The 70,375-nt window shown below is 43.9% G+C and overlaps 3 protein-coding genes across 7 annotated transcripts; 2 read left to right on the top strand and 1 right to left on the bottom strand.

The window, feature by feature from the left end:
• The first annotated feature begins 3,375 nt into the window (after positions 1–3,375).
• GALR3 (galanin receptor 3) lies at positions 3,376–12,110 on the top strand. 3 transcript variants are annotated; one of them, XM_082240220.1, is made up of 4 exons: positions 3,376–4,044; positions 8,610–8,776; positions 8,861–8,982; positions 10,202–12,110. In XM_082240220.1, the coding sequence occupies exons 2-4, from the start codon at positions 8,633–8,635 to the stop codon at positions 11,070–11,072; spliced, it is 1,137 nt and encodes a 378-aa protein (XP_082096346.1). In that variant the 5' UTR covers positions 3,376–4,044; positions 8,610–8,632; the 3' UTR covers positions 11,073–12,110. The 3 variants fall into 3 exon arrangements, with proteins under 3 accessions (XP_082096346.1, XP_082096345.1, XP_082096344.1); XM_082240219.1 differs by adding an exon at positions 7,044–7,087 and having other exon boundaries at positions 8,610–8,982; XM_082240218.1 differs by having other exon boundaries at positions 8,610–8,982.
• A 28,692-nt stretch (positions 12,111–40,802) lies between these two features.
• Positions 40,803–49,632, bottom strand: ANKRD54 (ankyrin repeat domain 54). Its single transcript, XM_082241368.1, has 8 exons — positions 49,226–49,632; positions 47,066–47,113; positions 46,230–46,328; positions 45,213–45,284; positions 44,505–44,552; positions 44,278–44,402; positions 43,693–43,800; positions 40,803–42,803 (listed from the first exon to the last, which is right to left on the bottom strand). Exons 1-8 carry the CDS (start codon positions 49,461–49,463, stop codon positions 42,729–42,731), a joined length of 813 nt encoding a protein of 270 aa, XP_082097494.1. The 5' UTR covers positions 49,464–49,632; the 3' UTR covers positions 40,803–42,728.
• A 1,514-nt stretch (positions 49,633–51,146) lies between these two features.
• Positions 51,147–66,867, top strand: EIF3L (eukaryotic translation initiation factor 3 subunit L). 3 transcript variants are annotated; one of them, XM_082241360.1, is made up of 13 exons: positions 51,148–51,300; positions 52,138–52,186; positions 53,501–53,711; positions 54,357–54,436; positions 55,421–55,482; positions 55,660–55,729; positions 56,236–56,309; positions 56,424–56,595; positions 58,150–58,304; positions 59,521–59,691; positions 62,748–63,245; positions 65,226–65,306; positions 66,645–66,867. In XM_082241360.1, the coding sequence occupies exons 1-13, from the start codon at positions 51,271–51,273 to the stop codon at positions 66,681–66,683; spliced, it is 1,692 nt and encodes a 563-aa protein (XP_082097486.1). In that variant the 5' UTR covers positions 51,148–51,270; the 3' UTR covers positions 66,684–66,867. The 3 variants fall into 3 exon arrangements, with proteins under 3 accessions (XP_082097487.1, XP_082097486.1, XP_082097488.1); XM_082241361.1 differs by lacking the exons at positions 65,226–65,306; positions 66,645–66,867 and adding an exon at positions 63,627–63,652 and having other exon boundaries at positions 51,147–51,300; positions 62,748–63,267; XM_082241362.1 differs by lacking the exons at positions 51,148–51,300; positions 52,138–52,186; positions 54,357–54,436 and having other exon boundaries at positions 53,502–53,711.
• Positions 66,868–70,375: the final 3,508 nt, after the last annotated feature.

Raw genomic sequence — 70,375 nt, 5'->3', positions numbered from 1 at the left:
GGTTTGGGGTGCAGGGACTGATGGAAGTGAGCACAGCAACATCTGGAGGGCTTGGGGAGTAAGAAGGCAGTGAGTTCTGTTCTGACCTGTCCTCATTACAATCAGCTCTATTTACATTCTGCTGCAGTTCGGTTTCCTCCAAATACTACATTTGCCTTGTTGTCTGCCTTTATGTTATGCAGCTAACCCACATTTCAAGCAAAGGAAAAAACCAAAAAGCAAATTACTTTCTGCGGGTTAAAAAAAAACAAGAACAATGTGAATATTGATCATATTTGCTTGACTGATTTCTGCTCCTGACCACAGATGAACATGCAAACTGTGGCAATTTCCACTTCCTTTTCCATCATAATTTCCTAGCATCCCTTGGAGGGCCATGGATTCCCCATATCTGCCGTTGTCCTGCACCCCTGGCCTACTTGGCAGCAAGTCAGTATGCCGAATCCAAAGTCCAAAGGTCAGGAAACACATTCCAGGGTCAATCCAAGTAGCCAAGTCTAAATTCCAGCAGTCAGGATACAGTCCAGAGTCAAACCAGAAGCACAGTCCCATAGAGTTCCAGAAACAACCAAGCCACAGTCCACCAATATGGGCAGTTGAGCAGTCACAGCCCCGCAGCTCTGCTGCCCTTTTCTACTTTGCCTGCTGATTGCAGCATCTGGGCTTGATGAGACATGTGACCCTCACCTGCTCCAAGCCTCCTCCAGCTGAGGAATCACACTCCTCTTCCCAGAGCTAGCAAGACCCACCTGGCCAACTAGGGAGCTGGGCTGTGGGCCATTGCCTGCCTCAGCCTCCTGCAGTGCCCAGCCTGCTGCTCCCTACACCTCAGAGCCCTCCGTGCTCATGAAAAGAGGGGATTCTCTGACTCTGGTGATGGGTCCTGCTGCTCCGGTTCCTGTGTCCTGACCCCCATCTCCTCACTATGCTCCGTCACCCTGTGAGTACAGTGGTACCTCGGGTTAAGAACCTAATTCGTTCTGGAGGTCCGTTCTTAACCTGAAACTGTTCTTAACCTGAGGTACCACTTTAGCTAATGGGGCCTCCCGCTGCCGCCGTGCCACCGCCGCACGATTTCTGTTCTCATCCTGAAGCAAAGTTCTTAACCCGAGGTACTATTTCTGGGTTAGTGGAGTCTGTAACCTGAAGCATCTGTAACCCAAGGTACCACTGTACTTCTTTCCCCTGCTTGCACCAGTGTGTCCCAGTCCTTGCTGGGATCTTCCTCCTCCCCAATGTCCTACCAGTTCATGACAGCAGTAAATGGATATCCAATACCATTTTGATGCAGTATGGTAGGGTTTTTATATCCTTAAGGTAAGGGAAAAACTGCCGCTGATCCTTCTTCGGGGACAATTTGTTTTAGTGGTCCATCCCCCCCATAGAGAGTTGATATGTTGCTGTTTGTATGACACTATATTGCTTAATGCTGCTCTATTTTTGTAGACCAGATGCTTGCTGGTTGGCAGGGGATTAGCAGTGTTATCTTTGTGGATAATTGGAAGGTTTGAGAATGAGGCTTGTATGTGAAGCATTGCTAAGGGTGTGTTTGGGAGAAGTTAGTGGGCAGGGCTATGGGCATAGCTGCTACTTCACTTGCTGTGTTTACTTGTTAATGAGTCTGCTACTTTCACAAGCTCCATTCATTCTGCACTTGTTAACAAATCCATCTTTTAGTGTGACAGCTCCTACACTATGGAACTCCCTGCCTATTGACATGAGGCAGGTGCCTTCACTAAACAGTATTATTTTCAGCATCTACTAAAAAAAATAAAAAAATATTAAGCAAGCTTACCCAGATATGCAAGTACTTTAATCTGAAATTTTAAGCTTATTGTGTATACTTTAAATCTGTTGACTTTATTTATGTTTTGATTCTTAACTTGTTTTTTTTTAAACTTTTATGGACAGTTTGAATGTATTTTTTAGCATTCTTGTAAACTGCTTAGAGGTTTAATTTACAATTAAGTGGTATACAGATTCTGTGAAATAAAACGTACAGAAATATGTCCCCATCTGCCACCCGCTGCCACGAGCAAGTTTTGCAAGTCGCTGAGCCGCGCGGCACATCTTTGAGCACGAGTGCATTGCAGAGTACATTGCAGTGCAACATGGAGAACTGTGTTTAAAAACTCTGCTGCAGACTTACAGCACAATTTTTATTGGCCTACTTTTCGTTTCAGCGCCTTAGATTTAAAGCGGGGATATTGATGTGTTCAATCTGTGGAAAGCGAAGCGCCGTAACTGATGAGGCCTAGTTCGAAGCTGTGCACCGCCTAGTCCCAGATGGCTGGAAGTTAGCAGTATCTCTTGTTAATAGAGATGGTGAGGAAAGCCTTTTGCACCTGGAGGAGTATGTTTCTCTCCAGTCAGTCTACAAATGTACATGCGTATATATGTGCAGCACACAAAGAGAGCTCACAATATGAGAGAGACAAGACCCTTCTGGACACAGGGTACGATTTTAGGTTGCCATGCCTACTTTTCACCATACATTTCCATGGAAGCATTAAGAATGTGCTTAATATCCCCATCTTGCAGTTAATGGGACTTCATAGTATTGATCGTTGGCTGACTCATGCCCATCAGCTTTTGCTATGGTATAAGTGCATAAATCACTTAATTACAAGGAGGGATCTGGGCATCTTTCCTCAAGCTATTACATGTCACATTCCCCCAGCATTCAAAATGTGTTTTTTTGGGTGGGAGTGGGGTGTCCCTGGGAAAATGTGATCTGTTTCACTGGGTAGCAAATGCACTGCTCTCTTTCTCCTTGATGTGTAGAATGGGATCTACTACCCATTCCTTTTTTAAAATGAAAGTGCCAGGAGTTTAATCTGGGATCTTTTGCATGCAAAATGTTTGCTCTACTGTTGTAGAAGTCAGCCTTTGCCAAGCTGGTGACCTCCAGATGTTCCAGACTACACATTTCAGAATCTGGTAACGGGCCCTGCAGGATTTATGCCAGCCTTTGCCAAGCTAGTGCCAAGCTAGATGTTTTAGATTATGACTTCCATCAGCACCTGGATCCAGTGAGCCTGGCAGAAACGAAACACAACGGTCAGGCTCATGTAGGCTGTGAGAAAAGCTCTGGGAAAGCCTTTGTGCGGTGATGCTAAGTCCAAGGGGAGCTGGTGGCTTTCAATGCCACGTGCAGAAACATAGCACACCCCAAGAAGTACTCAGAAACTTAGATGTCCCCAGTGCCTGCTAGCAGCCTGATCCTTGGCATGCCTGCATTTTTTGTACAGCTTGGGAGAGACGGAGGGGGCAGAATATGCTCTTTCCCTATTGGCTATCAAGATGGTTTTGTAAATACGTTTTTTGGCTGTAGCTGCAAAAAGTGATCTTGCCACTTAAAAGCCGGCGGTAAAATATGCAGCGCTTGTAGAGAGGGTGTGGAGGGCAACCCGTGATATATGGATATATATTCGCATCTTCATGCCTGTGGATCCCTGAAGAATAGAACCAGCTGTGTCAGGAAAGGAGGCTAGCAGAGAGATCAGATAGATAGATAGATAGATAGATAGATAGATAGATAGATAGATAGATAGGCAGATAGGCAGATAGATAGGCAGATAGATAGGCAGATAAAATAGGTTAGGTAGGTAGATAAGCAGATAGACATTTAGATTAGGAAGGTAAGTAGGTGGATCGATAGGCAGCTAGATAGTACTGGAGATCTGGCCATAGGAGGGTTAACACCCAACCAAACCTCAAGGAAAGAAAAAAAGGATCAATGGGCTTGGCACAGCAAAAGCAGGAGAGGGGGAGCAGAGATCTAGAGAGAGAGATCAAGGGAGGAGAGAGAGAGAGAAAGAAGAAAGCAGATGCGGCAAGGTGGATGCACTGAGAAGTAGCTAGAGGAAGAGGCACAGGGAAGACCTGCTGAGCACCTCAACTTGCAGAGTCCCCTCCGGGCAGTTTCTTTTCCCTTGGCACTGGAGAGAAGCAGGGCAAGGGCTTCTTTGTGTTGCCCAAGCATCGGTGCCGGATAGCGAAGACTCAAAGGAGGCCAGGAGGATCTCGCCTCTTTCCTAACAAGTGAGTACACAGCTTTTGGGAAGTAAAACAAAAAATAGAAATGGTATCGAAACAAGAGGAGGGTTCCCTGTCTCCCCCCCAATGTGGCTCAAAGGGAGTTTTTCAGGAGGGGGTGTGTGTGTGTGGAGTTCCTCCTAGAGTGATCAAATTCAGTAGGCAAGGCTCCTGCCTGCTTTTAATCGTTGTACCGAGGGGAGAATTTCAGCAGATGCTGCTTCACTCTCTTGTATTCTTCAGAGGCAGGGAAGTAAGAGATCGGAAAGGGCTGCGTCTTTATTCCAGCTCAGAGACAGTTCTGTTCAGTGTGAGGCAGATGGGCTGGAACGGGAGGCGGGGGGAAATGACACCTTCCACAATGGGACAGAGTCTGAGCATCTTCTCTTTGGGCAAGCGATGAACAGCCGCGGATATGTTATGGCTTTACTTTAACGATGTATTTGAATGTTGAGTGTTCTATAGCTATATTGTAGCTTCTATTTTATAAGCTCTGCCATATGATTTATAAATATAGATTTTTCTTCATTGTGATACTTGGCTTACAAGGGTTATTATGTACGCAACCCTTTGCAATAAGGAAATGACTATTCTTTTAAAGAAAGAATGATCTTGTGGAGAGAACGAGTGCAGCCTGGAAGCAAGTGGGGGTAGGGGGCTCAAGAGAATTCTGGGAAGGAGGGGCAAAGGCACAAACCTTGCTCACACAGCAATCTTTCTGGTATACATGCGGAAAGGCTTAAAGGCTAAAGAAGCAAATCACAGCTGAAACAAAACAGCATTCTTCCTTCTGTAGCAATGATCTATCCTTTCCCCCTACCCACTCTCAGTTTTGTAGAGCTTGCTAATGTTTTATATTTTAATTATGAGTGTAGCTGATGCATGACACAAGCGCTACAGTAGAAATTAAAAACCATGTTCAATGTTAATCTTCAGCATGCTATAAAACCATGTGAGTTCCACCCAACCCCACCTCTGAGTGATTCCCACCCCCTCCCAAATTCCGAAAATGGCATCTTAACATTGCAAAGTCTTTCTGATTCTGAATCCACTACTAAAACATATGTGATTTTATTGGCTGCTCGGATGGATCAAACTTCACATCTCCAAGCTGTGTGTGTTCTGTTCAAGAAAGCTGCCATACTCAACCCAGCTAGGGACAAGGGCACCCATTTGTGTGCAACCCCACATTCGCAACAAATGGGGTGGTTGGACTCATTTTGTCACAAAGAGCACCTGGAATATTGCACGCCACCATAAGCCACTTACAGGTGGGTTGATTGGTAGTGTTCAAATAATTTGCTTCTGCTTGCAGCAAATAAAATTATTCATTCAACATGAGCAGGGAAAAGCAATATAAAAGCAGCTGCTACAGGCAAGGCAGTTGTGTGCATCAGATCACACTGCAACCTTTGCCAAACTTGTTCCTTCCAGGTGTTTTGGACTAGAATTCCCATCAGCCCCTGCTGGCATGGGGCGCAGCTTTAGTCCCAAAACTAGTCCAGAGTAAATGATTGACTACCACAGCCTAATGATGCTAAGATTGGAAATAGAGTATAACTTTTTGTTTATTGTTTATTATTTATTAATTTTATATCCTGCCCAGGACAGCAAACAATAGGTGGGGGGGGGGAGAGTAAAAATATCTTTAAAACAATTCCAATACAGAGGCAGGGGGTTGGACTCGATGGCCCTTGTGGTCTCTTCCAACTCTATGATTCTATGATTCTATGATTCAGACTGGGAAAGATTTCAACTTAAAAAGCTTGCTGAAAAAGGAAGGTCTATAGGCATCAAAAAGACAACAAAATTGGTGCAAATCTAGTATTCTATTGCAAATATTAATATTGTGCAGCTTGAAGCAATACGATGAATAAAAACTCTTGGAATAAAAATTGTCCAGACCCAAAATATGGTTTTAAAGCTTTACTAACAGAACTCTGTTCAAACAGTCTCAAAAACAAATAATGATACATCCAAATAGTTACATAAAAGCACATGTTCAGCTTCTTACAAATATGAAATACTATTTATAATCAGAGCTGACGCACAGAGCTCTGTCTCTCCCACATCCATTAACCTGGAGGCTGTTTTCTTTCCAGGGGAGACATTAGAACACCTTTGTCTTCACCTTTGGCTTGAGAACATAGACTCCCTCAAAAGGGTGATTTGTAACTGAATAAACCTCCCATGTGATCTACAGTTAAACACCACGAGAGAGAGAGAGAGAGAGAGAGAGAGAGAGAGAGAGAGAGAGAGAGAGAAGCAGAGATACATCCTAAGTTAATGATCAACCTATTGCTCAGAAAGCTCTTCAGTGGAATTTCCCCAATGTTCCCTTTAGCAATACATATTCAGAGTCATTTTCCATTTCAATGTACAATTAAACAATTCTACTTAACATATTCAAAAGGAAGGAATTTCAAAGGGTAGGTGCTACCATGCTAAAGTCCCAATTCCTACTTTGTGTGGGATAGTTCTCCTGATAAGATGGTATCTGCAGGAGGCTTCCTGTTTCCCGTGCACCAGGAACAGAGTCTCCCAACACTGCGGGAGCGAGACAGACCAAGATAATCAGATAATGATGGGGGAATTTCATTATCTGCATTCCTCTTTGGTTGAAAGAGGAACCAGGCTCTCATCGCAGTTTGCCTGGCAGTCTGGCACTCGCTTCCCCATGGAATGTGAGGGCAGGCAAAGGCACTGGGTGCACGGAGCGCTCTGGCTGCCATGACCCCCGCCCCACCAATCCCATTCCTGGAAGCACAGGTTACCCTGCAGGAATTCAGCAGGTTCAGATTTCCTGGATGAAGATACAGTCTGCAGGTGGGGAAACTTGCATCTGTTCAACATGCCACTGTTAAAAGTGCAGAGGGAGGAAATACAACCTTAAAAGAGATACTTCAACTCCAGTCTATGATTAATCAACAACTTCAAAATGCAGTCCAGGCCTGCCCTCCCTTTTCACCACCATTCTCTTTAAATGTTCTGTTCCCTCCTTCCAGCTTTTTCCAGGCTGGTTGCAGCAGCTGAGTCCTGTCAAACAAAGGTGGGCATTTTAATTCACCAAAACAAGAGGCTTAAGAGCTTTGGGGATGTAATGAACTAAAGAGGGTCAAGTAGTGCTTGGCAGAGGCTTTCTCCATGATGGATTGGCGGTCAGGGTTAAGGCTTGTGCCTGCTGAAGGAGAAAGGGGTCTTGAACCCAGACCCCAGAGTGACCTAGAGTTAATCCAGTCTCATGCCAATGTAATCTGAGCCATTTACATCACAGAGGAGCTTTACAGATCCTGATGTCACTGTTAAATTAACGTGTTTCATGCTGGTACCCAACAGAGTCTGATAAGTGCAAGTTGCCAGCCATAACCCATTCCTGAACATTCCATTTAATGCAATTTCAAATGCACAGAATTTGACCAATCCAGGCTAACGGGCAAGTAAGGAACTGGGAACTAACTCTAGTATCTTACCCTCACTGGAGTTGCATTGGTGTGTGAGGGGACATTGGTTGTGTTTGATGCATCATGATCTAATGTAATCTTTCCTGCTTATTGGAGCTGTGGCTGGCATATGGGTTCAGTTCTCAAGACACGATACAGAAGTGCTTAGGCAGAATAATAGTAGACTCTTCACTTGAGCACGGTACATTAAGGCTTGAATCCATTGTGCCTAAAATATGCTCAGATTGACAATCCAGTGCATGCTTTCCGAAATGGCTATTTGTACAAGATTTGGTTGATAAAGAGATTCTTAGGAGTAAATCGCATACCCGATATATAAATTATCATATGAATGACAGAAGTCTTTTGATACCTCTTATTATGATCCACAAAAAAAGTACAAGACCCTTATAATTCTCACAGTTCAGGCTGTATTAAGTTAATAGCATCAACTGATAATGGCCTCCCATTCTTGAAATTCTGAAAACTTTGGGCAATTAGCTTCGGGAATTTTAGTCCTTAATGTGAGTGGTCTATTTGCCATGTACCTGCCAGGGTTTGGGAGAACCATTTTAAGACCGTTTTTAACCATCATCAAAAATTTCCTATAAAATGGTTCCTATAACTTGCAGCTATATCTGCCTCCTGGTATTCCTGAAGGGGCAATCAACAGGTCCAGATGATATATGAAACAACATCAACCTCTTGGTTGGCTACTCTTTTTTCACTTATTGATAAATCTGGACTATTTCCCCACTTATTAATAAAACGTGACTGAAAGCAATCTTGTGTGTGTGGTATAATTTTATGATGGTATGATGGTGTCTTTATGAGTGCGTGTTTCTGTGTGCGCGCACGCATACGAGAGAAAAATGAAAATATGTGTATGTTTGCTGTGTGTGTGTGTGTGCTGGTGAAGAAGGTAGAGCTGGAGGAGTGAATATCCTGAGCAGGGATAAATTGGGATACAAGAGACAATGGAAGACAAGGCCCTGGAGAGCTTTGAAGGGACAAGAAGCATGTGCAGGATCCGGGAGCGGACAGGAAACTAGTGCAGGGATCTGAGGCAGGGCTTGTCCCATGATTTCCTACTTTTACCTCTGTTCATTTCATCTCTTCCTATTTCTCCAGGCCCCTTTCTCTCAGATGGGGAGATGCCAGACAGCTGGAACACATCTTCAGACAGCTTAGAAGCACGAACTGCAGGCATTATTGTGCCGGTGGTCTTCTCCCTCATCTTCTTCGTGGGCACAGTAGGGAACGGCTTGGTGCTGGCTGTGCTGCTGCGCAATGGACAGGTGAAATACAACACCACCAACCTCTTCATCCTTAACCTGGCGGTGGCGGACCTGTGCTTCATTGTCTTCTGTGTCCCCTTCCAGGCCACCATCTACACGCTGGATGGGTGGCTCTTTGGCGCCTTTGCCTGCAAGGCAGTGCACTTTCTCATCTACCTCACCATGTATGCCAGCAGTTTCACCCTGGCAGCTGTCTCGGTGGACAGGTAAATATAAGCACTCCTCCTCTCTGGCATGTCTCCCAACCAATATATTGCTTGATCAATGGAAGGATCCTACTTCTTCCATAGGAAGGAGTAGAGGGCAAAGGACATTGCTCCTTTGAATACCTTTCAGGGATGGGAGAGAAATTTGATCCACTTTGCATTTAAAGGTGAACCTACCAAATTTGCGCTTGGGAACAGAAACACAGCTCTGTTTCCAAAGTCACGCTTTTCTGAATTTTGCAGTCAGTTTTCCAGTGTACAAAGATGCATATACTAAAGTAAAGTGTTTATTAAAATGCACACATCACCAAAAATAGCATACAAAAATGGATTGTATTAGGGAAGATTGGTTATAAGAAAAGATTGTATAGAAAAATATTTATAGCAGGAGAAATGTTCACTAAAATGCTGATGAATTTTCATGATAATTTAAAATAAATGAATGAATCTTAAATTGCTACAAAATGTGGAGAGCTGAATTTAAGACTGGAAAAATGAAAGATCCTTCCAAACCTGCTCCACATACATTTTCTCAATACCCTTCTCAAGTTTTCTCCATTCCTTTGTCCTTAGCAACCTAATCCCACTTAGCACCTCTTGCTGTTTCTGCATAGGGGGCACCTTAATAAACTCGTGCCTGAACATGCAGTCTCCCATGAACATGCAGTCTCCCAGTTCACTTGGATTTTTGGCATTCCTCAGGCGTATGTGTTTCTGCACTCAGTTTTCTGTATTGATGGAGGAAGGAAACACATTGTACACATATGAAAATCTTTGTGAATTATGGAAGTTCTTCCTAGATCTGCACAAGTTGTTGTGGGCCCCAATTTGGAGTTTTCGTTGGCAGTTTAAGCTTGAGGTGTTTTGGGAAGAGCCTAGAAAATAACTCTGTTGGCTTGTCACCAAGGTCACATCCTCACCAGGCATTTAAAGCACATAGCTTCCATCAAAGAATCGTGGGAACCGTAGTTTACCCCCTCATGGAGCTACAATTCCTAACACACTCAATAAACAACACTTCCCAAGATTCTTTGGGGGAAGTCATGTGCTTTCCCAACATATGGTATGGCTGTGACCCGAGATAATATGTGGAAATGAGAATAAGGAGGTGAGGCACTGAAGCAACCGTAGGAAAGGGAAAGTGATGTTTGTGGGGCTTCTCAAAATTTATTGTGTTCAAGAAACTAACCCCTTTACCCCACACCCACTCTGCTTCCAGGTATCTGGCTATCCGTTACCCCCTGAAATCCCGGGATCTCCGGACCTCTCGCAATGCAGCGCTTGCCATTGTAATGATCTGGACGCTGTCGCTGCTTTTTGCAGGGCCGTATCTCAGCTACTACCAAATAGTCCACTACCAGGAGGTGCCCATCTGTGTCCCTATTTGGGAGGACCAGCGCCGCAAGATCTTGGACATCCTCACCTTCGTATTTGGCTACGTCCTCCCAGTCTTTGTCGTCAGCCTGGCTTACGCTAGGACCATTAAGTTCTTGTGGACCGCTGTAGATCCCATTGAGAGGATCTCGGAGTCCCGTAAAGCCAAACGCAGGGTCACCAAGATGATCATAGCAGTGGCTGTCCTCTTCTGCCTGTGCTGGCTGCCCCACCACCTAGTGATCTTGTGCTTCTGGTTTGGCTATTTCCCCTTTAACCGGGCCACCTACGCCTGCCGCTTGGCTTCCCATTGCCTGTCCTACGCCAATTCTTGCCTCAACCCAATTGTCTACGCTCTCATCTCCAAGCACTTCCGCAAGAGATTCAGGCAGGTCTTCACCTGCCTCCTCATTCAGGACAAGAACAAGAAGAAGCGAGCAGGCAACAAGGTCCACGTAGCCAATGTCAACAATGGTTTAGCCAACCATACGGCAGGCTTCTGTGGAGGGAACACTGAGGTAACCCAACTCCATGAGGAAAATATCCGATGCTACCAGGGCCTGTTGCTGAAAGAAACTGAAGGGGGGCTGCCTGAGGCATGGTCTCATCAGTTAGAAGACACGGCCATCTCGGATCAGAGAGAGCTAATGAATGAAGAAGGTTCTGGGGCAACTGACAACAATCTACCGGCTGTGACAACACACGAGGGACTGTAACCTACTAATTATCCATGGCAGATGATTTAAATGGAGGGCAGTGCCTCTTAGCATCACAGTCCTATCCCCATCAGCATCAGATGTGGAATGGGTTGGCTTTAGATAGCTTTTCTCAAAACACACAAACTACCCAGAATTTCTCAATGAGAATGTCAACGTTTCCCAGCTGAGACTGCATTTTAATGGTTCCATTTACACCCTGTCCTTGGGTAATGGCTACAAAAACTATTAATGAAGTCACCAAATGGTTGTAGAAATAAGGGGTGCATAGAGATGTACCCAGCAGTGAAGGGATGGTCAGTTGGGTCAGAGAATTTATTAATGTGACAAGAGTGGATGGTCCCAGACTAGCTAATGGCGATGGCGCTAAAACATGAAAAAGCTATCCCTAGATCTGGAAGATCTAGCTGAATAATTACAAACTGGTGGCAAACAACCTCTTTCTCGGCAAAGTTCTTCAGCGGGTAGTTGCTGATCAGATCCAGGCATGCTTGGATGAGACTGCTTTTCTGGATCCAATTCAGTCAGGTTTCAGGCACTGAAACAACATTGGGCACCCTGTATGATTACCCTTTATCAGGAGAGAGATACTAGAAGGGTGATGCTGTTCTTCCCCTTGAACTCTGGTTTGCTTTTGATACCATTGAGCATGGTATCCTTCTGGACCTTCTGTCAGAATGGAAAGTGGGTGTCACTGTTTTGTGGTGGTTCCTCTCCTGTTTGGGAGGTCCACTTCAAAAAGTGATGCTTAGAATTATTGTTCAGTCCTGTGGAGCCTTCACTGTGGGGGTTCACAGGGATTCATCATATCCCTCCATGGATTTACTGAATCAGTGCCTGATTGCAGTAAACAACTGGATGAGGGAAAACAACTGAAACTCAATCCAGTTAAAACAAAATAATTCCCCCCCCCCCTTCCAGTAGCACCTTAGAGACCAACTAAGTTTGTTATTGGTCTGAGCCTTTGTGTGCACTTTTTGGAGTGGACCACCCAAACAGGAGAGGAACCGCCGCAAAACAGTGACACCCACTTTGCTGGAAGGATTCCCCCCCCCGACTATGGCAGACCAACATGGCTACCTACCTGTAACTCAATCCAGCTAAGTCAGAGATACTGCTACTAGGTGGTTCCTTGGTCCAGGTAGGTGATGTGCAACTGGATCTCCCCACTGTATAATCAGATGCACAGATTGGGGATACTCCTTGTTCCATTGCTGTGACCGGAGATGCAAATGGCATAGAATGCCTTCTTTCAGCTCTACCTGTCAGCCCAGCTATGACCTATGGCTGGATTACTGCAATGCATTGTATGTGGAGCTGCCTTTGACAATGGTTTGGGGAAACTGCAGCTGGAGCAAAATTCAGCAGCCAGTTTATTGGTGGAGACCAGGTGCTTTGAACATGTAACACCAATTCTGGCTTGATTACAGAGGATACCAATGTGTTTCTTGGTTCAATTCAAAGTGCTGATTCTGACTTGTAAAGCCTTATACAGATTGGGATCCCATTTTCTACAAGACCCCTCTTCCCATACGAGCCTGACTGGAGCCTGAGGTCATCATCAGAGGCCTTATTCTGTGTTGTCCAGAAAGTGGTAAGAACAGGTCTTCTCAGTACTGGCTCCCACATCTGTGAGGTGCTTTCCCCAGAGTGGCTTGCCTGGCATCAACACCAATGTATTTTCATTGCCAGATGAAGCTGTCTTTCTTCTCCTGGGCAGTATTAATTTCTGCAGCAGTTGATGGTATTTTAGCTAGTTAATTCTTTGGTGGGGAGCATGGAGTGGGGGCGGGATTTGTTATTTTGGGGTGGTTGTTGTTGTTGAGGAACATCAACACTTTTTGATGTTGCTACAAGTATTATAACTGGTTTTAAACATTTTTGTACCGTGTGCTGCTATTTTTGTAAGTTGCTTTTGAGATGTTCTGTGGAAAGTGACTGATAAATTCAACAAATAATGATAATAAAAGCAAAAATACCTGGAAAGAGAAGAGGTTGTTGAGGTTTTTGTTTGTTTGATCAGCCCCTTCCTGCACTGATACATGTACATCCTGTGGATTGCTGTTTCCTCTTTGCCCCACCACCTCTGTCTTCAGACATGTCTGCTTTGTTTCCTCCCCTCCCCACAAGAGACCACATGTCTATTGAACCAAAAATTTGTTCAGTGCTTTTATTTTATATTTTTAAAGACTCTATGCAACACCAGGTTTGTGCTGTTCTGAGAAGTGAGGAAGTTGGCTTTCAGAGTGACACGGGGGATGGCTGATAGCACAAATCTTGCTCCTGCTGAAAGCCAGAACACAGACCCACAAAAAAATGTCATTGCGTGCATCCCCCAGTCCCTTACAGGAATATGTCTACTATGGGCTCCATATGCCCTTTTTCTGGTGCATTTGTGATTATTTGTGCTCATGACAGAATCAAGGTGGTTATACGTGATCCCACTGTCCAACTGTTTACGCTTGCAAAAGTTTTGAGGTGGGCACACTGCCTCATTTCCAAATGATTTGTGTCCCATAGTTTCCTGCTGAAATCCTGTAACTTTTCATACTGCAAACGTTCTGGGTTTGTGTGTCCTGCTTTTGCAGCACTATAATGTAAGAATGTCAGGTTCACAAGAATGCAATAACATGGGGAAAGCATCACCGAAGAACTATGAAAGCAGAATGATGGATGGATGGTCCAGTATAAACCCACCACTAATGTACTATTATCTCACCAGTGATGCATTGCGGCCTGCGAGAAAGACACCAATCAGGAGGGACCCAGAGGTGCTGAAGGATTCAGGCTCAGAGCTTGAACATTTGAGGGGGGGGGCAAGGAGAAATTTCAGGGGAATAGGAAAGGAAAGTGTGTCTTCCCCACTCTTGCTTCTGTATGTGTGCATGTACCATGCTGAGCATGTTTGCTTGGGAGTAGAGTCTTTTATCAGATTCAGGAGTATGCATTTAGGTAAGCATGTTTAGAATCATGCTTTGGGTTCAGATCAATGCAGCTGGCTTCCAAGTAGACATGGTTAGAACAAGATTGGTAGATCAGGGGAAAGCTGTGGTCATAGCGTATCTTGACTTTTGACAAAGTCTCCCATGGTATTCTTGTGAGGAAGCTGGTAAAATGTGGGTTGAACGAGGTAACTGTTAGGTGGATTTGTAGCTGATTGACTTATCGAACCCAAAGAGTACTCACTTGTCATGGTTCCTTGTCATCCTGGAAAAAAGAGATAAGTGGGGTGCTGCAGGGTTCTGTCCTGGGCCTGTTGTTCAACGTCTTTATAATTGACTTGGACGAAGGAATTGAGGGGATGCTCATCAAATTTGCAGATGACACCAAACTAGGAGGGGTAGTTCATGTCGCAGAAAACAGTATCAGAATTCAAAGTGACATCAACAGACTGGAGAACTGGGCCCACGCTAACAAAATGAATTTCAGTAGGGACAAATGTAAGGTTGTGCACTTAGGCAAAAAGAACCAGATGCACAAATATAAGATGGGGGACACCTGGCTTACTAGCAGTACTTGTGAAAAGGATCTGGGGGTCTTAGTGGACCGCAAGCTTGTAATGAGTCAACAGTGTGATGCAACAGCAAAAAAAAAAAAAAAGCTAATGCTTTCTATGCTGCATCAACAGAAGTATAGTGTCCAGAATCCAGATCAAGGAAAGTAACAGTGCCACTCTGTTCTGCCTTGGTCAGACCAAATCTGGAATGCTGTGTCCAGTTCTGGGCGCCACAATTTAAGAAGGATGTTGACAAGCTGGAATGTGTGCAGAGGAGGGCAACCAAGATAATCAAGGGTCTGGAAACCAAGGTTTACGAGGAACCGTTGAAGGAGCTGGGTATGTTTAGCCTGGAAAAGAGGAGACAGAGAGATATAATAAAGGTGAAGGTAAAGGGACCCCTGACCATTAGGTCCAGTCGCAGACGATTCTGGGGTTGCGGCACTCATCTCGCTTTATTGGCCGAGGGAGCCGACGTACAGCTTCCGGGTCATGTGGCCAGCATGACTAAGCCGCTTCTGGCGAACCAGAGCAGCACACGGAAATGCCGTTTACCTTCCCGCCGGAGCGGTACCTATTTATCTACTTGTACTTTGATGTGCTTTTGAATTGCTAGGTTGGCAGGAGCAGGGACTGAGCAACGGGAGCTCACCCCGTCACAGGGATTCGAAACGCCGACCTTCTGATCAACAAGCCCTAGGCTCTATGGTTTATTTTTATTTTTTTATAAGATTTTTATTGGTTTTTCACAGTTTTTATAAACACAAACAGTACACAACACAAACAAGCAAAGACACAAACAAACATGTATAATTTCATATCCTTTTTTCTTAACCTTACTTCACCGACTTCCCCATACCTCCCCTTTCTACGTCCCAATTTCCAAATTTGTTTCAGCAAATCCTAGCCCTTGGTTTTATCAAATTTTTCCCTTGTTCTTTTCTTTTACTTAATCTTTTACAGCTGTAATCCCCCTTTTTTTCTAAAACCTCAACATTTTAGCATTCATTAATTTTACAGTATTTCTTAAGATAAATTTTGAATTTCTTCCAATCTTCATCCGCCGTCTCTTTCCCCTGGTCACGGATTCTGCCACTCATTTCAGCCAGTCCCATATAGTCTGTCACCTTCATCTGCCATTCTTCCAGAGTGGGTAGATCTTGAGTCTTCCAATGCTTTGCGATGAGTACTCTTGCTGCTGTGGTAGCGTACATAAAAAAATCTGTCTTTCTTTGGCACCAATTGGCCAACAATGCCCAAGAGAAAGGCCTCTGGTTTCTTAGGGAAAGTACATTTAAGTACCTTTTTCATTTCATTATATATCATTTCCCAGAAAGCCTTAATCTTCAGGCACGTCCACCAAAGGTGATAGAAAGTACCTTCAATTTCTTTACATTTCCAACACTTATTGTCAGGCAAATGGTAGATTTTTGCAAGCTTGACTGGGGTCATGTACCACCTATAAATCATTTTCATAATATTTTCCTTTAAGGCATTACATGCCGTAAATTTCAAACCGGTGGTCCACAACTGTTCCCAGTCAGCAAACATAATGTTATGACCAATGTCCTGTGCCCACTTAATCATAGCTGATTTAACTGTTTCATCTTGCGTATTCCATTTCAGCAACAAGTTATACATTCTTGACAAATTCTTAGCATTGGGTTCTAACAGTTCTGTTTCTAATTTTGATTTCTCCACCTGGAAGCCAATTTTCCTGTCTTGTTTATAAACCTCCATTATTTGATAATAGTGGAGCCAGTCTCATACTTTAGCCTTCAGTTTCTCATAACTCTGTAATTTCAATTTATCACCATCTTGTTCCAAAATTTCCCAATATCTTGGCCATTTAGCCTCCATATTGAGTTTTTTCACAGCTTTAGCCTCCATTGGCGACAACCACCTTGGGGTTTTATTTTCCAACAAATCTTTATATCTGATCCAGACATTATATAATGTTTCCTAACGATGTGATTTTTAAAAGCTTTATGCGCTTTAACCTTATCATACCATAGATATGCATGCCATCCAAATACGTTATTAAAACCTTCCAAGTCCAAGATATCTGTGTTCTCGAGGAGCAGCCACTCTTTCATCCAGCAAAAAGCTGCTGATTCATAGTACAGTTTTAAGTCCGGCAGGGCAAATCCTCCTCTTTCCTTTGCATCCGTTAAGATCTTAAATTTTATTCTGGGTTTTTTGCCCTGCCAGACAAATTTCGAAATGTCCTTCTGCCACCTCTTGAAACAGTCCATCTTGTCAAGAATTTGCAATGCTTGAAACAAAAATAACATTCTAGGCAATACATTCATCTTAATAACTGCAATTCGGCCTAACAAGGAAAGCTTCAAATTTGACCATATTTCTAAATCCTTTTTGACTTCTGACCAACATTTCTCATAATTATCTTTAAACAGATTCACATTCTTAGATGTCATATTGACCCCTAAATATTTCACCTTCTTAACCACTGTCAAGCCTGTTTCATTCTGGAACCTCTCCCTTTCCATAACTGTTAAGTTTTTCTCCAAAACTTTAGTTTTTTGTTTATTCAGTTTAAATCCGGCAACTTGACCAAATTCTTGGATTAGCTCTAAAACCCTTTTCGTACTAGTGTCTGGCTCTTGTAAAGTAAGTACCAAGTCATCTGCGAAGGCCCTTAACTTATACTGTTTGGCTCCGACCTGAACCCCTTTAACCAGCTGGTCACTTCTAATCATATTTAGCAAAACCTCCAGGACTGATATAAAAAGTAGTGGGGAAATTGGGCACCCCTGTCGTGTCCCTTTTTCTATTTTAAATTCTTCCGTTACCACATCATTTACAATTAACTTAGCCTTCTGTTCAGAATATATTGCACCCATACCATTCTCAAATTCTTGCCCTACCCCCATCCCATGTAGATTCTTCTTCATAAAACTCCAAGAAATATTATCAAAGGCTTTCTCCGCGTCCACAAATATCAGAACTGCTTTAGTGTTTATATTCACCTCTAATAATTCCAAAATGTCTATTATGTTCCTCACATTGTCTGACAAATGCCTTCTTGGAGAAAGCCTGCTTGGTCCTTATGAATCTCTTCCACCAATACTTTTTTCAATCTTTTTGCCAAAATGTCTGCAAAAATTTTGTAATCCACATTAAGTAATGATATAGGGCGGTAGTTCTTCTAGGCTCTGTGGTTTAACCCACAGTGCCACTCGCGTCCCAAGAGATATAATAACCATCTTCAAAAATATCTTAAGGGCAGTCACATGGAAGATGGAGGAAGCTTGTTTTCTCCTGCTCAAGAGGGTAAGACACAAGCCAATGGCTTCAAGTTACAAGAAAGGAGATTCCAACATCAGGAAGAACTTTCTGACTGTAAGAGCTGTTTGACAGTAGAAGAGACTCCCTTGGGAGGTGGTGGACTCTCCCTTCCTTGGAGGTTTTCATGCACAGGTTCAATGACCATCTGTCATGGATGCTTTAGTTGAGATTCCTGCATTGCAGAGGGTTGGACTAGATGACCCTTGGGGTCCCTTCCAGCTCTGATACTATTATTCTAAGGCTTTTCATATGTGCAAGTGATACACATTGCAATTCAGTTCCTGCCTCCTCTCTCTTCTCTCTGAAAACTGCAGCATGATCATGGTGCATTTGGAGGTTAATCCTTCGCCTCTTCCATTTTGCTGCTTTGTATTGGAGGGCCTCATTTTCAATCCTGTTCCTACTAAGCCCTAACCAGAAGGAAAGCTGGCAGCTCATATAAATAGCTTATTATTCCAATTTCACCCCGGGAGCTATGGCTCAACAGGATAACTGAAGCTTGAGGGGAAGGGAGGATATGGAAACCTTCCTGCTTTTCTTACATTTTGTTGTTGCCAGTCCAACTCTGCTGGTTGATGGAAACAGAAGCTACAGACTGAAAAGGTCTAATCACTCATCAGGCTGACCTTTCCGCCAGCCATCTCCCCGCTCAAATTCATTCTGAAGGCCGCGTTGAGGCAGGCAAGATTTTTATGTCAGATGGAAGTTGCTTGAGACTTTGGTTCTGAAGCTGCACGCGTCTAGTTCTTTTGTCCCACCGTTGACGCCGTTCAAATAGGTTGTCCGGGTTTTGGAAACAACGCAAAAGCTTTCCAAATCTGCTGTGGCAAAAGCAGAATGAAAAGTACAGTGGTACCTCAGGTTAAGTACTTAATTCGTTCCGGAGGTCCGTTCTTAACCTGAAACTGTTCTTAACCTGAAGCACCACTTTAGCTAAGGGGGCCTCCTGCTGCCGCCGCGCTGCCGGAGTACAATTTCTGTTCTCATCCTGAAGCAAAGTTCTTAACCTGAGGCACTATTTCTGGGTTAGCAGAGTCTGTAACCTGAAGCGTATGTAACCTGAGGTACCACTGTAATCCCTTTTCCAAATTGCCTTCAGTTTGCTGAAAACACAATCATCTGTCCTCTGCCTACATTTTAATGTCCCCAGCCTGTTCCTGTGCACACAATATTGCTTACTCCACATCCTGGTGTGTTCCCAGTGCTAGTTTTTGGAGTTGCATTCACATGATGTTAGCCACAATCCACGTCAAACCTCTTCTTCCTGTTGTTGTTGACATCTGTCTTCAGAGACAATGGAGTGCACCTCCACAGGTGAAGTCAAACTGCTGCATTAGTAGCACTGAAGTGCAATGGCGTAGCGTGGGGGGTGCAGGGGGGGCCAGCCGCACCGGGCGCAACATCTGGGGGTTAGGGGGCGCAAATCCACGGGTTAGGGGGCGCAAATCCACGGGTTAGGGGGCGCAAATTACTTGCCTTGCCCCGGGTGCTGACAACCCATGCTACGCCACTGCTGAAGTGACCCCCCCCCGGGGCACAAACCTGGATGGTGTATATGGGCTGCCCAGATGACAAGTACTCCCCCCCCGGCCTCACTGATGTGGTCTAAAGGAAAGGAGAGAAATACATTTGGCACAAGCTTGGCTTGTAGGAGTTGCTGGAAGGAGGCGTGCAAAGCATCATCCAACCATCTTAGGGACTCCACTCGGGATTTCTGTAGTGTTTGCTCCCTTAGCCTTTTCTTCTCCCAAAGTTATCCCAACAAGGCAGTGGAGGTTTCGGATTAAAGTTTTCCTTCTCCTAAATGGGCTACCTTCCCAAGTTGACAAGCCGCATCTGCCCCTGTAGTTTCTTGACAAATACGGCTGTTTGATGCATCCCCCCCCCTCAAACCAGCATCACTCTGCCTAGAAAAGTTAAGCCTCTTTTGCTTTGTATTTGAGCCAGGTGTGCACATTTAAGACAGCCGTTGCAAATGCCCAAATAAACACCAATGTGCAGGTGAATAGGAGTTTGGTGGGAGGTGTTCAGGAGCAGGGAAACCAAATAAGTCAGTTAGACATACTGAGGAGCTTCCTCTATGACCCTCATTCACACTATACTTTGAAAGCACTATGATACCACTTTAAACACTCGTGGCTTCCCCCCCAAAATTGTGGGAGTTGTTCTTTGTTAAGGGTGCTGGGAGCTGTTAGGAGACTACAATTCCCAGAAATCCTTGTAAAGAGCAATTGATTGATAAACCCCCTCAGGGACCCCTATAGGGGAAAAGGGGTTCCCTAACAGCTCCCAGCACCCTTAACAAAGAACAGCCCCCATAATTCTTTGGGGGAAGCCATGAGTGTTTAAAGTGGTATCATAGTGCTTTAAATATACAGTGCAGATGGGTTCTAGGTGAGGGATAACTCATGCTTCTATCCCAGGGGTCGGCAACCTAAGGCCCATGGGGGTCATTTAACTGGCCCATGGACCCCCGCCGCCTGATTGGGGAGTCCCAACACCCACTCAGTCGCCTCCTGTGCGCCGTGCTAAACCGGCATGGAGCAGAGTGGGGACCGCCTTCCACGATGCTGTCTGGCTTCCCATTGGCTGCAAGAAGCTCCTGCAGCCAATGGGAAGCTGCGCACGCCTCCTCTGCGCCAAAAGGAGCACCAGAAACAGCATTTGCGCATGCATGCACACACATTCTGGCCCACCGCGGCGTCTGCGGGACTGTGAACTGGCCCAAGCCACAAAAACTTCGCCGACCCCTGTTCTATCCTCTGTCTATGTGGAGTGGGAGGTGGGCAAGCCAGCCTGCCATCTGGGATTCAGTATTGTAACTGGAAGTGAAAGTGACACAGAGGCTTAGCTTGTTCTCCGTGATAAACCAAAGCTATGGCTTGGGTTCCTCCCCCCTCCCCCCCCCAAATGATTAGGAGCAAGACCTCTTGGCTGGAGCCTTCCACCTCACACTAAGCCTATATGTCTGTGTAAACAAACATTACATCTTAAGAAATGGTATTGGTTTTCACTGCAGCGACCTTAATTCCAGGAAAACCAAAACCAAGATAGACACTGGATCCCCAAGACCTCTCATCATTCAGAGAACAGTATGTGCTTAGCCATATGAAGGTAACAGGCTCTGTGCAGTTGTTCAAACACCATTTTGTAGGCAAGCATGCTAAAGAAAAATGTAGCATATCATTTTATATTAGGGTGGCTATCTCTATATCACCAAAAATAACAAATTAATCATCATAAAAGGACACAAATCAACCTAAAATTTGCATATGCAAAGATATAGATTTAGATTTTGAAACAGAAGTAAAGAAGAGGAATGCATATTTTTTAAAAGAACATAGGAAGACTCAGATTTGCATAACATTTTTATGTTCCTATCTGCATATAGGTACCACAATTGCAAATGTGCATATTTAGAAATAATTACTGTCAGGAGTAGGAGTAGCAATAAAATCAACTGTGTCAGTGAATTTAACACTTTATTCAAAGAAACCAAAACAGCATAGGCCTAGTGAGAACAGCAACTCTTCCCAATAGGCCTTGGCCCCAATGAGACAGTTGTGAGGACTGAAGGTCCCTGCCTTCCCACTGGTCCCTAAGGCTCCTCTCCTGGGACTCAGCTATACACCTGCAAATAAAATGTTTTAATGTGTGATATACAAATGTGGCGCTAGATGGCGACAGTGAGCTATGCAAAATCCAATGTATTTTTTAAAAAAAATATTTTTTTTTAAAGCATTTTCACAGCGTTTTTTTTATGTGTGTAGATTCCACCTCGGTTCCTTCCCAAGCAACCCAAAGCTCTGTTGCCTTGTATCTTGTTGCTCTCCCCTCTTCGAACCCCTTTGGATTCTGGGAGACCAGGGGGAGAGGGGAACTGGTTACAGCAAGAGGGAGAGACTCCCTGGGTTCTTCAGCAGCCTGCTGCATCTCTCTCTCCTAGCCCTCCTCCTGTCTTGATTGTGTCCGCCTCTCATTCCGGATGGCTGTCACTGTAGTGGGCAGTGACCGGGTGATGGATTTACCTTTGTCTGTTGTCCAGGCTCTGACTGCTGATAAACAATTCCAGGGCTTTTTGGTGCTCTTTATCTTCAAATTGGACAGCTGTTCAAACAGAGGTCTGTACTCTGCAAAATAAGATACAGTGCAACCCTATTGTATGTATTTCCCCCCTGCTCTTCCTTGTTGTTTAGTCATTTAGTCATGTCCGACTCTTTGTGACCCCATGGACCAGAGCATGCCAGGTGCTCCTGTCTTCCACTGCCTCCCGCAGTTTGGTGAAACACATGCTGGTAGCTTCGCGAACACTGTCCAACCATCTCGTCCTCTGTTGTCCCCTTCTTCTTGTGCCCTCCATCTTTCCCAACATCAGGGTCTTTTCCAGGGAGTCTTCTCTTCTCATGAGTATTGGAGCCTCAGCTTCAGGATCTGTCCTTCCAGTGAGCACTCAGGGCTGATTTCCTTAAGAATGGATAGGTTTGATCTTCTTGCAGTCCAGGGGACTCTCAAGAGTCTCCTCCAGCACCATAATTCAAAATTATGAATTATGAATCTTCCTTACTCACCCCCAATTTTCCTGTCAGTATACAGCTCCTTTGGGCATAAGGGTGTTACTCCAAATACATAATTATGAATTTATGTTTATTTTGACCATTCAGGGGCTTTGATGGTTTTGGTTTGGCTTCTGAATACTTATTGTACAGTCTTCCCTTCTGACTATCAGACCTATGTGAAATAGACTTTCATCTTCTTCCATAATAAATAATTTCCTCTAGTCTTCCTCTGAATTGCAGCCAATTTTTTCAACATCCTGTGGCCAATATGATTTGCACAGCCCTGTACATTGTATGTTTACTTGGAAATAAGCCCCACTGAGTTCCATGGGGTGTCCTCCCAAGTTATCATGCACAGTGTTTTGGTCTTAGATCTAGACGTCATTTTGCAGGTGATGGTTCCACCATGGAAAGATGTGTTCCTCCCTGCTCTGTGAAGTCTTCAGTGATGATATGCAGCCTCCCAGCTAGGCAGCTCAAAACAAAAATCCTGGCTCCTGTTCATGTGCAAATGTCAGTTCATTTCAATGTATGCTGTTTTTCTTTCTATATAAAAATAATAATCAGCATGGGTTAGCATTTGGATAGAACTAAGGCGAAAAGTGGAAAACGGACCAATTTAAATCTATCCGGCTGCCAGTCTGAAGAGATGCCCTTTTGTATCATCAATTCCTAATGATCTTGCCTAATCAAAGCAGTTGCTGAATGTTGCTTACATTCTCCAAATGGAATTCTTTGGGGAGGAACATGTCTCAGAACTGTAAAGTAGCTAGTTGTCACCATGGTGAAACATTTTCAGATTGCAAGGAAGGGAAGAAGCAGAAAGTATCTTATTACAGGTATTATCCATGACTCATGGCTATTGCCAGGGTGGTCAAAGATATGCACAGCAGCCCTTTGAATAAACGAGCCCTTTTTCATTTATTACTTTTTGCAATTTACTATTTTCCATCGTGCTTCTCCTCCCTAAGGAGATAAGAGTGGTGGACCAAAAAACCCCCCAAAACCCCCCAACCCATTTTGGATGGCCACCTGTCCTGGATGCTTCAGCTGATATCCCTGCATTGCAGGGGGTTGGGTCACATGATCCCTGGGCTCCCTTTCAACTCTACAATTATATGGTTCTATGTAAAATTACAAATGGTCTTACCTGATTTTTTGACTTCCTGAATTTCAAAACATATATACGTTATATGCATGCAGTGCCGGATTTACGGATTTATAAGCTAAACAAGCTATAGCATAGGGCCCCACTCTCTTGGGGCCTCCCACAAAAAATGTAAAGGGGAAAAAAATCTTGATGCACATTTCCAAAATATAAGATAAAAAATAAATAAAATAAAACCTACATACAGCAACAGTGTTTTGTGTTGTGATATAAGTAATGGGCCCTGCCTGCTAGCCTGCTCCCTAAAATATCACTGGTTTGCTCATTTCTATATATAGGGTGCCTGCATTCTGCATGGACTGGTTGCATGGCAGCATGTGCAAGTGGCTTTAGATACCTATTAGGTCCATAAATTACCATATAGCATACATTCAACACAAAAAACAGCGATAATTTGTTGTTGACAAAGGACAGCTGGACATATAAAGGGCCCATTACCTCCAGTAGCTTAGGGCCTCATCAAACCTAAATCCGGCCCTGTATGTGCGGCTGCATTTAACATGTCCCCCTCCCCCCCCGGTCAGTCCTGAAGTTCATCAGGTAGCCAGAAGCAAGGGAGTGTCACTGCAGTGGTAAGTCTTCCTACATTGGTGTGACTGATGTTCGCCAGGAGGTGGAGGGATGGAGTGTGGCAGAAAAGTCAGGGAGGTGCAGACACAGCAGTGGAAATGTTGGATTGGCTCTGCTGGGGCAGCCCCAACCTCAACGCTGCCTCACCCCACAGCTTCCTGGTAAGCAGCAGTGGTATCCCTGCCAGGAGGCTGTTGCTTCAGCTCTGCTCTACTTCTTCAGCCCCTCCTGATCCAGGGTCACTGAGTGAGCTTCAGGGTTGATTGGGGTGTGAACTTGGCCTAAGTCCAACGTGCAAACCCTGACACCTCCAGAGGTGGGGGCAAAATCCAATTCAGTCCATACGTAAAGGCAAACTTGCTTTCCAAAACAAGATGTGAACCTAAACACCACCCTCCTCCAAAATTCATGCTAATTTGGAGTTTGCAGTATATTGGTACCTTGGGTTACATACGCTTCAGGTTACAGACGCTTCAGGTTACAGACTCCGCTAACCCAGAAATATTACCTCAGGTTAAGATCTTTGCTTCAGGATGAGAACAGAAATCGTGCTCTGGCGGCGCGGCGGCAGCAGGAGGCCCCATTAGCTAAAGTGGTGCTTCAGGTTAAGAACAGTTTCAGATTAAGAACAAACCTCCAGAATGAATTAAGTACTTAACCCGAGGTACCACTGTACAGTTAAGTCTGCAACCTACATGCATTCAACTTGTGTGCATTATGTGTATATAGGGCAGCAGTTGAAGAAGGAGCAAAAAGGGTTTTCTTGTGTGTGTGTGTTTCTTTGTGGCTGGTTAGCTGTTTTCCCTGTGTAAAGGTCAGAGGGGGCAGGGTTTCTGTTGAGGCAGGGGAGTAGCTGTGGGAGGAGCTTATCAGAGTCTGAAGGGCAGCGGCGCGCGCCTAGCGGCGCACGCAGTTATACCCATCTTTTAGATTTAGGGGAGCTAGTCTCAAACGTTTGTTGGGGGAGACCTAGGTTTTTTTTGTGTGTGTGGGGGAAGTTATTTGTCCTGTCCTCAAGCTTTTTATGATGGAGGACCTCTGTAGCCACCCCCAACGACACGATCTCAAGATGGAAGGGGAGGGAACAGCTGCAGTCGCCTGTGATTCCTGCGCAATGTTTGCCATCTTGCCAAAGGTTGCAGGCAGCTTTACCTGCAGCAATTGCATGTTGATTGCCCTTTTAAAAGACAAAGTCCAGCAACTGGAGGAACGTGTAGCTACGCTCCAAAGAATTAGAGAGCTGGAGCTCTTCTTGGAAGCAACAGAGCACACCGTCTCCACCAGGGAGGAGACAGGGGACTCCCCTGAGAAGGAGGCTAGTTCACCAACACAGGAGCCAGATATATGGAGAAACGTGACTCAAAGAAGTAGGAGGCCCAGGGTTCACTCTGATTGTTTAGAAATACACAATCGCTTTGAGGTCCTCTCCCCTAGCATGGAAGACGAAGAGCAGACTCCATTTGAGGATCTCTCCCTCATTACAGTCGATCAGGTATATGAAGACGAGCAGCAAAGTCAGTCCTCAGGGAATGTGCAGGCGACCTTGGAACGGACAGCTCACGGAAGAACCCCGACCAAACCCAAGAGGAGGCGTGTAGTGGTGATAGGGGATTCCCTACTGAGGGGAACAGAAGCAGTGATCTGTGGGCCTGACAAGATGTCTCGGGAAGTGTGCTGTCTCCCCGGGGCTAAGATCCAAGATGTAACTGAACGACTGCAAGGAATCATAAAACCCACTGACGAATACCCCTTCCTCTTGGTTCATGTGGGAACCAATGACACTGCAAGCAATAGCCTCCAGAAGATCAAAAGAGACTACGAGGCTCTCGGCAGGAAATTGAAGCAACTAAATGCGCAAATTGTCATCTCGTCTGTCCTCCCAGTTGAACGACGTGGCCCAGGGAGAGAGGGGGAAATAGTGGAAGTGAACAGCTGGCTTCGCAAATGGTGTAAACAGGAACGGTTTGGATTCTTAGATCACGGACTGCAGTTTCTTGAAGATGGACTTCTGGCAAGTGATGGGCTGCACCTCACAACGGTTGGGAGAAATGTTTTTGCCAAAAATCTCAGAAACCTCATCAGGAGGGCTTTAAACTGACTAATGTGGGGGAGGGAGACAGTGCTCCTGAAGGTAGGAGTCTATCAATTAATGAAGATGATCATCCAAATGTCATAGACCAAATGGAGCAAACAGCACGCGGACCTAGTGGAGGGAGGAAAAAATCCTTAAATAAGAGACACGGGGGAATGATTAATGGACTTCAATGTCTGTACACTAATGCGCAAAGCATGGGAAATAAACAAGGTGAGCTTGAGCTCTTGGTACAGCAAACTAAATATGACATAATAGGCATCACTGAAACCTGGTGGGATAAGTCCCACGATTGGAATGTAATAATGGAGGGATACAATCTATTTCAGAGAAACAGACCAGACAAGAAAGGAGGAGGAGTGGCGTTATATGTCAGGGGTGTGTATACCTGTGAAGAGATCCAAGATTTAGAACCTCAAAGCCAAAGTGAGAGCATTTGGGTCAAAATTAAGGGAGAGAAGAATAACAGAGACCTCATTGTGGGAGTTTACTATAGATCCCCAAGCCAAACGGAGGACATAGATGATGCCTTCCTGGAACAGATGGCCAAGCATGCAAAAGGAAGGGAGATAGTAGTAATGGGGGACTTCAATTACCCGGATATTTGTTGGACGTCAAACTCAGCCAAGAGCATAAGGTCAAACAGATTCCTCACTGGCCTTGCAGACAACTTCATTGTCCAGAAAGTGGGAGAAGCAACAAGAGGAACAGCCATTTTAGACCTGGTCCTAACCAATGTTGATGACCTGGTTAGTGGGGTAGATGTGGAAGGATCATTAGGCGCGAGTGATCATGCTCTTCTGAAGTTTACTATACAGCGGACAGTAGCAGCCAAGCATACTAGGACTCAATTTCTTGACTTTAAGAAAGCCGACTTCATAAAACTTAGGGAAGTGCTGGGTGAGATCCCATGGACAGCAATACTAAAAGGAAAGGGAGTTCATGATGGCTGGGAGTTTGTTAAGACGGAGATAGTAAAAGCACAACGTCAGGCAATACCAATGAGACGAAAACATGGAAGGTGCCTAAAGAAACCAGGGTGGCTATCTAAAGAACTTTTAACTGAATTAAGATTAAAAAAGGATGTGTACAAAAAATGGAAAAGGGGGGAAACCACCAAAGAGGAATTCAAACAAATAGCCAGCACGTGTAGACACAAAGTCAGAAAAGCTAAAGCACAGAATGAACTCAGGCTTGCTAGAGAGGTTAAAAGCAACAAAAAAGGCTTTTATGGGTATGTTCGTAGCAAAAGGAAGAACAAAGAAACAGTGGGGTCACTCAGAGGAGAAGATGGTGAAATGCAAACAGGGGACACAGAAAGGGCTGAACTCCTCAATGCCTTCTTTGCCTCAGTCTTCTCCGATAAAGAAGACAATGCCCGACCTGAAGAATTTGAAGCAAATGATTCAGCAAAGGAAACACAGCCCAGAATAACTAAGGAGATAGTACAAGAATATTTGGCTAGATTAGATGTATTCAAGTCTCCAGGGCCAGATGAACTGCATCCAAGAGTATTAAAAGAACTGGCAGATGTGATCTCAGAACCACTGGCAGTCATCTTTGAGAATTCCTGGAGAACAGGCGAAGTCCCGGCAGACTGGAGGAGGGCAAATGTTGTTCCTATTTTCAAAAAGGGGAAAAGAGAGGACCCAAATAATTACCGCCCAGTCAGTCTGACATCAATAGCAGGGAAGATTCTGGAGCAGATCATTAAGCAAACAGTCTGTGAGCACCTAGAAAGGAATGCTGTGATCACCAATAGTCAGCATGGATTTCTGAAAAATAAGTCATGTCAGACTAACCTGATCTCGTTTTTTGACAGAATTACAAGCCTGGTAGATGAAGGGAACGCAGTGGATGTAGCCTACCTTGATTTCAGCAAAGCATTTGACAAGGTGCCCCATGATATTCTTGTAAAGAAGCTGGTAAAATGCGGTCTTGACTATGCTACCACTCAGTGGATTTGTAACTGGCTGACTGACCGAACCCAAAGGGTGCTCATCAATGGTTCCTCTTCATCCTGGAGAAGAGTGACTAGTGGGGTGCCACAGGGTTCTGTCTTGGGCCCGGTCTTATTCAACATCTTTATCAACGACTTGGATGATGGACTCAAGGGCATCCTGATCAAATTTGCAGATGACACCAAACTGGGAGGGGTGGCTAACACCCCAGAGGACAGGATCACACTTCAAAACGACCTTGACAGATTAGAGAACTGGGCAAAAACAAACAAGATGAATTTTAACAGGGAGAAATGTAAAGTATTGCACTTGGGCAAAAAAAATGAGAGGCACAAATACAAGATGGGTGACACCTGGCTTGAGAGCAGTACATGTGAAAAGGATCTAGGAGTCTTGGTTGACCACAAACTTGACATGAGCCAACAGTGTGACGCGGCAGCTAAAAAAGCCAATGCAATTCTGGGCTGCATCAATAGGAGTATAGCATCTAGATCAAGGGAAGTAATAGTGCCACTGTATTCTGCTCTGGTCAGACCACACCTGGAGTACTGTGTCCAGTTCTGGGCACCACAATTCAAGAAGGACACTGACAAACTGGAACGTGTCCAGAAGAGGGCAACCAAAATGGTCAAAGGCCTGGAAACGATGCCTTATGAGGAACGGCTAAGGGAGCTGGGCATGTTTAGCCTGGAGAAGAGGAGGTTAAGGGGTGATATGATAGCCATGTTCAAATATATAAAAGGATGTCACATAGAGGAGGGAGAAAGGTTGTTTTCTGCTGCTCCGGAGAAGCGGACACGGAGCAATGGATCCAAACTACAAGAAAGAAGATTCCACCTAAACATTAGGAAGAACTTCCTGACAGTAAGAGCTGTTCGACAGTGGAATTTGCTGCCAAGGAGTGTGGTGGAGTCTCCTACTTTGGAGGTCTTTAAGCAGAGGCTTGACAACCATATGTCAGGAGTGCTCTGATGGTGTTTCCTGCTTGGCAGGGGGTTAGACTCGATGGCCCTTGTGGTCTCTTCCAACTCTATGATTCTATGATTCTATGATTCTATGATATATATGCATATGCTATACACATAAAATATATATATATGGGGGTGGAAAGGGGGCAGGCATCTGGGGAAAATAACTTTGGCAATCCCAGCCACTATTGAGTCCAATGGGTTTTGACGATACGTGATTTTGGTTTAGGTTTGATTCCTGGAATGTAACTCTTGCAGGCTTACTGTATATGAATGAGTGTGTGTGTTTATTAGTGTTAAGTGTACATATAAATGCACATATTAGTGAAAATAATTAGTGAAAATAACATGCAAAAATGCTTTATAGTTGGGGAAATTGCATATGTTTATTAGGAGAAATTTGCACTAAAATTGCTGATGAATTTTCATGAGAACTTTTTTCGCAAAAATTGCAAACTGAATTGGAAAAATGAGAAACTGAGAGTAACAAAAATTGACATGTTTGCCCACCCCTACAAATCACCCTCTGCCAGCTCATAATTCTGTAACTGTCAGCTGATCCTAATAAAATGGGTAATGTGCTATGTACTACTGGAAGATTTTTTCAGGGGGGTATTAGTATAAATAATGTATCAACAGAACTGCCAACATTTTTGGACACACCTTGGGGGTATAGCTATGGACTCCGCAGTGTTGAGCCCCTGGACTTTTTTACCAGGTACCTCACTGGTTAAAATAAAATTCTACTTTTTTTGAGAACCAAAGAAAATGACTGTGGAGAATTCGGTAGCTGCAGAACTGCAAAAGTTCACGCACTGTTCTGAGTTTTATGTAAAGATGGCACACCAGTCAGCTAATTAACTGAGTATCAGAGAGGAGAACAGAGCTGACATCAGATTCCCTGGGTTATGTGTGGATATTATAGGCTTTTTTTAAAGCCTACCCAAAGACTAGGACTGGTTTTTAAGATCACACACATTGTACTGCCAGCCTTGATATGAATAATGCCAAAGACAAGGAGGAAGCAAACAGAAGCGTGGGGAACCAAATGAGGGGGGGGGGAGATGTGAATAATTCATTGATCCCGCAGGCTAGAATCTATAATTCCAGCTAATGCAATAGGGAGCAGCAGCAGTGACTGTAATTAGAAAGAGAAGAAAATTATATTCCATACAGGAGTCTGAAAGAGAGTGTACTCCAGGCCCCTTGCTGCTTTAAAGAGGGAAAAGATATTGAGGGAGGGATGTCACAATTTGTTTACAACAGAATGGTAACCCAGTCGCTGTTGATGGCTCTATTCACACATGCATGCCGCCAGCATGGAGGTTTGTGGCTGCAGCTCTTGAGAAAGGAAGGAAGGAAGGACAGGACTTTTATCAAGCTTCCTGAAGCTTCCTGTATACCTGAAGGAGCATCTCCACCCCCATCGTTCAGCCTGGGCACTGAGATCCAGCTCCGAGGGCCTTCTGGCAGTTCCTTCACTGCAAGAAGTGAGGTTGTAGGGAACTAGGTAGAGGGCTTTCTCAGCAGTGGCGCTCACCCTGTGGAACGCCCTCCCATCAGATGTCAAGGAAATAAACAAATATCTGACTTTTAGAAGACATCTGAAGGCAGCCCTGTCTAGGGAAGTTGTTAAAGCTTGGTGTGTTACTGTGTTTGTTGGAAGTTGTCCAGAGTGCCTGGGGAACCCAGTCAGATGAGCCATATATATATATATATATTATTAAGTTTTAACAAATAAGAAAAAAATTCAAAAAATATACAAAAACAAAAATAATACAAAGTCGCAAAATACAATACAAAAATACGAACATTAAAGACAACAAAAGAAAAAAGAGATAAAAACACATATAATAACACAGAACAAAAATTCTCTCTTTCTTAGTTTCACATCTCCAATTAACTTATTTTCCCGACTTCCTCACGTCTCCTGTTCTTGTATCCCTTTTAAGAATTAATTCAGCAAATTCATATCCTATTAATTTATCCATTATTGATCTAATCTTACATTTTACTTTGTTGCTAGAACCCCTGCGGTTCATTTCAATGTCATCAACATTCAAAAATTTTACAATGTTTCTGCAAATAAATTTCAAATTTCCTCCAATCTTCCTCCACCGACTCTTCTCCCTGGTCTCGGATTCTGCCAGTCATTTCCGCCATCTCCATGTAGTCTATTAGTTGCATCTGCCAGTCTTCCATGGTGGGTAAGTCTTGTGTCTTCCAATGCTTTGCAATGAGGATTCTTGCTGCTGCTGTGGCAGATGAGCCACATATAAAACCCACTGTTGTTATTATTCCAACAGTGCAATTCTGTATGTGTCTAGATCCATTGGGTTCAATGGAACTTGCTCCCAGGTAAATGATTATAGGATTGCAGCCCACATCATTGTCTCCCATAGTCAGCTCTTGTCTGCTGAGCACCATCCTTTCAGTCACAGAGCAGACTGGTAGGAAGGAGGTGGCCTGGATTTAATGTTCTGAAGGGGTCCCCTGTAGCCTCAATTGTTTTTTTTCCACTTTCACAAAAGCCACTAATAAGCTGGTTATGCAACTGAAGATAGGAGCAGCAGCATCTGAGCTGAAGACCCATGGTCTGAAGTTTGCATTACAACTGAAGAATCTTGGTGCTTTCACTATAATTACCGTATTGTTTTTAGAGTGCTATCCTATACATATCTACTCAGAAGTGCACTTAATGAGACTTACTCCCAAATAAGTTAAGGTGTCCACACTTATGCACTGCCAAAAGAAAAGAGAAGAAATGCAAAAAAGTACTCTGGTTTCACGTGCTAATTAATAAGTACAGGTGCCAATTTATAAATAAATACTATAATTTAAACATAAATACAATGTATCTCACCAAAGTGGGGAAGACTATGGACACTTTTAGAATATCACTACAGTGGTACCTTGGTTTAAGAACAGCTTAGTTTATGAACAACTTGGATTAAGAACCCTGCAAACCTAGAAGTGGATGTTTTGGTTTATGAACTTTGCCTTGGAAACAAAACATGTTCCACTTCCTGTTGAGTGTGTTCCATTTGTAAATTGAGTCCCCTGCTGCTATGGGAAAGCATGCCTTGGTTTAAGAATGTTTTGGTTTAAGAACAGACTTCCAGAACGCATTAAGTTTGTAAACCAAGGTACCACTGTATTTACAGGTGGGAGTCAATTGCAGCCTGTCAAGTAGGGATGCCATTCTCTATAGGGTACCTGTTTGTTCACTGTTCGTTTGAACTTTTGTTGACCCTGTTCTGTAGCTGTTTGCTTTTTTGTCACTTCAGGGCTGTTTTGTTCCTGTTTGCTGCAGCTTCTGGGAGCTTCATAATTGGGTTTCACATTCTGTAATTATGTTTGTATTGTCTTGCAGTGGACACCAATGCTTCTTATGGAACCAATACCATCATCTGTTCTCTGTTTATGGTCTTTAACTAATCTTCTAGTTCCCACTGCACACTGTTTGCCTAGTCTTGGCAGCTGCAGCAGTGTTGACAATCCTACTCTGAGAAGCAATGCAGTGTAATGGGTATAGTCCCAGGCAACAGTTTTTGACTACAACTCCCATCAGTCCCAGCCACAGTGGGGAAGGCTCCTCTTGGGCCTCTGCAATACTTCTTGCTATCACCCAGCACCATCTCCCATGCACTTCAGGTTTTCCGACTCTGCTTGCCCTAGGCCTGGGATAGTCAATGTGATGCTCTCCAGACACTGCTGGACTCCAACTCCATCGGTCCCAGCAAGCATGACCAATAGTCAGAGATGATAGGAGTTGTAGTCCAACATCTGGAGGCCCACAGGATCCCCATCCCTGCACTGGCAAATTAAGACAGTCACTTCAGGCAGAAGTTGTGGCAGGAAGTGACAGAGATGTACTGAATAAGATCTCTTATATAGCCTGTGATATAGCCTGCTTGCAGGTGTAGTGAGAGGAGGGTACAGTCCTGTTGCCAGCATCCAAGTAACCTGCCAGTTTAGCTGGCTTCTGTATGTGGAAGAGGAAGGGGAAGCCATTTTGTCCCTCGCTTCAGGCAACAAAATATATTGGGCTGTCACTGGAAGACGGGGTCGCAGTGGAGAAAAAGGAGCTGGACCACTGAAGTGAAAAGGGAAATGGTGGATGCCTTTTCCCCCCTTCCTGCAAATGCAACCTGCTCCCCTCTCCCACAGGCCTCTAGCTAGTAATACAATAAATTTTTGAGGAGAATCAATATTAGCGAACAAAGGGCAGCCATGTTCCTGAGCTGCTGATAGTTTCATTGGAAGAGGAGCAAAAAAGCGCCACAAGGGTATTTTGCTGTTGTTGCCTTTGCCACAGCTGCTCACAGGGAAAAAAACATTTCTAATATTTCCTTTGGCTTCTGGAGAACTCTGCTGCTTCCTCCAAATGAATTAATTTGGAGTTTCAGCTCTTGGGCACTGTCTTTAATTAAAATCATTTACTTTGTGGGTTGAGGTTTGCTGTTCTCCTGTCTCACTTACTAGTTGAATGCAAGGAGTTCTTAATGCGTTGTTTTACCTTGCTTTTCTGCTGAATCTGTCTGAATGGAAAATTTCACTCAGGAAAGTCATAGCAGAGCTTTACAGACTTTATAAATCTTATTTTTAAGCCTGCAAACCTTGGGGATTTCCCTGAGCCTTCTGATACCTCTCTTTTGCGTGTGTGGGCGATGCTGTTTTGGTTGCATTAAGGTCTGGCACTGAGAGAATTGAATTCACTATTAGCTTATACAAAAGGGACCTGCAACAAAATGCGGCAGTGCAGAGTTCTCTGGTGCCAGGGTTACGTAGGAGCAGAAGACAAGATTGTTGGTCCACTGTAGTCCAGCATCCTGTTCTCACAGTGGCCACCCAGATGCCTATGGGAAACTCTCAAGTAGGACCAGTGCACCACATAACTCTGCCCATCTGGGAGTCCCAACAAGTGGCAAAAGGAGGAATAATGCCTCCAACCATGAAGACAGAGCAAAACAATCATGGCTAGTAGTTGTTGATAGCATTGTCCTCCATGACTCTGCCAAACCCTCTTTTAAAGTCATCTAAGTTGGTGGCCATTACTGGCTCCTGTGGAAGTAGGTTCCCTGGTGTCACCATGTGGTGTGCAAATAATAACTTTATTTTCTCTGTCCTGAATCTCCCAACATTCGGATTCATTGGACGTCTATGAGTGCCAGTGTTATGAGGGACAAATACTTTCTCCATGCTGTTCATCACTTTAAAAACTTCTACCTTGCCTTTTCTCTCAACTAAAAAGCCTTAAATGCTGCAACCTTTTTGTATGAGTGCATAGAATCACAGAATTGTAGAGTTGGAAGAGACCATGAGGTTCATCTCGTCCAACCCCCTGCAATGCAGGAATCTTTTGCCCAACGTGGGGCTCAAACCCACAACCTTGAGACTAAGAGTCTCATGCTCGACCAACTGAGCTATATGGATTATTGTTGTTGTTATTTTATTTATATCCTGCTGGCCTGGGAGTACGTCCCACTGAACTCAGTGGATCTTGCTTCTGAGTAGACATGGAAAGGATCGTGCTAATAACTATGAACAGTTCTAAACAGTGAAAATAGATTACTTACTTTGACTATTTTCACAATCCAATGCTAGGCAGTGAGGACACTGGATGAAACATTTTTCTGGGACATCATGTTTTGCCAGTGTGCCTTATCAAACTCTCTATCCTCTTTTCGCCACTGGAAGTCCTTTGCAGTCTTTGTTCTCTGGTTCATCACTATAACACCCATGAGGAATTGGACCACCACTGCCATATTTGATGCAGGGTATTCACACTCTCTGAATAATTCTCCATTTCCTAGTACCCCCACCCTGCCCTTTGTTACCAGAGGATGCTTTAAACAAGAACAGCAAGAATCTGGGTCAAACTGACCTGTTTGTCAACCTAACATAGTGCCATTAGGACTGTGAAAATGTACTGTGCATAATAGCTACGGATGATAACTTGGATTTGTTCTGAGTCAGCCAGAAAGGACCACGTAGTCGTAATACAATTCTTATCAGCAAAACTGTTGATTCACATGGCTTGCAATTCAGTTAATAGAATATCCTGCGGTTTTACCATCAAATTTGAGTCCAACTTGCAATGAAAGGTGTTTATTATTTCTTAGGCACTTGTTTCCCCTCTTCCAAAGAGCTCAGAATGCAAAACTCTTCACCTCTGATACATATTTTATCCTCACAACCCTTTGAGGATGAACAGTGAGTGACCCAAGATCATGCAGCAAACTTGAAGACTGAGAAGGGATTTGAACCTAGGGCTTCGTGGTCCGAACTGAAAACATTATACCACCAACTAAAGCTGTTTGTAATAAAGACACCTTTTTATTTTGTTCAGTTTCATTGGTCATTAGTATCAGTTGTTCTGCAGTTCTTATTCTCTCTTCCAGTAGTTACTAAAACCATTAGGGATGTGATGAGCAATACATTCTGCCTCTTCGTTTACTCCACTGCCTCCAAGAATGTGTATGTATATATGTATCAGCATTTTTCAGTCTTCAATGTTTTTGTAATACCTTCAGTTGGCTGCTTGATGAACCCTTTGCTAACAGCATCATTGTAAGGGGCCTTAAAAATAATTTTAAAAAGACGTTATGAAAGCCTGCTTTGTCAGTTCTTACTTATCCACATGTTCATCAAATGCTTCTCCTCCAGACATGGCTGCTCTCTCCCCGCAGTGGCCTTGCTCATTGCAGTGAATAAGAACCTTCTTTTACAAACATGTTCTGCAATAAACAAAGAAGAGAGTTCAAAGAACGGGTAGCGAGAAACATGGCATCCCAAAAGTCAGATCAAAGGTCCAAAGAGGGATAATGAATACAAATGATTGGAGTATGAAATTAACAGGAAGGGAAGACAAAGGTATATTTTGATTCTAGAAATGCCAGTTGTCTCTAGGCCTTGCTTAAATATTTCAGTAGCTGAGGAGCTGGTGGTGCTCATTTTAGGTTGTATGGCTACATCTGCCGCAGTATCTGGAATTTATGAATTCTTCATGATAGCAGATGCACCCCAGATGAAGATAAACAGTGCGGCAGAGCTGGATTTTTGTAGCTATCACAATGCTGATGGCCTATAGCAAGGGGTGGAGAACCTGTGGCCCTGTAGGGTCAATGGTCCTCTTCGTATCATCATTGCCCAGCACAGAGTGTGAAGTTCACGCAGGTGTCCTCTAAATCCCTGGGAATAGATTACACCACAGAACTACAATCCCTGCTCTCATTCGCTAGCTCTTAAGAAATGCATGCCCCACACTAACAAAGCAACCTGCAAATAACTATGGGGAAATGCTGCGCTAGGGAAAGGGGAGATCTGTGGCCTTTGCTGCAGCTCTTACAAAGCCAATGCTCAGGGAGGACAGGAGCTATAGCCTGGGGTTAGAAAATGGCTTTTCAGCCTGACAACTGCACTCCCCTTCTGGGTGACCCTGAGGAGGTAGGAGGCGCCAGAGGTGAAAGTGGGTGGAGCAATGGATGTAAATTTGGCCTCGCTGCAGTAGGGCTACTATCTAGACATTCTGTCCTCCATCCAAGCAAGCAAGCAAGCCATAATCAGAGTTCAAAGGCACATTTCAACGAGGCAAAAATAAAGGAGGATGCAAAGCAAGGGGTGGTGGGTGTGGCCGGGGAGCATTCCAAGGGCCAGACCGGGGGCTGTATTTGGCCCCCAGGCCTGTTGGTTTCTGTGTGTTGCCACTGTGCAGTGCTCTTGGAGTCACAAGACTCTGTTTACATTCCAGAGACATTCCAGGCTGTTAGAAGTCTCACGGAAGACAGGAGACGGATATGATGTTACTGGTTTCCTGTTCCTTTGTTGTTCAGTTGCTCTCTGCTCTCACAGAGAAAGCATGTTTATTTCTTTTCTGTCTGCGTAGTTAGGAATAAAACTCTTTGCGATGTAGCTCATACTCTCTCGTCCTTCCGCATGCTGCTTTGAAACTCTGCGTAATGGGGAATGTGCCTGGAGCCTTATCAGGGGCTCAGGTCGTTAATCACGTCGGAGGCGATTCTGGAGGAGCTCGATCGAACGCAGGTTCCGACAAGGCACAAGGTTTCCAAACCCTGTACATTTGAGGGCTACTAACATTAAGTGCTATCAACTACCCCAATTTCCAGCTTATTTCAAGGTTGCAATCCTATGCCGTTATGTGGGGGAGATCTGAACACAGTGAAACTTGCTTCTGAGCAGACTCTCTCTCCCATTCCCATTATTATGTGCCCCCTGGTATTTGTTAACACTACATGCCAAACTACCTTTATTGTAACATGGTATATAGATAATACAAAGATGTCCATACTATCTTTGAATCAGGAAACAGATCTATCTAGGAAAGGTGAAGCTTTCAGGCCCATGATACTAGAGATTCAGGTAGGTAGGTAGCCGTGTTGGTATGACGCAATCAAAGTAAATTAAAAAATTGTCCAGCAGCACCTTAGAGACCAACTCAGTTTGTTCTGGGCATAAGCTTTTGTGTGCATGCACACTTCTTCAGGCCCATGTTATGAATAAACAAACATGGTAATTATGTCTATTCAAAGGACAATGGTGAAGTACGAAACACCTGACATTTTCTGTGATGTGTGTATAGTTTAGACTACTTCTGAAATGGAAGCGGTAACAAGGGGCAGAGCCTGAAATAATATGCATGAACGTAGAACTTTTTAGTCTGTGCATTAAGTCAAGGATGGTGCAAATATATGGTGTAGGAGCACTACAAGCCTCCCAGCATTCACACTGGAGGTGAACTTTGTAGTGGATCAGGTCCCCTGCATGCATGCCTGCCTGAGCTGAAGCCTGGATTTCATTACCCCTCCCTAACCCTTTTTCTTGGGAGTACAGTGGTGCCTCGCAAGACGAAATTAATTCGTTCCACAAGTTTTTTCTTCTTGCGAGTTTTTCGTCTTGCGATGCACGGTTTCCCATAGGAATGCATTGAAAATCAATTAATGCGTTCCTATGGAAACCGCCTTCAGACCAGGTCCGGGGACAGTCTGTCCCCCGACCTCTTCTGAAGGCTGGGGGGGGGACAAGGGCTTTTCTTCCCACCCCCAGCATTTAAAAAAACCCCGGGACAGCGGAGGACTTCTCTGCTGTCCGGGGCGATCTTAAAATGCTGGCGGGCGGCATTTTAAAATCGCCCGGGACAGCGGAGGACTTCTCCGCTGTCCGGGGCGATGTAAAAGCCCCTGGGAAGGCAGGCAGGGGGGACAAAGACTTTTGCCCCCCGCCCGCCTTCAGAAGAGGTCCTGGACCTCTTCTGAAGGTGGGCGGGGGGCGAAAGTCTTTGCTCCCCACCGCCTGCCTTCCAAAGCCGTCCGGGACAGCGGAGAAACGTGCTGCCTTTCTCCGCTCTCCCGGGAAGGCAGGCAGGGGGGAGCAAAGACTTTCGCCCCCCGCCCGCCTTCAGAAGAGGTCCAGGAAGGCCGGCGGGGGCCGAAGGTCTTTGCTCCCCCCCGCCTGCCTTCAAAAGCCATTCGCGATAGCGGGAAGCGCTTCCCTGCTATCCCGGACTGCTTTTAAAATGCTGGCGGTGGGGAGCAAAGCCTTTCGGCCCCCGGCGGCCTTCCTGGACCTCTTCTGAAGGCCGGAGGGGGGGAAAGGCTTTGCTCCCCACCACCAGCATTTAAAAGAGGTCCCCGGAGATTTCCCTATGGGCTTTCTTCTTGCGAAGCAAGCCCATAGGGAAATTCGTCTTGCGAAGTGCCTCCAAAACAGAAAACCCTTTCGTCTTGCGGGTTTTCCGTCTTGCGAGGCATTCGTCTTGCGGAGTACCACTGTAAACAGTTGGCGAGGAGGGCCCAGTTTACAGCAGAGGCTAACTACACGGCAGAAGAAAGAGGTTGCTCCTCTCCTACACAAGGTGTTTCAGTTTGCCTTGCCAACGAACCAGGCTGCTTCCACTGGAGAGGGACTGTCCCTCAAAGGAAGGGCATCTGCTTTGTGGGTGGAAAGTTCCAGGTTCAACTTCCAGCAGGTCTCACACAAGGCTGGGTATGTACACTTCTCTGAAACCCTCAAGAGCCACTGCCAACCGCCTGACTTGGTGTGAGGCAGCTTCTTATGTCTTACGCAGCTCCTGTTCTTCCAAAGGGCTTGCACCGGAGAGCTTCCCATGGAATTGTTCCCCATTTTCATTTTTCAAGCGTGGATGGGTATCTTAAGCATAAAGTCATGGTCCTTTATTGCTTCCTTTACCCACACGGTGAGAACTTGCAGTGACCTTTCCTCATTTTTATTTTATTTTATTTATTTACAACATAAATCCACCACAACTCAAATAAACAAATCCACCACCATTAGACATAAACATAACAAAAAATAAACATAACATAAAATATAACAAACAAAAGAAATGGCCGCCTTGTTTACTTCTTATGAACTGTTTCTTTTATGAGCTGTTATTAAATTTTTCAAATTATGACTTAAAAACAAACCACAAAGTCTCCTGCAGACATAAATCGAAACAAGTCCAGGTGTATATTTTAGGGCACTGTTTTCTAAAGTATTCTTTACATTTCCCCCATTCTTTTTGAAATACTTATCTGGAGAGTCCCCTAATTGCCTCTGTTAATCTAGCCAATTCAGTATAGTTTAGTAATTTATCCTGCCATTCCGTTTTTGTTGGCACAAATTTTTCCCCAATTTCTGGCAATTAAGACCCTTGCCATGCTTGTGGCATAGAGGGATATTTTCTGATCCTCTCTTGTTATACCTGTGTCCGTTATCCCCAATAGGAAAGCTTCTGTATTTTTCATAAAGTTATACTTAAAACATTTTCTAAAGTTCATCATACACCATGTCCCAGAAGCTTTTGATTTTTTCACAGCTCCGCCAAACATGTATAAATGTCCCCTCTGCTTTACCGCACCTCCAACATAGACCTTTCCTCATTTTAAAACAGGTGAACTACACCTCGCACCACACTGGCTGACAAGAGGTATAGTTTAGCAACACCTGTCTTAAAATGTGGCTAATGAGATGTTCTCAAAAACGAAGAGTAGGTTATGCTTCTTGTACTACATACTTTTCCTATCACCAGAATGGCCCTTTGTATGTGCTGCCCTTTCCTACTTGTCCTCCTTTTGAAAAAAAACGCCCACGTTTCCCACAACCTGGTGAATTGCTTTAAATATAAGGACATTCTGCACCCTCCTCTCGGCTATTCCCCTCCCCCAAACGGTGATTAATGTTTTCGCCGGCTGCACACTAAAGGAGCTCAATATGAAAATGTGATTCAGTGAGACAGCCTCGCTGTTTCCCAGGTACAGTGCACGTAAGTGACTGCCAGGAAACTAGCAGGGGGTAGCAGAGACATTGATTTTCATGGAGTCCTCAGCAAGTCTATTAAGAGTTAGGAGGCCGCAACCGTGGGATCAGAGCCGCAAACACAAGACGGAGGCAGCAAATTACATCAGGTCTACAGACTGCCTCAGTCTTTGAGCTTAAGGCAATGAGACACTGTCAGCTTTCATTTCAATGCAGTTTGCTCAAGTGAAGAAACTACCGAGTCCACCTCCAGGCCCCAGGCAGAGAAGACAACAGGGCGGTGGGGGAGAAAGAGGAAAAGTAGGCAGGCAGAAATGTGCAAAGCCACCCTGAAAGCAGACAGCACTTTATTGAAGTTTACAATGGAAAAGTTCAAATCACCTCCCACCCTCCTTGCACATTGTATTAAAGTTCTCCGTATTCACAGTGACAGCTCTGGCAAGGTCAGAGTCAAGTCAGTCCCCAACTTTCCTCCCCTGAGCATTCAGGATTTCTCCTATCAAAGCTGCTTAGCTTATGAAATCGAAAACGTGGACTTCTGTCGAAAGGTACGAATCCCATTAAATCTTGTCTTTCACAAAAGCAGCACACTTTTTAAAGCAACAACAAAAGACAGTCACAATAGCCTACTAGGCTCAAGGTTCAGAAGCAGCCTTGGAATTTCAATGATGCAGAAATCAGATCACAATAATGGATTTGCTACAAATGCCCCCTGCCTCCTCCGATTAAAAAATGTGGGTTGGCTGAAGTCAAAACACGCTGTTATGTGGCAGCAACATCCTTGAATCCGATGAGCTGGCATGTATCAGGCAAAACGAGTTCTTCTCTCATTGTGAGCATAAGGGCTGCTAAGTCTTTTTGTCTTTTTTAATTTTAGCGGCAGAATGAGAAGTCAAGCTTCCCTCGCTTCAGGGACAGGCAACTACTGCAAATGGGAAGACATACATTTCCAAGGCCCATTCAACCAAAGCAACGTACAGCATTGTCATCAAGAAAATATCTGTCCTAGGCATGTGCCCACACACTGAGAAAGCAACCTCTCTCTTCCCTTTATGGCAATATCCACATTGGGAGTACTGCCTTGGTTTGCTGCTGTGATCACAAACCTTGGACTCACACTCTTCCCTCTCCCTTTCTTGTGTGCGTGTAGGGATTTAAAGCTTCTGTTCCGGTTTCAGAACAAATTGTGATTTGTCACTGCGTCTAAACTTTCCAAACTGGTTTTGTATTACTTCTGAATCAGTCCTGTCTTTGAAGGAAGAAAAGTAGTGTACGAAGCAGCCCTGAGAGACACCATTACTTCCAGCTCAGGTTTCTGAGGACTGACATAGATTATGTTAACTGGCACAGAGAGCAAAAGAAAGTCCAAGGAACAGTAACAAGCAGGAGTAGGCAATGGGTAGCCTGGCAACTCATTATAGCTCCCTATTAGGCCTGAATCCCAGGCAGCCCATAACTATGGAAAAAAAAATTGGTGCAAGCTGACAGATGCAAGCAAGGGATTCTTTAAGTCTCTTACTCGCCCTCTCAGACAAGAGATTTTGGCAGAATTCTTCTCTTGCACACCTCAGCTACTGATGCAGGTACATGAGAAAGGCAGGAAATGATAACGATATGGTTCATAGGAGAGGAGCATAAGCAAAGAACCCTGTAAAAATCTTCCACTGCTATTTTGGAGGATGGGACAGAGGAGGAGGGAATTAAATAGCATTTTAGTGGGCAGAGCTAGCATTGCTGGCCCTTTAGCCCTTTCTCAGTTTAAAATAAACCTCCTTTAAAACTTAGTTGCCCAACAGGGTGTAGTTTCTCACTGTTTATGCAATTGCTCAACAATTCATGTCCTTAGAAGTCAGACAACTCGCGTGGGATGCTGTGCCCAACAGCTTCAGTTTCCCCAAATGTTCTCAAAGCACGTTGGATTTGTCACTTGTAGGACCATGAAGAGGCTTCTGAAATGGGGCAACTCCCCTGTACAAGGTGACCGCATTTACTAAAACAGTTGTCACTGATGCATAAAAAAAAAAGAGTGGTTCATTGTTCTGAAAGTCAGGGCCTCAGTATGAACCTCTTGTCCTGAAGGAAGCTTCCACGGCAGTAATAGCGGCCCAACAAGTCTTGGGCAGCTGAGCAAATATATCCAATAGGAAAAGCGTGCCTGGTACCAGCAGCAGCAAGCCTGAAGTCTTGCTGAGGAGCTCCAGTTGCTCTTTCTCCCATGGCTTCTCTGTTTGATTGAGGAAACAGTGGGAAATCCCGTTACCTCTTCTCAATCTTCTGCTTCTGCAAGCTGAGGGAGGTGAAGCTGGCCAGGAGGTCAGTAACCTCGTCCACCTTCCAGAGGGGAGGGAAAAAAGCATAAGAACATGTTACAGAAGTCAAATAAGAATATGATGAAGGAAATGAAATTTGTGAGGTGACAGAATTCATTAATTCACGAAGACTGGGACTTGGTATTGTCCTGTTGAGCCAGAGAAATTTCTGCTACTGAAGGACATAAGAGTAAAGAGAAGTATGTCTACAAAAGTAAGAGACCTTGAAGAATGGGTATGGTCAGGAAAAGAGAATTTTTTTTAACAATAATCATTTTTCAACAATGACCATTTTTCAACAATGACCATTGCAAGCTTTGAAAATGGTGCAATCCATCAACAAAAGCCACAGTTTAAAATTTGGTCCCCGATTCATGAGGGTTGGCAGTGAGACTTGGGACTGTTAAAAGGATCTGCTGCCATGCAGAAGCAGAGTTGCCCAGGCTTCCTCCTGTACCAGATTTGATGGAAAAGAAATCAGGACCATGGCTTTTCCTTCTAAGTGGAGCCACAGCTACTAAATCATTTTATTTTCACAGCAAAGCTATTGCAACATTGCTTCTAGCAAGAAGAACCACGTGCAAGTGGAGTGGGCAATGCTCTGTTGAAATCAGGATAGCCTTTAAAATTTAAACTTCTCCAACTGTACTGATGGGTCTTGAACTTTTCATCCTTATGTTTCTAATAACAGAAAGTAATGTGCTGTCACCAATTTGACAAAGTATTATTAAACTAAAGCTTTTCCCCCCACAATGTCTTGTAACTAAATAGTGTATCATTTAATAAATATATTTTTCTCTACCCTTCAGGAGTCTCAAAAAGGCACTGTCATTTTGCAACACTGAAATATATTTAAACTTGGTTAAGTCAGATTTTAATTAAATATACAAAATCCCCCGTCATTCATTCACCTGCTCTTTTGTACTAGTCTTCTGTAGCCTGGAGCAAAGATCATCCAGCTGTTCCCGATGTTCATGGCGCCCGAGGCGTTCAAGGTATTCCCGCAACATCTGGATGATCTGAAACAAGGAGCATAGGAGAGATGGGATTTACTATGAGCAATGGAGAGGGTTCACACTTCTAAGTACCAGGTCAAAATTTAAGTACTGTAATTCTGCTATAGGTTTTGATGAATTCTGAAATAAAATGGAAGCACATTTGAAATAAATAAAACAGAACAAATGAGAACTAAATGGGGGCAAACACCATGGCTTTTCCACTGGCACAGAAACAAACTAAATATACTTTTCAGATCTGCAGACTGCTTTGCTACTATTAAGATTGGACTTTCCCCCTATTTTATATGCATATTAAATCTGAGAAGCGCATGGCAGGAGCCTGTTTTCCTCAAGGGTTCCTGGAGGGAAAATGGCTTTTATGGAAAAAGTTCCATAACAAACTTCTATGCACAGAAGATCAACATTTTGCAACCAGGCTCTATTATACTATATTATGTATTAGATTTCTTGCCCACCCATTCTCCTTATCCTTATCACCTGCTTTACTTCCAGGCACACAGCTTCCAGACTCTGTGAGAGGCCCTCCTGCAAGATGTTCAGCTTCGACTTGGCCAAGTGCAGAGGGGTCCGTCCAGCTCGATCTAAGGCGTCCACTCGAGCTCCTGGAAGATGCACATGCAGAAGAAGAAAGGGTGTTTTAAGGATGAAGATAGCCCCCTCCGGATATCTATAAACAGAGAAGGCAGCTTTCTAATTGGCATTACCTCCACGAAGCAGTGTGGTGATGATGGGTACATGGTTCGTGCAGGCAGCTGGGGAGGGAAAACACGAGACACACAACTAAGTAGTTACAGTAACTTGGTGGGGGACAGACTCTGCTTAATGGGGTAATGGTTGGCACATGGCACTCTCACAAAGGTGCCAAGAAATCCTCAATATCTCAACTTTGAATCCCTAGGCGGCCTTAAACAAGCCAATACTGCCTCAGCCTCAGCAATCACTTTCAACAGTATGGAGATAAGGATTCTAGAGATAATGTCCCCATTGGCATGTAACCTAAACCATGGCTTTAAGTGCTACACCCAGAAGCTGGAACAATTCAGAGCAAAACCTCATGCACACATCTTTTGTCCTCCTGTACAGCCAGGAGAAACTCTTCACCTGCATTTACTTTCAGTTCCTCCTAATGTGTTTTGTGTTTTTTATATTGTCATTTTGTGTTGCGAACCGCCCCAAGAACTATGGGTATAGGGCGGTATACAAATCTAGCCTCAGTTTGGCTTCAAACTCCCTAAGGCAGAACAGCTTCTTCTAACTCTCTCCTTGTAGTGCTGAAGAAAATCCAAATATACTTAATCACACAAGTTGCTACTGTGAGGCAAAGGAAGGAAAGAAGATATAAAGGAAAGAAATAGGCAGGTCAAAGGTAAGGCCAAATGTGCTGCAGTCCGGTGGGTGTGAGAGACGCTTACCCAAATGCAGGGGGGTGTTCCCCAGTCCATCTCGCTGGTTTGGGTTGGCTCCATGGTCCAAAAGCAAGTGCACTAAAACACAAACAGACCCATCCTAAGTGTGTCTTGAACATGATGGGCAAAGAAAACCCACCAGATCTGAACTATTTACCTCTACAATCGATAAGACTGGCTATTCAACAGAGCCGACTCATTAATGTTACAAATATGTTACCATTCAAATTTTAAAAGCATATATAACATAAAGCAATGCTCTAATCATAGTAGCAGTAAAACATTTCACTTTTTAATGATTGGTTTCTTGCATTTAAACCCCACCCTTTGACTTACAAATATCAATACTACTTCTACTTCAATTCCATCAGCCATCCATAAAAAACCAAGAGCCCCCTAGCTCTTATATATGCTCACTAAAAGCAGACATTAAGAAGAACATTTTTAGAGCCCTTCTAAATGATAACAAGAAGGGAAGCAATCGTATCCCTTATGGCAAAAGTACCCTTGCCTGAATCTCCCCAGATCCATCCCTCACAAAGTGCTCCACAGGAACTAGGATCTCCTGTAGTAAAATGCCTATTTTATGTCCCCTGAAACTCTTTTAAGTTTGCACACAGAGCATTAAGAAGCCATCATATGCACCAATGTGCCATTCTTCCTTGGAAGGAGCTTCTGGCGCTTTCAAAGTTCCTTCCTATTCCTGCTTTCTAAGATTCTTTTAACTAAACATTTCAGGACTCATGACACAAAACTTCAGCTCCTCTTGAAATTGTTCAGAAATATTCTGACAATCTTGCGTGACACAATATTTTAGGAAGAATATTCCAAAATTTTATCAGTGTGCATAACATCACTCCTCAGTCTCCTTGCACAAGCTGGGTGGGATGCTTGCAAAAAGGATATGGGGTTGTTTTTTTTCTGAAGCTCAGCTTTTATAGATAGAAAGAAAATGATTAGCAATCTATCCTGGAGAAATGGGGCCAGAAGCGGACAGGCCCACCTCACTTCAATGTGACTCACCAATACTGTCATTTCCATTGCAGGAAGCAAAGTGCAGGGCCGTTCGACCTTTGTCGTCAGCTGCACAGGGGTCCACCCCATCTTCCAGAAGCTGCTGCACTGGTGCCACCAAGGAAGACAAGACAGCAGTCAGAGAGCTGTTCTGTTGGTGATTCATCATTCAAATTCCAACTTCTGTGTCCGGGCTGTGGAACTAGATCTAGCTGGTGGGCTAGATTGTTATTCCCCGCCGCCCCAACTAAGTCCCCTTGAGCCAAATCTGATAGCTGGGCAGGGCAAATGCATATTTCACAAAGTGCCTTTCAAGCACTTTACAGGATTTGCCAAAGAGCAAACTCTTTTGAAGCCCTTTGCATGAGGTTTTGCCTGCAAGCCCCTTTCATCTGCCCCACACATGATGTCAGATTTGGCAGCAGGTACAGGGCAGGTGGGCATGGCCAGAATGAGGAGGCAGGCCTTGTAAGGTGCACAATGGATTCTGGCTTGAGGGCACTGGCCTCCTTAGGAGGGACTGTTGTAAGCTACTCTGAAGGCATTTGACAGCTGAAGAGTGGGTAAAAATGCTTTAAATAAGTGAAGCTTATAGCTTGGTCACTAGATACTTCCTCAGTCCACTAATTTCCTTCAATCTATTGACAAGAGTCTTTTAAAGATGTTCCTTCCAAGGGGATTTTGAAACCACCGAAATCCACAGTTCAAAGCATTCTCCTTACCATGCAGGAAACCACATTCTTGCTGGCCACATTTCTAGCTTACAAGATACACATCACCAGAACTGATGTAGAAGACAACCACACACAAAGATATACACTAGGGCCCAAATCATGTAACCGTACCTGTTTCTAAATCATTAGAATTGGCAGCTTCTCTCAAGCGTTTCAAAGCTGTGGAAAAAGAGAGGGTGAGTTTTTTGGAAAGCAAATAGGACAAGAAGAACTGCTTAATTCCTGACTCCTAGGCTTGTTCCAAAAAAATAATAATTTAATAATTCAGGTTTTGCAAAACAGATGCTTATTCATTTCTCGTTTCCTGTACACAAGCCATACCTTTTCACAAGGCTGAACTTATTTTATGGGATACAACCTTTGAAAGTTAGCAGGAACTATGTTAATTAACTGGTCTGATACTGAAGGGGGGAAACTGGAAATGTCAGAAAAATTGGAAAAGTCAGCAATCTCCATTATTAGATGAATGGAATAGAAACTTACTGAGCATGGTGCCGATGACCTATTAAATTAAAAGAAAACCTAGAGAGGGCTTTGGATTTGTAGTATAATTTTATATAATATTAGAAACAAAGAAGAAACTACAAAGAATGGAATGGCATTTGTAATTGTTTAAGGGTAAGAACTTAACATAATGCTATGTTATATGCATGATAAAAGTTAGGACTGATTATACAAATAATATTTCTAATTTATGTCTGCATTTAAGATTTTTACATAATGCAATTTATTTCACCCAGCTAAATACAGTTTTTGTCTAGCTAATATTCATTGTGACTGCCATGCAGAAGGTGCTTGTTCAATTCCCATTGACACTAAACTGGGTATTTCCTGCATTTCAACACTCTTCTACTTTCATATGCACTCCTTAAAAAAATATCTAGAAGGCCATCTGCTTCCCCACCATATAACTCCTGTGCAAGAGCGCTCATCTGTTAAGAAGGAAAAAAAACTACAGGTGCAAACAGCAGCAAGGCCTCCCCCACCCTGTCTGATAGTCTCATTATTTTGTAAAGTTTTACAAAAGATTTTGAAGGTTTTGCACTGCCCCATCTTGTACATGGGAGTGTAAATTTACCCACAGCCTGGCTGCATTCATGTAGCCAGTCTACCTGCAAACTGTTTTCTCTCTCAAATCACTTCCTCATTTTGCACCCTCTCATACAAGTGCACTCTGAAGAAACTCTTCAAGTGATGCTGTATTTGTATAAAGAGACAAGTGTGACTCGACAGGGTATTCCCATCTCTTTTCTTCCCATGCAGTGACCCAGAAGAGAGTATCTTTCCCCCCTCTCTTTTGCTTGCTATTTCTCCAGGTTCTGCAAAGCCAAAACTGACTTCACTTGGCCTGCAGACCTATGCACACTTACCCAGGAGCAAGCTCCAGTGGTCTTTCCACTGCATAAGCATGCTTAATAGTCTTGCTCTTGTAAGGCTGCATACTCAGAATTATTCAAAACAGATCAATTAAACTTCAGATACCCTTTCTACTCCCAATCAAGACAACAACATGCCCCAAACCTTCAATAGGTAAAACAGGTAAAATGAAGGTTCCAGTTACTATAAAACCAAGCCACTATAGTTAATTCAGATTTGTGTGTCACTATTGCATCCCACCCTTTTTCTGGGGAGCTCAGCATGGTACTTTGTGCCCCATAAGCACACTTTGGTCGCTACACTACAGTGGGTCTTCAACAGAGCAACATAAGAGCTGAAGCACAGTGGATCACAACTTCCAGGCAGTGTAGCTGAAATACCTGACCATGTGACCAAGCATGAAAGCCCAGTCCTGTGGCTGTTGATTCAGTGCACAACAGGCCTCACTTCCTAGAAAGCACATTTGGGATGGAAGCCCAACTCTGTGCGTGTTTATTGGGGCACAGCTGCCCAAGAATCCCCACTGAAGTTACACTCCCCTAATGCATATTTGCATGGGTGCAAGCCCTGCTGAACCCATTAGGATTTCCTCCCAGTAAAGCATGCCACAGGTTGGACTTGTTAGTCGTGCAATAGTTAAAAAAAGTTTATTATTTATACCCCGCCCATCTGACTGAGTTGTCCCAGCCACTCTAGGCTACCAAAAATAAATACTAATAATATTAAATTTATTATTTATACCCCGCCCATCTGACTGAGTTGCCCCAGCCACTCTGGGCTACCACCTTCCCCCCAATCTCCTGGACACAGGCCCGGCGGCGGCCTGGAGGTTCCCTCACGCGGCGCGCCGACAAGGCGGACGGGGACAGCCCCCTTCCGCGCCCAGCCCCTCACCGTGGATCTCCTTGCCGGTAGGCCCCACCTTGCGGTGCAGCCGGGCGGCCTTGCGGCGGCGGCCGACGAGCTTGCACACGCGGTGCTCGCACTGCCACGGCAGCTGCAGGTAGTGCAGCGAGGCGGGATCCGGCGCCTCGGGAACGGCCCGCAACGCGGCGCCGAGGCCCGTCAGGGAGAACATGTTCGCGGAGGCCGGACTCGGGTCTCCCGCGCTGCCGGCGCCTCCGCCTTCCATCCCCGCCGTCGAGGCGCCACTGCGCGTCCGGATCTCAAGCGAAGCGGGCCCAGGCTCAGAGCGCGAAGGCGGGGGCGAACTCGCGTAACCATAGGAACAATAGAATGTGGGGCGAGGAGGTGGGGGAGGGGGAAGAGGGAAGAAGAGATAGTCCGGCCGCCGCCGCCACCGCAAACATCCACTCAGGAGCTCCCCAGAAGCCGCCGCGTAGCCAATGGCAGAAGGCGAGCGACTCTAAGAGGCGGGGCAAATGACGTCAGAAGAGGGGTCGTGCGCCAAAGAGATGTTTTATTTGAGAAAGGAGCCACCACGCAGGAATCCGCCATATGCGGGGCTACATCGACGGGCCAAGCTGTTAATGTTAATAATAGTTTTCTTTTCTTTTAATAAAAAAAGCTTGATGTGGCTGGGTGGGAATGCTAACTGTGGAAGGGAAGTAAAATGGAGTATCTTGGGAGGATGGGATAGCCGGCTGGAGCTCCAGACATGTGCCAAGTGCTCCCTTTGTTGCACTTTTCACATGTAGGAATCCACAATGATTTGCATTATACAGCAAGGTTAAAATACCCTTTCGCTCTCTCCCTTAAATAAAAACTATTTTTGCCCCATTTCAGAAATGCTTTCAAAGCAATTGCAGCAGAAAGAAGGCGTAAGGTACATTCCTGAGCCTTTGCTTGTGTAAATTCAACCGGTGAAGCTTTTAACATTGCGGCATTTCTATCTGCAGAATTGCTGCCTGCCATGAGGTATTTTAAAACGCCATCAGGGGGAGGGAGAAGTGATATTCTTGTCAAGTTTCTTTCATACTGCGATAGGAATTTTGAGGTCTTAGATATATGTTAAATGTTCATACGTGTACCAACCAAGCACGTACATAGATCAGCACAGGAAGTCCGACCTGAAACAATTTTGATTCCCAAACTGACCAAATGTTTTCCCTGCAAGGAGGGAGGGGGGGGGTCAGGGAGCCTTCCCATTGTCTCAGGAATTGAGTAATCAGTATTTTAATGGGTGACAGACTATCAGGAAAGGCAATCAGATAACCTGGCAAACAGGAAAAACAGCATTCAAATTTCTGTTTTAACCACCTTTTCTGTGATGTAGGTATGTGGGGGGTGGTCTTGGGTTACACCCCTTCTGTGATGTATGGAGGGGTGGTCTTGAGCTCCAGGGCAGGGAATTTAAAATGTCTAAATAAGGCCTTGCGTGCCATTGTTCTGGGTTCCTCCTCCCTCCTGCGTGTGGTGAGTTGCAACAGATCAATAAAGATCAGGCTTACTAGCTGCTTTGCTTCTCAATATTCTCTGGTTGGCCTCTTTTTTTTCCTCCGACCGATGGAGAACCTACAAAGGACTCTATAAGGGCTCTTGTGTCCCCCATAAAGGAATAACTGCAGATTTTTTGTTTATTACATCTGATACCTTGTGAGAAACGAGATGTTTCTCACCAGGCTTCCTCGATCTGGCTGGTGGCCAGTGGGAATAGGATACCGCGCTAAATGCGCCTTTCGCTCTTTTCCAACAGCAATCTCCTCATTCTTTTAACCCCTCCCGTGCCAAATATGCGCCAGCGGGGCTCATCCTCAGTCGTGCTGCGCCACAACAACCCGCGTTAAACCGCGCTTAAAAGGAACCGCTTCTTGCGTTTCCGTTCCTCCCAGAGCCAATATTCAGCGAACACCCTGAGTACTTCCGCCGGCGGTCGGCACCGGAAGTGGCGCGGGTTGCTGACCGGAGCGCTTTCTTTGCCGCAACGCTCCTTCCCTGACGGTGTGCGTTCCTCTCGCCTTCGCTCCGAAAGCCTCGCCATGTCCTACCCGGCGGAGGATTACGAAGAGGTACCGGCCTCGCCTGCTCACTCCCCACCCGGGGTCTTGGTCGGCGGGTGGAAATAACGCGCCTGGCCGGTCTTGGGGGTGCGAGGGCAGCCCTGCTGGCCTTGGGAGGCGGCGAGGGCGGTTTTTGTCGGGCGGCCGAGCAGCCCAAGGAAGGCGAGGCCGTGTGTGTCGCGTTCTGGTTAGCTGGCAGTCCGCATCTGAGGAGGGAAAGGGCAAAGCATCTTATGGGTGTGTCAGGTGCAGGGCTGGATTTAGGTTTGATGAGGCCCCAGGCTACTGAAGGTAATGGGGCCCTTTATATGTCCGGCTGTCCTTTGTCAACAACAAATTGTCGCTGTTTTTTGTGTTGAATATACAGTGGTACCTCGGGTTACATATGCTTCAGGTTACAGACTCCGCTAACCCAGAAATAGTGCTTCAGGTTAAGAACTTTGCTTCAGGTTGAGAACAGAAATTGTGATACGGCGGCACGGCGGCAGCAGGAGGCCCCATTAGCTAAAGTGGTGCTAAAGTGGTGCTTCAGGTTAAGAACAGTTTCAGGTTAAATATGGACCTCCGGAACGAATTAAGTACTTAACCCAAGGTACCACTGTATGCTATATGGTAATTTATGGACCTAATAGGTCCATACACAACACAAAACACTGTTGCTGTATGTAGGTTTTATTTGATTTGATTTTATCTTATATTTTGGAAATGTACATCCAGGTTTTTTCCCTTTTTAAGTTTTTTGGGGGGCCCCGAGAGAGTGAGGCCCCAAGCAATAGCCTGTTTAGCTTATACGTAAATCTGACACTGGTCAGGTGTGTTGATATTCTGGTCTCTCTCTGCTTTCAGGGCTCATATGATCCCTATACTTACCCAGGGGAGTATGATATGCACACAGGTGAGTTATTTTGTTCTTATTTTATTTGTTAATTTTTGTAAGATCTTTTGGGGTTAACCCCCCCCCAAACTTTTTAGAATGTTTTTGTTACTCTCTCATCTCAGGCTGTAGTACAACAACCAAAAGCTGGGATTTTTTTAAACACCAGGAAACACTAGGCTAGAAACAAATAAGCAGAGAAGGTTAACCCACCACCCACTCCTTTTTTAAAAATCTACAAAGCCTGGGTAGACAGATACATGTCTTCACTTGGTGCCAAAATGGAAATGTACTTGTAACAGGAGGGCAGTCCGCAAACAGGGTGCCGCTTTTGAAAAAAGTGTCCTTATGGAATGAGGCTCCCCTCTAGGCTTGGAGTACCAAGAAGACACATGGACCTTGCCCACTCCCAATACATGCTGACAAAGTGGATGTGCTACACAAAATGTTTTCATGGTACATTAGGCCAGAGCTGATATTTAATAAAAAAGGGGTTGCTGTACAAAAGTTGCTAAGAGAATTTTACCAGCAGCAAGTGCTGCATCAGAATTCTACAACATTGTTTGGAATTTTCTGTTTTGGGCCACTATTAAAAGAACCAAACTTTTTTTTTTTAATCTGACAACCCTTGAAGATTAGATAAGGTACTTTTCTGATTAAAATTTGTATTATCTCTGACGGAAATTGTAATCCATCATCCGGAGCACCATAAATTCCCCATACCTGAGGTTCTTGATGAGGGTCCTTCTTCCTGCTACTTTGCTACCCTCAATGTTGTCTCCTTCCATTAGTACTAATTAATAGGAAAATCTTGACAGAGTAAAGTAACTATTAAACTGTTACTGATTTTATATTATTGTATTTTATTTGGTATGAGGGGGATTAACTTGAATTATATCTATTTACCAAATTTAATGTCTAAATTTGGTAAAGACCTAAATTTAGGTAAAGACCTAAAACTTTTCTTTTTAGTAAACATGATGGTTATTTGTATTTCTTAGGTTAAAATGATCTTGCTGTTCCTGGGTTCCAGTATTCTTTTACGTAATGTGTATGGATGTTTGGAAATTAAGCATGTAAAGAAATTATGAAGGGAAGTCGGGTTTTAAGTCCCAAGTGCTTTTGAAGGTTGGAGTGCAAACTGTTTCCTATTAATCCACATCAAAAGTGGGGAAACTGTAGCCCTCCATGTGTTGTTGGACTCCAATTTCCATCCAGCTAGCATGACGATTGGCATAGATTATGGGACTTTGAGTTCAACAACATCTGGAATGCCACCTTGTTCTACATCTTCCTGTTCTGTTTTAATATTCTTTCATCTCTTCTGTCTCACAGGAGATCCAAAACAGGATCTTGCCTATGAAAGACAGTATGAGCAGCAAACCTATCAGGTGATTCCTGAGGTGATAAAAAACTTTATCCAGTACTTTCACAAGACTGTGTCTGACTTGATTGACCAGAAAGTGTATGAGCTTCAGGCCAGTCGTGTATCTAGTGATGTTATTGATCAGAAGGTTTATGAGATCCAAGACATCTATGAAAACAGGTAAGATTCGGTTTTCTCAGGGGCGTGTGAAGTTTGCAAATATAAATGTCTTGTGGTTTCATCGAGTCCCTCACATCAACACCTGTAAGAGAATGAATAATTCATGGGACAAAAATGAGCAGCAGTTGCCTTGTTTATAAATTCTCGGAAGTTAGCTGAGGTTTGTGTAGGAAGTTGGTTTATATTGTTGGTCCAATCATGCAACTAGCCTAGTTCTGTTTATTTTGGCAAAACATCTCAGGTAGTGGCTGTCCAAAATCTCTGGCAGGTTGTTTTCTAAGCCATAATACTGAGGATCTTTTTTAGCAGAGATGCTTGGGGTTGAACCTGGGGATTTCTGTGCTGCAGAGCTATAGTCCTTACAGAAGAAGACTTTTTTTCATTCCATTCTGAAGGGGGTCCTTCAGGTCTCACCAACAGACATGTGTAAATGAAAAGTCTTGCTATTGCTGTCTATAGATGGTAGATTTCTTTCTCACAGCAAATCAGTAATCCATATTTACATATGCTTGATTAAAAAAATTGGAAAAAGCAATGCAAGTTGCAGCAGCAATGACTTAATGACTATTGACCATGTTATGTCTTGGTTTCTTTAGTACTAATGAGTGAGGCACTTGATTTACTAAACATTTCTGTGTGTTGCAGTTGGACCAAACTGACAGAAAGATTCTTTAAAAACACACCATGGCCAGAGGCAGAGGCTATTGCACCGCAGGTTGGAAATGGTAAGTATTTTCATTTCCCTTGGTCAGCTTAATAAGGAAAAGTAATGGGGAGCTTGCGGCCCTCCAGAACTGATGGAGCTCTGGAGGGCTGCAGGTTCTCTTATCACTTCCTTAAGGTAAAGACTCATTGTGGCCTTTGTCATACATTGGAACAGTTAACCTATTATTAAAAATAAGTAGAAATGGAACCATGACAGTTTGGGAATTTGCAGTGAGCGGAAGCAAGCTTTACTCTGTGCTGCATTTTCACCTGGGCCCCCACTATGCTTGGAAATGCTTAGTTGTCTTTGACACCTGTGATACGGTTATTCTGTATTGTAATGGCCGATTGGCCGACAATTAATTAAACTGCATTAATTTAACTGCAAAAAGTTAGATTGGGGAGGTGGCAGGAAAAGAAACCAAAGGCATCTGCACTATGTAATCTAGATACTTACGACCACCATTGTGTGGGTTCTAAGAAACTTGTTTCTGCTTGGTCACAAAGGAGCCTTCAGATTATGTCTAGATCCTTTAATATTGCAGATTCCTACTTCTTTCATAAATGTCTGAGTGCAGAGAAGAGAGTTTTTAATTGATGGTAATTTTGAAAGAAACATTTTCCTCTCTTTTTCATCATACTTTATTTCCCCAAGCTTTATTCTGTTACGTTCCTACTGCACCTTTTCTGTCTTATTACTGCTGTTGATTGGAAAGGTTTATGCATCTAGATGTGGTTTTGATCTTGTTTGGTTGTTCTGTATCAGCCTTCACCAACTTGAAATCCTCCAAATATTTTGGATTTGTTGTTGTTGTTGTTGTTGTTGTTACTATCGTTATCATTATTATCACCTTTTCCCCCAATGGGACCCTCCTGCCATCAGCCCCAGCCAAGTTGGTGAGCAGTGGGTTGGCAAAAGTTGTTTGAAATTGAATCAATTCTTTGGGTGAAAAAATAGGATGCAAATATTTTAAATAAGATAATATATCTATTTTTTCTTGAAGATGCTGTCTTCCTGATTTTGTACAAGGAGCTGTATTATAGACACATCTATGCTAAAGTCAGTGTAAGTACTGTGATGGAAAGTGAATTGACTTATTCAGTTGCTTATCCACCTTGAATCCCTGGGTTGTCTTGACTTGGGCTTATCATTAGCTGAGATGCTCAGCTAGTATTTGAAGCCCAGAAAATTAAACTCCTAAGCTATATACCATCTCAACTCTGATTCTTTTTTTAATTACAGGGTGGTCCATCTTTGGAACAGAGATTTGAGTCATATTACAACTACTGCAATCTATTCAACTATATTCTCAGTGAGTTCCTGGGATCTGTATATGTAACTTCTTTCTTTTATTGTGAAAGAGAAAACAAGAATAATTTATATACCGGGGTGGGTTTAATCAACCTAGAATGCTATCCTACCCACGCACAAAACAATGTCGGTGGCTGTTTAGCTGAACTTTTCTGTCCAGCAGATCCTTTTATGTTTAATCCCCCTCACCCACTCACACATACTGAAAGCAATGGGGGCAATTAGCTATGTCACCTCAAGTCAGGTACAGCTAAGGACCTAAATTGGGCCCCTCTTGGGGGAACAGAGCAGCTGTGGATCCATAGCCAGCTCTGCTCCAACCCAGAATGCCCTGTTGTGAAGCACTATTCTTTCTACCACTTGTGGGAATACCACCAACGGTAGCTTTTCATCTGCCAGTCTCTCTGTGCATGCAGGTTGCTCCCTCCAGCAGACAACATCAAGGGGGTTTGATTGCTCTTTCAGTCTCTGAAGCGCTATAAATTCTTTGTGAATGTTCTTCTCTAGATGCAGATGGACCAGCTCCCCTGGAACTGCCCAACCAGTGGCTCTGGGATATCATAGATGAATTCATCTATCAGGTGCAGTAGCTTTAAGTTTGGGATTTGTGTTCTTTCTCTATGCACAAACTATTGGAGGTGAACATAAATAATGACCGAGTTTTCTCCAACATTGTTCTCTGTATTCCTTCACAGTTCCAGTCCTTCAGTCAGTACCGCTGCAAGACAGCCAAGAAGTCAGATGAAGAAATTGATTTCTTGCGTTCAAACCCCAAGATCTGGAATGTCCACAGCGTTCTCAATGTGCTGCATTCCCTGGTGGACAAATCCAACATCAATCGGCAACTAGAGGTCTACACTAGTGGAGGTAAGAAGGAATCAAAGGTGTATGTTAGAGAGAGAATAGAAGTGGTTCCAGGTTGTGGTGTGAAGGCACATGAAGAACCATGCATTCACCACAATGTGTTGGTTTCCATGATCAAGGAAAGGCAACATATAAATAGATTAAATAATAAAACAAAGCCTTAATCTCTGAGTTCCTGCCTGATTGGAAACCTGTAGAGGCTGTAAGTTCTCTTGTATAAACTCACTTGTATAAAACCAGCTCTGTATGTGTGTAGTTTTCTACAAGTAACATAATTTGTTGTGGTTTTATCCTCCAATACCTTTATTAGTATTCTTTCTGCAGAATCCTATCACTGAGAGGCTTTGAGCTATAACTCTCCTTATCTGTGTGATAGGTACAGTTTAATCTGCAAGCCTGTTAAGCTAATTCTATCCTGCTCACTTTATTTACATGAAGCTAAATAGTCTTAAATCTAATGCTTGGGTTTAGCCAGTGTGTAGATTAGCCAGGAAGGAAACTGCATTTTGAATATATTTGTTTTGTTTTGTAGGTCTTTTAATCAAACATGAGTCTTAGCAGTTTACATAATAGTATAAGATACTCATTTTTTAAAAAAAACAAAAACAGCAGACTATAAATGATAAGATGAAAGACAAATATACATAAAGCAATCAACTGTTCATAAAAACAATTTACTAGTGGTAAATTACTTCAGTTGGATTGGTAAAGTGCATGCTTGAGATTGCATAATATGGATCATTTTCATTCCAATGCATTTATAGTGCAGTTTTCATCAGGTTTACCCAGAAGTAAGTCTTGCTGAGTTCAGTGACCTTACTGAGTGCCTAACCATGTCTTCTCAGAAGAAGTTGAATTTAATGGGGTTTACTTCCAAGTAAGTGGGGTTAGGGTGGCAGCCTTAGGTTGTAATTCAAGGTGGGGAAGCTGTGGCCCTCCAGATGCTGTGGGACTCTGGTTCTATCCACCCTTGTCTACATGGTCAGTGATCAAGGATGATGGGATTTTTAGTCCATCAACATCTGGAAGCCCACCAGTTTCCCACTCCTGACATGATTCTTTGCATACTTACTTGAAAGTAATCCCAATTGAAACCATTGGTTTTATTTCTGAATAAAAATAGATCAGGCTCTTTGTTCCTTACTCTTACATTTTTATATATGTTGAAACTGAATGTTTTTACTCCATTTGCGTATGCTGATGCAGTAGTGACTGTAAGTACAAAACCAGAGGATGGTGCTTATTTCGGATAGATTAATGTGCACAATAGGGATGTTTGTTCAGACGGGAGGATCTGATTCTTCTAATGTCTCAGTGGAACTAGTAAATTCTCAAACTCCTGTAAGGGTTCTTAAAACACTTTCAGTTCTTGATCTAGCCTCTACTACCATAGATGAATCCAAATAAACTATTTCTGTGTGGAAAGTTTGATCAAGCTGATTATAAAACAACATGTTGAAGGTTGCATTTGGTCTCTTCTCTCCTGTCCTTCTATAGAATGCCTAGTGGTACTTTCAAATTCCTATTAAATATGCAAAAACTATTTTCCTCCCCTAGGTGACCCTGAGAGTGTAGCTGGAGAATATGGCCGCCATTCTCTCTATAAGATGTTGGGCTATTTCAGTCTTGTGGGCTTGCTGCGCCTCCATTCACTCCTTGGAGATTACTATCAAGCCATCAAGGTTCTGGAGAACATTGAACTTAACAAGAAGGTAACGGAGCACAGGACTCAAATTCTGCCAGATGCTAGAGCATTAAAATTGAACATTCCTTTTCTCTTCTTGGGTGTTACACTCATTTTTGTTGTTGAGGAATCCTCTGGATTTCAAGGAGGTTTGTGCACCTAATGATTTCTGAATGCACTTCTCTCCTATGCTGTCATGTGTGTCAAATATAAATCTCTGCTGCCCCATTTAAGTGCTGTGTGTACAGCCATTTTGTGTAAATGGAGGGTACTGAAAAATCCTTCGTTTTCAGTTCCATGCACAGTCAAAATTTTGGGGTTTGAGAATCTAGCTCTTCTGAAAAAACCCTTTTTTGCTCTCCAAATTAGAGGTGTATATTTGAAAATATGCAAAGAATCTCCTTCAAAGCATCTGTTTTCTCATTTTCTTTAATTCCCTGAGTTAATATTCTGATGTACCCAAATGCTAGGTGTCCTGTTGTCTTGGTTGTTGTATCCTTTGCACCATGATGCTATTTCTGTACTTCTCCAATATCATTCAGAGGCCCAAGAGCATGTTTCTGAGAAGGCAAGCTACAAATATGACCTGCCCATTTCTCTATGTTGCCAGTTCTGTTTTCCATATCAGGAATTACCTGCTCTCTCTCTCTCTAGTACCCTTTCCCGAATGCCATGTTTCTCTCTCATTCATATATATACAATCATCCTTGAGCATCTGGTTCTAAATAAAGCATGCATGTTGTGTACACACAAACATCCTGGTCTCAATAAAAGCAGATAAATCTATCAAAGTGTTAATTGCATTGTCAGCCATTGTGACCAAGTACATTGAATTGAGAACACAACATGGGATCTTAGCACTGAGGAAGTGTCAAGTGTAAATGTTTGTACATCTGCAGGAAAATAGGCACACCCCATTCCCCTTTTTCATGCTGAAAAAAAATAAATTGTAATTTTTTCTCAGGTTTGTTAGTAAATCAAATAAAATGTTACACCTATTAGAAAAGCAACAGTCATGCCCAGTGTAAAACTGGAATAAATAATATATTAAGCCCCAAGCCTGGTTTAAAAAGATAGCACGGAGCTGCACTGTTGTACCACTTCAGGACTACCACTGATCCCCTTTCTAACATAAAGAACTTGAGCAGAATTCCTCCACCATATCCTTTGGAAGAAAGCTGTCCTCAGTAGTGATTGAAAATTATTTTTTCCAGGCATCTCACTTGAATCTTTTCCCTTCCCAGAGTATGTATTCACGTGTGCCAGAGTGCCAGGTCACGACCTATTATTACGTCGGCTTTGCATACCTCATGATGCGACGCTACCAAGATGCCATCCGTGTCTTTGCAAATATCCTCCTGTATATTCAGAGGACCAAGAGCATGTTCCAGAGGACAACCTACAAGTATGAGATGGTAAGGTGCCCTGAAGACACATGGTAAACAGTTGCTTGTTCCTTCTGTTCTGAGCGCCTTTTCTTGATGCTTTTGATTATTTCCTCCCAGGCATAGACCAAATTTGTACACAATGCTAAAATATTATTTGTTTGAACTTCCATTTGTCCAATTAACCACAAGTTGTCTCACAAACAGGCAGACAAGTCATGACTTGTTTCTCTAAAGTATGGCTTGTTTTCCAGCTGCCCTTGACTTTTGTAGCATGGTAAGCTGGTGAGGTGGCGCTGGGTGGCACTGTGGTCTAAACCACAGAGCCTAGGGCTTGCTGATCAGAAGGTTGGCGGTTCGAATCCCCGCAACAGGGTGAGCTCCCGTTGCTCAGTCCCTGCTCCTGCCAACCTAGCAGTTCGAAAGCACGTCAATGTGCAAGTAGATAAACAGGTACTGCTCCTGCGGGAAGGTAAACGCGTTTCCGTGTGCTGCTCTGGTTCGCCAGAAGCAACTTAGTCATGCTGGCCACATGACCCGGAAGCTGTCTGCAGACAAATGCTGGCTCCCTCGGCCAGTAAAGTGAGATGAGCTCTGCAACCCCAGTGTCGACCATCACTGGACTTAACGGTCAGGGGTCAGCAAACTTTTTCAGCAGGGGGCCAGTCCACTGTCCCTCAGACCTTGTGGGGGGCCAGACTATAATTTGAAGAAAAATATGAACGAATTCCTATGCCCCACAAGTAACCCAGAGATGCATTTTAAATAAAAGGACACATTCTACTCATGTAGAAACACCAGGCAGGCCCCACAAATAACTCAGAGATGCATTTTAAATAAAAGGGCACATTCTACTCATGTAAAAACATGCTGATTCCCAAACCATCCGCAGGCTGGATTTAGAAGGCGATTGGGCTGGATCCGGCCCCCAGGCCTTAGTTTGCCTACCCATGAACTAGGAATTTGCATCATGGTTTGTTGGCAGAAAATAAGCCTTGCTTAGTCTGCTGGGCTGGGTTTGCACGTTCAGACAACCATAGTTAGGCTAAATAAACTATGTCTTAGCGCTACGTGTGAAACAAACCATGCTCCTCTACGTCCAGAGTAATTTAATGTATTGTCTACCCAGAAGTAACTCCCATTGTATTTAATTGGACTACACCAAAATCACTGCTTTATTCTTTCTAGCCTTGTGTTCTAACCAGATTATCAAGTTTTCTCCCCTCCCTTTTTTTTAAAAAAAAACACCACCATTTTATATTACCTGCAGTTAAGCCTGATTTGGACACAGACTTACTGGCCTTCCTGGGACCTATATCTTCATCCAGAAGGCAACTGATTAAATTTTTCAGGAGCCAGTTTCTCCCTGGCTCCTTGCTGTCTGCCCCAAATACATCAAAATTAGTCTTCACCTTCAAGGCTTTCTTCTGCTAATCTGACCTTGTCTCTTGTTACATTGCTCACACACTTTCCCTTGTCATTAATACCAGCTATGATGTTCTCTGTGTGTGTGTATCCACCCCCCCACCCCTTCACTGTATTAATCCTACTTGCAATAGTAGGAGCCAATTTTGAAACAGCTTCATCATTGTGATCTGCCAAAATGACCTGCCAGAACTGTTGCTCTCTTTATTGAGTTTGTTCTCTGGATCCCTAAAACCAGTAAGTCAGTATAGGGTATCATGAATGATGAATCTTTGGGTGTAATTGCCCCACTCAGGCTTATTTGCAGTGTTTCAGTCAGCTAGCAATGTGTGAGTACAGTGGCCTTAAACCTCACTGCTTTACGCACACTCTTGCTGCTTCATTCTATAGTATTTTAGAAGATTTTATAGTACTTGCAGGACTCACATCTTCTGCCAAACTCCTTCAGAATGCAGCTGATTAAATCTTTCAGGAGTCAGGGTGCAACTCAACACAGGCCATTCCGCTTCTGGTTATTACCTGTCTCATTGTAGTGGGAAGAGTCTATTTGGAATGCTATTATATCCGTAGGTACTCCAGGTTCTCTGTCCAGGATAACCTGTACAAATTAAACTTGTTTACCAAAATTGCATGTATCTACTTTAAAGCTCAGTTCAGTAACATTTGTTTTGTGTGGGGAACTGAAGGGTGAGGAGGGAAGTAATAGAGAGTAAGAATAGGTGGGAAATAGCTTTCTTGACATCCTCCCCCCTCGGACAACATTTTTCTAGGCTTCTCCCTGTGGGTTAGTAACATGCTTGTCTTTTATAATAATGCACCATTATATTTGCTTAGGTTCACATAGTAATACTTGTAGAAAATGTTTCATGTACATTATCTCAGTAATTTTTACAACAGCCCTGTAGATCAGTATCATTCTTCCTGTTCTGCAGCTGGGAGGAAGAGACTCAAAAGATTGATTTATTACATTTCTATCCTGGGGAAGAGAGGAACAACAAATTTGCAAAATAATACACTTTATTCTGTGTATTTTATACTAGCAGCCTCATATCCAGCACTGCTCAGAAATTCTAAGAAACCAAAAAAATCAGTGCAGTTTTGAAAGGTTCGGTCTGCCATATTGATTCAAAACTGCATCCAATTGTATCCAAACATAAATGCAAATGTGCACTTGGATCTTGGGAACAATCATGCAAAATTTAGTTTCTTAAAATATATGGCAGATAAGACATATTGAAAACATTTTAAAAACATTAATAACACCTAGAAATCTCTAAGCAGTGGCTTACCTAAGGCTACCAAGACAGTATGATCCTAAAGCGCTCCTAATTGGCATTTCTGAAGTTGTCACTCTTCAGTTACCAGTGCAAGGGCACATAGGCCTTACTATGGAAATGCAGGGTAGGAGTGACTCCGTTGCCTGAATCCGTGTAGCGAAATGGCCAATGGCAGCTTCCAGTTTAATCCTGGCAGTTCAGGCTGTGTGCCTGTCTATTCTGTTTTGGTCTCCATTAAAGTTACCTGTCAACTCAAAGCAGAGGTGAGATTTGACTGGAGGCTTCTGTCACTCAGACTTTTGGTCACTGCGCTGCACGAGTCCTTACGTGGAAATTTGAAAATACAGAGCGGAGTGTTTCTATCGAGCTTTCTTTGTGTCGCAGATCAACAAACAAAACGAGCAGATGCACGCCCTGCTGGCCATTGCGCTCACCATGTACCCTATGCGCATCGACGAAAGCATCCACCTGCAGCTCCGAGAGAAATACGGGGACAAGATGCTGCGCATGCAGAAAGGCGACCCTCAGGTATACGAAGAGCTCTTCAGCTACGCCTGCCCCAAATTCCTCTCCCCTGTGGTCCCCAACTATGACAACGTTCACCCCAACTACCACAAGGAGCCTTTCCTGCAGCAGCTGAAGGTCTTTGCCGATGAGGTCCAGCAGCAGGCCCAGCTTTCTACCATCCGCAGCTTCCTGAAGCTCTACACCACTATGCCGGTTGCCAAGCTAGCCGGCTTCCTGGACCTGACAGAGCAGGAGTTCCGGATCCAGTTGCTCGTCTTCAAACACAAAATGAAGAACCTGGTCTGGACCAGCGGCATCTCTGCCCTGGATGGCGAGTTCCAGTCTGCTTCCGAGGTGGACTTCTACATTGACAAGGTCTGTCCATTCCCGCCTGTCTGTTCACCTCTCTCCATCCCTTGCGAGAAGCTTTCCGGGTTGGTCAGATTGCATAGGTGACATGGGGAAGGACCATAACTCAGTGGTAGAGCATCTATCTGCCTTGCGTGCGAAAGGGATCTTGTTCCATCTTGGGGGTCTCCGGGTAGGGCTGAGAAAAGCTCTTGTCTGAAAGCCTGGGTTCGCTGTCACTAAGAGTAGGCAAGACAGAGCTAGATGAACTAGTGGCCTAACTTGTTGGAAAGCAGCTTATTGCAGAGTTGCTAGAGCGCCCTTCTCCAGGCAGCCAGAGGTACCTGCTAGAAATGACCTCTTCACTGCAGAGTTCCTGGAATGGAAATGAGCTTTAAGCTGGGAAAGGCAGAGGTTAGAGGCTTTCCCAAGAATAGATGCATGCTTTTTAAAAATTCATAGTGCCACCTACCATAGGAGGTACTTTGTTTCCCAGTACCATCAGCGCCCCCCCCCCATTTCATTCTAAAAGGGACAAAGCTATGAATCTTGTCCCAAAGAGTTCCATTCACTCCCACCTTTAGAACTACCCTTACTCACCCAGTTTTCTCCATCAGTTTATCTTCTGCAAATACATCAGATTAAAGGCATATACATTAGTGATTATACACCAGGGATGGGAACCCTGTGGCTCTCCAGATGTTGTTCAACTTCCAGCTCCCATGAACATCTGGAGGGCTATATCCTGATACCTGATATACATCATCATCAAATCAATTCCCATTCTCATCTGCTTGGATGAAGTTGCATGTGTGTGTGTAATATATATATATATATATATTTGCTTTCGTAGATTTTCACGGGTACAGGAATGCAGGTTTTGGTGTCTTCGGGTGTCTTCCCGTGTAAGAGTCGGGGTGTCTGTGCGACGTTTCGACGAGGTCTCACTCGTCATCTTCAGGCTGGTGCCTTCGGCTTCTTGTTACTGGAACAGAGCAGAGTCTGGTGTTTGAGTTCCTATAAATACTGTTGAGGGGTGTGGTGTATAGCCTCCAACGTTCTGGGCAGAGAGGAAGTTCCTAGATTAGTGTGCCTTTTCTTCTTTTGTTCCTTAATTACTTGAGGGATATCTTGGGTGATTTCATGAGTGATATTCTGAATACCACTGGGTGGGTCATTAAGTGTAGATTAGTTGCTAACGCTTTCGTGTCTTGACCTCTTGAGCTTGTGAAGAGTTTTTCTGAGAAGATGGCTGTGCTGCATTTAGTTGTGCTCTGGCTTGGCTTCGTGTATAGGGGCGAGCTGTGGTTTTGTGCCTTGTGCCAGCCAGATCTGTGTAGGGATTGCAGGGGGGTGCAGCATCCGGAGGTATTTATAGGAACTCAAACACCAGACTCTGCTCTGTTCCAGTAACAAGAAGCCGAAGGCACCAGCCTGAAGATGACGAGTGAGACCTCGTCGAAACGTCGCACAGACACCCCGACTCTTACACGGGAAGACACCCGAAGACACCAAAACCTGCATATATATATATATATATATATATATATATAATGTTTCCTAGGGAGAGGGGTGAATACAAGGACAGTCTTCAACGGAGAAAGCATTGGTTGAAGCACCCTGTCTTACTACCTGACAGGCTTATCCTTTTCTTCTTTATAAGTATGGAGTAGTATTATGTTTGTTTGTGGCATCATAAAACAGTCTGTAGGCAACTTGCAGAAAATGGGGATATATAGAAACAAATCATTGATAGCCGCTTGAAATATAAACATCACAGTGTTTATGGACCAAGATAGCCAAGTATTCAGATTATTTCAAATGCCTGGGAAAAGATGTAGATCTTACCTGGCACCAAGAAGACGTTAATGTTGGCCTCACTCCTTCAGGAATGAAGGAGCCTATCTGAAAAAATATCCCTAGGTCCAGGCTAGAGTGAACTTCATACAGAGCTGTTGCCTGTTAGCACCCCTGAGCTGTTCCTTACTGTTGCCTATCTCCTGGCAGGACATGATCCACATCGCAGACACAAAGGTTGCTCGTCGCTATGGGGATTTCTTCATCCGCCAGATCCATAAGTTTGAAGAGGTAAGCTACTTGCTGAAAGAGCAGGCGAAATATACTATTGTTACCATTTGCAAAATTTGATGGGGTGACCTATCTGCATGCTTTCAGCAAGGCTTTGAGGAAGAGCTGTATCCATGTGTCTCTCTCTGTGCAGGAGAGAGTGAAATCTAAACAGCATTGCTATGAATGCCAGAAATGTAAACGTAGATGGCAGTAGTGCCATCTATCTGTGAGTGGAAGGAGTTCTCCCAATGTCACCTACCCTCATCTGTCTCCTGCTGCTTGCAAGGGGGAACATAGTGTAGTTGTTCCAGCTCTACCACAGAGGGCGCTGCATCACCAGGAGTCCCACCCGAGGGAATGAATTATAATAATTTATAATAATTTATTATTATAAATTATTATTATTCATTCCCTCGGGTGGGACTCCTGGTGATGAAAGCTCTATGAAGGGGAAATAGCCATTGTGTTGTTTTGACTCACATGGAGAGTGCCACTTTGAGCTGGGTTAACCAAAAGCACTGAGCACAGCACCACAGGTGGAAGAGTGCCCTTCTTGGTAACAGATGGGCATCATCTGCTGTACTGTGCATGACTTAAAGATGTAAGAATAAGGATAAATACAAGATTTGCAGGTGAGCAGTAAGTTAAGGGTTGAGTTTTTTAAGATTGCTAGGTTAGGGATTAGGGAAAGAACTGGGAATATGTAGCACAGAATGTCGGAGAGGCAGAGATAGTAGTAGAGTGGTATTCGGCATTCTAAAATGCAGTCCAAGAAAGCAAAAATACATTGAAGGAAGATTCTGGATACAGGTTTTATGCAGCCTACTTCAGTCTGGCTGGCTGCTTCCCAACTGCAAGAACATGGACAGGGCATGATTTTGTTTAAGACTGGGCATATGGGTAGGGGTGGGGAGCCTGTGGCCCTCCACATTTTTGGATTATAACTCTGATTATCCCTGTCTGTTGGCTTGGGCTGATGGGAATTAAAAGTCCAACAGCACTGGAGGGCCACAAGTTAGCTTAGGGGAGCCTTTTGCTGCCTGTTACTAAATACTAAATTACTCAATATCCTTGCAGTCCTTTGCAACTTACGCAGTTGTGCAAACTTCTATTTGATGTTCAACTCTTCTGTGTTCTGACCTCAAATCTTGGTAGGGTCTAAGTGGTTTAATTTCCCCCATGTCTGCACTTGGCATTCTTGCATGGTGCCCAAATCCTTGAGTGAAAAATGCATAATTCAGATAGTACCATTTGTGTGTGTGTGTGTGTGTGTGTGTGTGTGTGTGTGTGTGTGTGTGTGTGTTTTCTACCCTGCCCCCAAGAATTCCCTTGTAATTAGATGTCTGTCTCTTTCAGCTGAATCGCACTCTGAAAAAGATGGGCCAAAGACCTTGAAAGTCATCTTGAACTCGTCATCAACCGCCTGGTTCTTTCTGTTAGTGGGCAAGCGGGGGGTGGGGAGAGAGAATGAGCTAAGAATTTTGGAATTTTCTGTAGGGCTCTGCAGTTTTTACTTGGATAGCAGACAGCTGAGCTCATATAAAAGGACTAAGAAATCTAATTAAATGAGTGAAATATCTCTTGTGTCTCTGGAGTTCTAGTTCATTTGTCCCTTCAGGGGGAGGTGGCCAATTTCGTAGCTTCTTTTGATATCTTAACTAAGCCTGTGGAGAGCACCCACTTCCACTCTGTGAGAGGTGTGTCGGGATAGCTGACAGACAGAGCACACATGAGGACACTGAGACAGTCGTCCACTACTTTGAAAAGTGATCCGTAGATGCTGTCCTTTTTTCTTTTTCTTTTTTAAGAAACACCCTACAACGAAAAGCTTGCACCTGCCCTTTCCCCTGTTGCTTTGTTTCCTAACATAGGAAGGGGACCTGACATGCTGTATACTGTTGAAAGAAAGGGCTTGGCTATATCTCTCCTAGGCATTTCTAGGCTGTCATGTGAGTTCAATCCAATTTACTAGAGAGTATTATCCCGATCTCAAGCTATTCACTGCTTACCTTTCAGGGGCGTTACTATCACTAGGTGTCCTTTTGGTAAACGTACGCTATGTACTGTAACAGTGGATTGTTACGAGATCTACAATATCAAATGGTTTTCAGACTTCCTTGTGTTGTATAGTTCATGCTGAAACTTACGGTTTTTATTGGTCCTTTAAAAAAGTCTTTTACAGCAGAAAATACAGCAATGAAGGTCTGAATGGCCCTTTCAGTTTCCCTTTGTATAAAATAAAAGAACCTGCGGCTGGGGTCCTGTCGATACATACGTGACAGTAACTCCCATTGAACTCATTGGGGTTGATTTCAGAGTACTCATGCACAGGATCAAGCTAAACAAAGCACAAATCTATCTTATTTATATTTAAATCCGATGCCAGGATAGCTTTCAGAGAGTGTAAGTGAGGGCAACAGGTGTTTGGGGAGGCTTATTGCAGTGATGGAACAATGTGCTGAAAGAACCATGAGCACATTCAAGTTAGACTCCTTCCTAATTTCCCCAGCCAGGAGCAAGTATGTGAAACTGACTGCAAATAGCTTTCATCCATCCTCTCAGTGTGAGGTTAGCACCTGTTGGAAACCTTGTATGCATCCTGTAAGAGGCGTCTTATAATGAGCTCTGTTAATGCATATGCTGCAGCCTCCCAAGGATTTGCTTGAGAGAACTGTAAGTAGGCCTATGTTTATCTCTCACTTCAGAGGTTTGCCACAGAAGAGCAAAATTGGATCCTTCTCACAATTTGGCATCCTAAGAACCTGCATCTGCTCTCTGTTCCTTTTTCTTAAATGTTTTTCATTCCTGGCTGCGGAATAAGGCTTCGTAATGAATGGGTGATGCTTGAAGGCTTTGAAAGCAGTTTTGGACAGAACACAGTTGTCAGTCCCCAGTTTCTGCCTCCTGGTGAGAGTTTCCTTGTACTGTCTGCTCACCTCCAAAATGGAGGGAGATATCAAATCCATATAAAACCAGAGTCCTGCAAACACTGTATTTCGCAACTTTGCTGAACACATTTCATATAACTGCTTCTTGCTGCTGGGTGATATTTATTTGAAATGCATGCAGCAACTATTTGTATAGTCAGAGAATACTTAAATCTTCTACCGTTCTGCATAAGCCTAAATGGTATTAATGGGTGGTTGATGTACGGTACGTATTTGCAATGTATGATGACTCTTGACTGAAGGTTCTGTTCATTAGTCTGGGAAGATCTGTTTATATGAATGGGTGTCAGAAGCTTATGTAGTTTGCAGGACCGTTAACAAACTGGTTCTCCAACTTTGTCATAGTGAGCTTTCCAAAGAAAAAGAGAAAAGCCAATGTAACAGTTGGCTGTAGTAATGCACATAGCCTCATGATGACAGAGGGAATAGGACTACCTGCACATACATTACCATTTCAGAATGGCTAGTGCCATGTGAGACAAAAGAGGCAGAAATATTTGTTCTAGGAGATTTGCATGCTACAAAGAGTTGCAGCCTATTGTGACATACCCCCTATCCATCATGCATCAGAAGAATTCTGCTGGATCAGGCCAAAGGCCTGTCTAGTCCTGCATCTTGTTCTCACAGTAGCCAGCCCGATGCCCATGGGAATTCTGCAATCTGAACCTGAGCAGAACAGCACCCTCCCCACCTATGATTCCCAGCAATGCATGCAGAGACATACTGTTTGTGACAGTGGAGGGAGAATGTAGCTATTGATAGCCCATCCTCCATGAATTTGTCTAATCCTCTTCTAATGCCATCGAAGTGACCATCACAACCTCTGGTGGGTGTGAATTTCCTTTTTGAGGTGAGGCGACCAGAACTCTACCCAATATTCCAAGAGCAGTTGCACCATAGATTTTTATAATGCAGTTTATTGGCAGTTTTTCAGTTCCTTTCCAAATGATCCTTCTACGTGTTGCGTTTTCAACATGTGTGATAAAAAGAGTACAGCACACAAAGCAGCCTTTGCTTGGGGCTTAAATATGGAACTTGTGCATCTTGCACCTGTTACGCATTCCCAGGAATTTAGTAGGGAATGGCTTATGTCATGCGTTGCACACTTAAGCCACTGTGATCCCCCCCAAGCCGCTAAAGGTTAGGAGAGATTCACTCCACTCACCACAGTTGACCTCCTGGAAAGAAATCAGGCCAGTTGCTCTTTGCTGCGAGAGGAAGGCTGGGCTCCGTCAAGAGTCTGTGCCTGGCACCGACAGAAGGCAAAAGGAATTTGGAGCACGCAGCCACATCAACAGAGTCCAATTGTTGAAACGCTGGTGAAGCCTTTGTGGAGCAACATTGTTGTTGGTTCTCCTCTCCAGGCTCAGCTGCTGTGATAGATTCTGAAAGTTGGTAGCCGTTGGGTAGGTAAAACACTCTTGTCAGATCAGAAAAGAAAGTTATCATTCATGAGATTTTGGAGTGAGGCGTAAAAAGCAAAGGTGTTAGTCCATTTAAAAAAGAACTCTCCAAAATCAACCAACCAAAGTATGACTAAATAGCGACGAGCTCTTCAAGACTCTCTTGTGTGAGCAAAAGGTGACGCAAAGGGGGGCGGGGACAAGGGGGTGCTGCAGAGCAACCATGCTACCAGATCAGGAAGAAGCACTTCTCTCCACACCATGCCATACTGCTCCTGGCTTCATAGTTTAAACTGGGCCATTGGCCAACTCTGCGCCCGGTAATAACATGCTAGCATGGTGCCTGTTCAGACATCTGATCCCTGGCACGCTAAAATTGCATGCACATACTGAAGCAACTCTGTCTGAGCAAGACACGCTGTATGCAGTTCGTTTATTTATTTGTTGCACATTTAGCATTGTGGTTTATTTTTCCAGGCCATATAGAACAACAGGTACACAGCAGTACTTAAGATGTAAAACACCCTTAAAAACAATGCAAAACAATAGGGCTAATAATAAAGTTTTAAAATTCTGCATAGACCCGCTGGCATTAAAAAGTGTTCAAGAGATGCTTGAAAGTCACAAGTGAGGGTGCCTATCGAATTTCTGCTGGAAGGTTTTCACAACATGGGACCCGTGAGGTTAGTCTGGCCTCTGTAACACGGGAAACTTAACAGTTCTCCTCCCAGCAGTC

Source organism: Podarcis vaucheri, assembly GCF_965113315.1.
Source record: "Podarcis vaucheri genome assembly, chromosome: 10".
Taxonomy (NCBI): domain Eukaryota; kingdom Metazoa; phylum Chordata; class Lepidosauria; order Squamata; family Lacertidae; genus Podarcis; species Podarcis vaucheri.
Note: the sequence above shows the minus strand (reverse complement) of the source record. Positions and strands in the feature narration are given on the sequence as shown.

What these genes read in the sequence shown, in the direction of transcription:
- EIF3L (XM_082241360.1), top strand. Translation starts at nt 51,271, where the DNA reads ATGTCCTACCCGGCGGAGGATTACGAAGAG. An exon ending in CGGCGGAGGATTACGAAGAG is followed by an intron (nt 51,301 to 52,137) that starts GTACCGGCCTCG and finishes CTCTGCTTTCAG; the next exon opens with GGCTCATATGATCCCTATAC. An exon ending in AGAGGTCTACACTAGTGGAG is followed by an intron (nt 56,596 to 58,149) that starts GTAAGAAGGAAT and finishes TTCCTCCCCTAG; the next exon opens with GTGACCCTGAGAGTGTAGCT.
- ANKRD54 (XM_082241368.1), bottom strand. Translation starts at nt 49,463, where the DNA reads ATGGAAGGCGGAGGCGCCGGCAGCGCGGGAGACCCGAGTCCGGCCTCC. An exon ending in TTCTAATGATTTAGAAACAG is followed by an intron (nt 46,329 to 47,065) that starts GTACGGTTACAT and finishes TGGTGGCACCAG; the next exon opens with TGCAGCAGCTTCTGGAAGAT. An exon ending in TGTGCCTGGAAGTAAAGCAG is followed by an intron (nt 43,801 to 44,277) that starts GTGATAAGGATA and finishes TCCTTGTTTCAG; the next exon opens with ATCATCCAGATGTTGCGGGA.
- GALR3 (XM_082240218.1), top strand. Translation starts at nt 8,633, where the DNA reads ATGCCAGACAGCTGGAACACATCTTCAGACAGCTTAGAAGCACGAACT. An exon ending in GCAGCTGTCTCGGTGGACAG is followed by an intron (nt 8,983 to 10,201) that starts GTAAATATAAGC and finishes CTCTGCTTCCAG; the next exon opens with GTATCTGGCTATCCGTTACC.